Source organism: Vigna unguiculata, chromosome 2, assembly GCF_037176805.1.
Source record: "Vigna unguiculata cultivar grain cowpea cultivar isolate G323 ecotype 2 chromosome 2, ASM3717680v1, whole genome shotgun sequence".
Lineage (NCBI taxonomy): Eukaryota > Viridiplantae > Streptophyta > Magnoliopsida > Fabales > Fabaceae > Vigna > Vigna unguiculata.
The window spans coordinates 34493701-34563403 of record NC_140793.1 but is presented as its reverse complement, the minus strand read 5'-3'; the positions used below and the strand labels follow the sequence as shown (position 1 = coordinate 34563403).

General features: G+C 31.9%; 10 protein-coding genes, 1 long non-coding RNA gene and 1 pseudogene across 18 annotated transcripts in view; 8 read left to right on the top strand and 4 right to left on the bottom strand.

Annotated features, from left to right (window-relative positions):
* Positions 1–3140, bottom strand: part of OWL1 (DNAJ heat shock N-terminal domain-containing protein) — a 10066-nt gene extending 6926 nt beyond the window's left edge. The window contains exons 1-6 of the mRNA XM_028059509.2: positions 2794–3140; positions 2432–2718; positions 1848–2045; positions 1641–1755; positions 603–689; positions 327–415 (exon numbers count right to left, since the gene is read on the bottom strand). Coding sequence (XP_027915310.1) covers positions 327–415; positions 603–689; positions 1641–1755; positions 1848–2045; positions 2432–2718; positions 2794–2937 — 920 coding nt within the window. The 5' untranslated portion in view covers positions 2938–3140. The remainder of the gene's footprint in view (positions 1–326; positions 416–602; positions 690–1640; positions 1756–1847; positions 2046–2431; positions 2719–2793) is intronic.
* Positions 3141–12112: 8972 nt separating this feature from the next.
* On the top strand, positions 12113–13899 carry LOC114169406 (uncharacterized). The gene is made up of 3 exons (XR_003600931.2): positions 12113–12255; positions 12367–12437; positions 13667–13899. It is a non-coding gene; the product is annotated as an uncharacterized LOC114169406 (long non-coding RNA).
* Positions 13900–18256: 4357 nt separating this feature from the next.
* LOC114167557 (putative glucuronosyltransferase PGSIP8) lies at positions 18257–22519 on the top strand. Its single transcript, XM_028052660.2, has 5 exons — positions 18257–18802; positions 20609–20867; positions 21043–21244; positions 21323–21470; positions 21710–22519. Exons 1-5 carry the CDS (start codon positions 18546–18548, stop codon positions 22251–22253), a joined length of 1410 nt encoding a protein of 469 aa, XP_027908461.1. The 5' UTR covers positions 18257–18545; the 3' UTR covers positions 22254–22519.
* Positions 22520–25241: 2722 nt separating this feature from the next.
* Positions 25242–27971, top strand: PME5 (Pectin lyase-like superfamily protein). The gene is made up of 5 exons (XM_028058874.2): positions 25242–25695; positions 25802–25991; positions 26080–26286; positions 27338–27576; positions 27696–27971. The coding sequence occupies exons 1-5, from the start codon at positions 25415–25417 to the stop codon at positions 27850–27852; spliced, it is 1074 nt and encodes a 357-aa protein (XP_027914675.1). The 5' UTR covers positions 25242–25414; the 3' UTR covers positions 27853–27971.
* Positions 27972–29225: 1254 nt separating this feature from the next.
* Positions 29226–36522, bottom strand: LOC114173791 (RGPR-like protein). Its single transcript, XM_028058394.2, has 13 exons — positions 34316–36522; positions 33894–34214; positions 33367–33495; positions 33169–33291; positions 32867–33034; positions 32601–32726; positions 32384–32518; positions 31821–31948; positions 31640–31748; positions 31239–31556; positions 31001–31135; positions 30615–30913; positions 29226–30201 (listed from the first exon to the last, which is right to left on the bottom strand). The coding sequence occupies exons 1-13, from the start codon at positions 36095–36097 to the stop codon at positions 29688–29690; spliced, it is 4287 nt and encodes a 1428-aa protein (XP_027914195.1). The 5' UTR covers positions 36098–36522; the 3' UTR covers positions 29226–29687.
* Positions 36523–39244: 2722 nt separating this feature from the next.
* LOC114171379 (small ribosomal subunit protein eS30z/eS30y/eS30x) lies at positions 39245–40178 on the top strand. The gene is made up of 3 exons (XM_028056450.2): positions 39245–39426; positions 39516–39653; positions 39790–40178. Exons 1-3 carry the CDS (start codon positions 39423–39425, stop codon positions 39834–39836), a joined length of 189 nt encoding a protein of 62 aa, XP_027912251.1. The 5' UTR covers positions 39245–39422; the 3' UTR covers positions 39837–40178.
* Positions 40179–41757: 1579 nt separating this feature from the next.
* LOC114170163 (uncharacterized) lies at positions 41758–45475 on the bottom strand. 3 transcript variants are annotated; one of them, XM_028055655.2, is made up of 5 exons: positions 45329–45475; positions 45166–45238; positions 45054–45085; positions 44077–44180; positions 41758–43734 (listed from the first exon to the last, which is right to left on the bottom strand). In XM_028055655.2, the coding sequence occupies exons 4-5, from the start codon at positions 44108–44110 to the stop codon at positions 42017–42019; spliced, it is 1752 nt and encodes a 583-aa protein (XP_027911456.1). In that variant the 5' UTR covers positions 44111–44180; positions 45054–45085; positions 45166–45238; positions 45329–45475; the 3' UTR covers positions 41758–42016. The 3 variants fall into 3 exon arrangements, with proteins under 3 accessions (XP_027911456.1, XP_027911452.1, XP_027911447.1); XM_028055651.2 differs by lacking the exon at positions 45054–45085; XM_028055646.2 differs by lacking the exon at positions 45054–45085 and having other exon boundaries at positions 45139–45238; positions 45329–45472.
* A 1585-nt stretch (positions 45476–47060) lies between these two features.
* Positions 47061–49706, top strand: LOC146888523 (pentatricopeptide repeat-containing protein At5g15300-like). 3 transcript variants are annotated; one of them, XM_085667876.1, is made up of 2 exons: positions 47061–48581; positions 49566–49706. In XM_085667876.1, the coding sequence occupies exons 1-2, from the start codon at positions 47061–47063 to the stop codon at positions 49608–49610; spliced, it is 1566 nt and encodes a 521-aa protein (XP_085524002.1). In that variant the 3' UTR covers positions 49611–49706. The 3 variants fall into 3 exon arrangements, with proteins under 3 accessions (XP_085524002.1, XP_027911493.1, XP_027911483.1); XM_028055692.2 differs by having other exon boundaries at positions 49482–49622; XM_028055682.2 differs by lacking the exon at positions 49566–49706 and having other exon boundaries at positions 47061–48692.
* Positions 49566–51319, top strand: LOC114170187 (U11/U12 small nuclear ribonucleoprotein 25 kDa protein). The gene is made up of 5 exons (XM_028055707.2): positions 49566–49800; positions 49886–49991; positions 50231–50330; positions 50832–50967; positions 51046–51319. The coding sequence occupies exons 1-4, from the start codon at positions 49611–49613 to the stop codon at positions 50925–50927; spliced, it is 492 nt and encodes a 163-aa protein (XP_027911508.1). The 5' UTR covers positions 49566–49610; the 3' UTR covers positions 50928–50967; positions 51046–51319.
* Positions 51320–52652: 1333 nt separating this feature from the next.
* LOC114170154 (AP-5 complex subunit beta-like protein) lies at positions 52653–57904 on the top strand. 3 transcript variants are annotated; one of them, XR_003601047.2, is made up of 4 exons: positions 52653–54153; positions 54326–54765; positions 54922–56459; positions 57676–57904. XR_003601047.2 is itself a non-coding variant. In XM_028055638.2 (3 exons), the coding sequence occupies exons 1-3, from the start codon at positions 52738–52740 to the stop codon at positions 56390–56392; spliced, it is 3327 nt and encodes a 1108-aa protein (XP_027911439.1). In that variant the 5' UTR covers positions 52653–52737; the 3' UTR covers positions 56393–56659. The 3 variants fall into 3 exon arrangements, 1 of the variants encoding a protein (XP_027911439.1); XR_003601048.2 differs by lacking the exon at positions 57676–57904 and adding an exon at positions 56992–57445; XM_028055638.2 differs by lacking the exon at positions 57676–57904 and having other exon boundaries at positions 54922–56659.
* LOC114170239 (U11/U12 small nuclear ribonucleoprotein 25 kDa protein-like) lies at positions 57716–59237 on the top strand (annotated as a pseudogene). Its single transcript, XR_014985230.1, has 4 exons — positions 57716–57904; positions 57989–58093; positions 58325–58424; positions 58848–59237. The product of XR_014985230.1 is annotated as a U11/U12 small nuclear ribonucleoprotein 25 kDa protein-like (transcript).
* Positions 59238–62928: 3691 nt separating this feature from the next.
* LOC114173003 (zinc finger protein ZAT9-like) lies at positions 62929–64038 on the bottom strand. The gene has a single exon (XM_028057186.2). It carries the CDS (start codon positions 63934–63936, stop codon positions 63088–63090), a length of 849 nt encoding a protein of 282 aa, XP_027912987.1. The 5' UTR covers positions 63937–64038; the 3' UTR covers positions 62929–63087.
* Between the last annotated feature and the right edge of the window lie 5665 nt (positions 64039–69703).

The following is a 69703-nucleotide window of genomic DNA, read 5'->3' as shown; positions in this document are numbered from 1 at the left end:
AATTTAATATATAAGCTATTAAGCTAAACTAAATTCTCAAAGAATTCATAGTGAGTATTGGCAATAATTTCATCTTTTTAGAAAATGCTCATCAAGACAGTAAATAAGCAAAGGAAATATTGATACAAAGTGTTGGGTTCTAAGTCAGGATTTGAATCTGCACAATGTGTGTGTAATCAAATACCAACTTGAGATACAACTACAGAAACATTTCCCCGGCAATATCATATGAAAATGTGAGCATTTTAGCAACCAAAATCAAAAACCAGAAGCAGGAAGATGACACCCCGACTAAATTTACATGTAATAAGATTTTGTATACCTACCTCCCAACTCTTCCCGCAATGCAACCAAGAGATTTAGGAGAAAAACGATGTGTACAATGAACTGCTGCTTCAAACAAACCTGTGCCAAACTAAAGGAGTTGAGAAAGAGTTAATTCAGAATGGGAAAAGATGGATTCAATAGTCCTATAAAAATTGTCAATATCCAAGGCACTGTTTTTAAAAGATTGAAGGGAAAGACCAGTCAACTTTTTTCTAATTTTTTGGGTATAGAACAATGGATTGTGAAGGGGGGAAATTAAGGTAAGACAGAAGTACCTTTAATTCTCCAGATGCAGACCTTCTCTCATCTTTCTTTTGCCACCCAACAGCTATAGATGATTGCTGTCCCAAATTAAGCTCTATCTATAACACAGATGAGAAGAAAGATGATCAAATATAGAAGATTTTTCAAAAAAAAATAATCACCAATTCAGTGCTGTAAAATGGTCCTATATATTGGTCTTAAAGTCTAACTTATCCACACAAAATTGCAAAGCAATGATTTCCCAAGTTGTATAAATCTATTTAAGTCATACATATAGTTGATGTAGGATTCAACCACCACCCTTGAAGTTGCAATTAAGGAAATTCCTAAAGCGGGCAGAAATAAAGCAGGTTAGGGTAACCACATTTAAGGCTACTTTTCAACACTCCTGCAGACTGTCAGAACTAACAACCTGATGTGAGGCAGATGCTGGTAGACCCAACAATGAATCTAGCATAGAATCTAATACCATCTTAGAAATTAGTCTTAGGATCTAACTATATCTAACAAAACCAGTTTGAAAGGTCATGATCAATCATAACCCTGTATTTAGACTATATCTCTAGTTGATGTAGAAATAAAACACCACCCTTGAGATTGCAATTATGGCAAACACCAAACAGACCGCATTTAAGGCAGGCTAGGAAGGAATGCAATTAACAGTATGTTCTACCACATCACTACACCACAGATTTGAATATCTAGAAGTAATAACAGACAGATCATTCCTCTGTTCCTTGGGTTTTGAAAAATCAAGTGATGGTAGACTGGTCACATGTACAGTATAATGTTGCATTTCCAAAAGAATATAAGACAGTTACTGACTCTCCTGATATCAACAAATCTGAATTCTAGTTAAAAGTATTTGATTTAAAAGTACACACTATACAAATCTTAATCTAATACTTGACTAGCAGATCCATATATGTTGACACCGTGTTATGTACAACCATATATCTCAGCTCCCTGTCATGTTTGCATCCATGTGCACTAGCTACCGTGCCATTGAAGAGAAAAGAGTTTGAGGTAGAGACTACAGAGTATCATACATGTCCACTTGCTGTTTCTGACAGTTGGCGGGACCACAAATTTGAAAGATTCAATGAACCATCTCTCAAAGACATTGCTACGCCCATTGTTGCTGTTGAGTGTGATGACAAATTACTGGAATATGAATCACGAGGAACATAAAAAGGGTCACTAAAATGGGTAAAGCAGCGCAATTCAAATTGATCTACAGAATGCAAATTACCTACCGAGTTGTTTGCACGCCAACTAGTGCACGCAAACCAACTGAAGCCACAAACTCTACTGACGAAACTTCTGAAAGTTGATGCCTAAATAGAGCATTCGCAGCTCCACCGCCTTCACCTCCATTCACTGCTAAATTACCACCAATTGTAAAAGCATTGCGCTTGGATATGTGAGACTGGACTTCACTTGTCATAGCCATTCTGATGCTCATAAATGTAATCAAAGACAAGCAATCAGATAAAAAAACTAAGTGTAACCAAACATACAAATTGCATTATGAAACGAATATTTCATTGTCGGGACTCAGGAAAGGCTTGTATAAAAAATCAAGAAACTAAGGTGTAATGTCCTTCAGAATGCTCCACTTTCATTCCACCATTGGTTACATTGAGTCTCAGCATCATTCATACCATTTCTATATCAAGGCATTTTGTTTAAGGCATTAGCAATATACGATTAAAAAATACAATAAGCCTATCATTTACAAATTGAACTGTTAAACCTAGAGTTGTTCAATATCCACATTCAGATTTATAAACAAAAAAGAAAAAAAAAAAAAGGAAAACTATGATGAACAGAGGAATACCCTACGAGGAGGCCACCACCGTCTGAATAGCGCGGCAAAGACATATTGGCGAGAATTGTACCAGAAGGTAGAAAATGCGCCGCCAATTTTTCCCTTTCCTTCATCCTCTTTAATCTCTCTAATTCTGCCTTGATCTCTTCAGCTCCATTGAGCGTTGGACCAAGTTCCAACCCAGAAGTCAAACCTTCCATACCATAGATATCATATATTTGCCTCTTATGTGGATCTGACAGAATCTCATACGCTTCACATATGCGTTGAAAGTTCTCCGTGGCAATATCCTTCATCTGATATAAGAGAACAAAACGAGTGATGAAAGTGCAAACGAAATGAATTAACATGGGACAGAGAAGAAGGCTCACGTGAGGAGCTTGGTACTTATCGGGGTGATAAGCTTGCGCCCATTGACGATACGCTTTGCGGATTTCTTCATCGGAAGCATCCGGAGACAAGTTGAGAAGTGCGTAGAGTTCTCTGTTGTCTTGTGATTCATTGCGCTCCGCCATTGCGGTGCCTCGTAGGGGGGATTTTGGAACCCCTAGAGGCTAGGGTTTTGCAGATAATCGAAGGAACTGACTCACTGAGTTTGGGAATGAAAGGGTTTAGCGTGTAAGGGTTTTTGGCTTACGTCACAAATGGTACAAATCCATCATTCGTTAACCGTGCAGTGGAATGGCAGAATCCCCTCACGGTGTTACTATTAACTGGTCTTCGCGAGGTCACGCCTCAATTCTATTCCTTTGTCAATAAGTTAAAATCGACATTCCATTCGGTATTCCGTTGTTCTTTTTTTTTATTTCTACTTAAATATTGGAATAAAAGCTTATTTTAATTATGACATTTGATCATTAGTTGTTAAAAAAATGTAATTGTGGTTCTACATTGAGTATGTTGTTGGGATAACATATTTAGAGTTACTACTTGAATTATTAATTATTTTATAATATGATTTTGTTTCTAAAATGATTTTGCAAGATTAAAAATATGTATTTAAATTATTTTTATTTTTATTTTTTTAAAATATAAATTATTGAGTATATTAGAACAAAAATTTCGATATATGAAATAAAAAGAAAAAATATATATACATTATTCATTATGATAACTAATGAGAGTTATTTTTATGATAATAATAAAAAATAAAATAATAATTAAATTGACCGTTGGGTACTAATTTTTGTCCTTTTTTCAAGGTGTTTTAAAATTCAACACAATACAAAATAGTTTGAATTCGATTTAATTCAAATTTTTTCGATTTGATACGGTTTGGTTCGATTCGATTACATTCGGTCTTATTCAATTTAGTTAAGTTTGGTTAGATTCAGAATAATTTGATTCAATGCGGTTCAATTTGGTCTGGTTCTGATCGATCTAGTTTATCGACGGTCTGATGCGATTTACCACATGACAGTGATATATGATGTGCAGTGCCAGCGCCACATGTCGTTGTTACGCAGAGTGTCATTTCCTCATCCCCAATCTTATTCCTATATTTTTATTTATATTTCAATTTAGTTCAATTTTTTGCAAAAATTGATCGCCCCTCTCTAAATAAAAAAAAATCTATATAAACGTTATACAAATATTATTATTAAATTTAATATTTTTAGTCAAATTGATATTTATTATATTTTTATTTTAAACTTGTATTTCACATTCACCTTTATTTTAAATTATTTTAAAATCTTAAATTTATTTGTTTTAAGCTGTTATATAAATGGTTTAGAAATATTTTAAAATTTTACATTTAAATTTATAAAATTGTTATTTTTACAACAACTCAAATATTTGATTACAAATTATTGAACTTTACACATTTTAAAATTATACAATTACTTGAAATATAAATTCAAATAAAGAAAATATTAAAAAACGGTGTAATAAAATATCAACACAGATATTTTAATTTTTTTCTACTAGCATTATTTTCTATTAAAAACTTTAAAATAATTTTAAATAAAGTTCAATGTAAAATATAAATTTAAAAAAAACTTAATTTTGTTAAAAATATTTAATTGAAACAATAATTTTAATAAAAACATTTGCATACCATCTATATAAAAATTAAATTTGATTTCAATTTGGAGAAAGATAAAATTGGTAAATTTTTACAAAAATTGGAACTAAATTCCTAAAAAAAAAATATAAGGACCAAATTGATAATAAGAAAATGACATGTGACGTAACATTGACACGTCACATCACAATATAATTGTCACATGGCACAATGCTAGTTTGACACGTAGTAAATTTTTATTTTTTAAAATTTTAAAAATAAATAAAGATTAAAAAAAAATCAAAAATCAAAAAATCAAGAACTGACACATGACACCTCTTTAACGGTGTTAATACATCACTAACGTAAAGGACTTCATTGTATCAAATTTACCATAATAGAGACCAAATTGAGATAAATAAAAATAAATGGACCAAATTGATTTTTTTCTTCGAAAATGGAAACCAAATACATGATTTAACCTATATTAAAAATTAAACAGTACTGTTTTATAGTTCATTTTTAAAAAACACAACTTCTATTGGGTAATTGCTCACTAATTGAATTGTGTATTCTATTTGCCCCTTTTATCTTAGATGATGTCTTATCCTAAACACACTGTGCACACTCCATTTCTAATTCAATCATCATCGTCGAGATAGAGATCGTCACTGTCGTCGAAGGCCATGTCGCCCCTTCCCCCTTGCTCTCAATGTCCCACCTCACCATCTTCACCGTAATTCTAACACCCCGCACTCCACCTAACTGATATGTCCTTTTTGGAACCTTAACCATAACATTTTATCCTTCTATTACATGTTTTTTGCATTATTCTCATCTTTTTATTCTCAATGTTTCACCACTCCCATTTAATTTTTTTTCTCTTATTTTTAAAATATTTTTCTTCAATTTTTACGCTTTTACCATTTTTGAAATTTTACGTTATGCGCTTTGACAAAATAGTTATTTTTAGAAAGGTGAATATAGACTAATTTAAGTTTGTCCTTTAGATATTTTTTTTTTTAAGTACACAATTCGTTTATGTTATTATTTATATACTTGTTATATTTAATGCAGGGAATGACATTATGTTCCATTTGTTTACTAAGAACCTTATGATTGTGGTTTTGGGTCTAAAAAGGCTTTTGGGTGTGACCTATTTTAAGAAAGCGACTTTTCTTTGACACTAAGCTAATCAAAGTTAACATTTTCTCTCACATAGAATCAAATTATTTGTTCCATGATATTGACCCCAATACCCTAAAAAAAAAATTGTTGATTATCATAATTCATTTCGATTCAATTTGGTCCAGTTCGATTTAATTTAATTTGGTTTGGTCTGGTTTAATTTGATATAGTTTGATTTGGATCCGATTTTGTTCAATATATTTCATTTCACTGACGGTTCGGTGCAATTGACTAATGGGTCTTTCTTCCTACACCTCCAAGCATTTCTTCTGCACCTCCAAAAAATTTTTAAATTCCCAAAATACCCTTTGACCATTTAAAGAAACTCACAGACATCACACCTCCAAAAATACTTCCGGATGTCGACTTTCGGAAGTCAAAATATATGACTTCCGGAAGTCAAAATCATCACCGGAAGTCGACTTCTGGAAGTCAAAAATCAACACCGGAAGTCAATTTTCGAAAATCAAAAATCATTACCGAAAATTGACTTCCGGAAGTCAAAAATCATCACCGGAAGTCGACTTCCGGAAATCAAAACACAATACGGAAATCGACTTCCGTATATAAAAAATATTAGATATTTTAATTTATTTTATTTTTTAAAACACGTATTAAAAATTATAAAATATAAATTTTAAAAAATAAAAAAATAAGTAATAAAAATACTAAATAAAAAATTAAAAATAAAATTAAAAAACAATTTAAATTCAAATAATAAAACTTTAAATTTAATATATATATATATATATATATATATATATATATATATATATATATATATAAACCGAAGTCGGACTTCCGTACATATATCTATACGGAAGTCAAAATCCGTATATATATATATATATATATATATATATATATATATATATATATATATATATATATATATATATATATATATATATATATATTTCTTTTTTTTTCTGCTTTTAGTTAAAGTTTTATTATTTTAATTTACACTTTTTTTTAGTTTTATTTATTTTGTTGATATTATTATATTTATTTTATTTATATATTTAATGTATATTACTTTATATCTTATTTGAATTTTTTAATTTTGCTTAAAATTTAAATATTTAATTTTAATTAAATTTTTAAAATTTTGTCAATTATATATTTTTAAATATTTTTAAATTTAAATTTATTTTTATATAATTTATTAAAAATTTAATAAAAATATAAAAAAATTTAAAAAATTATATTTGAAATAACATATATAAATAATATATAAATAATCAAATTAAAAATAAATTACATATCAATGGAATTTGATTTTTAAGAATATTCGTATTTTTTTTATTTTAAATTTGATTATTTATATATGTTATTTTAAATATCATTTTTTAATTCTTTTGTATTTTTATTACATTTTTAATAAATTATACAAAAATAAATTTAAATTTAAAAATATAAAAATATATATAATTAAAAAAGTAAAAGTTGATTAAAATTAAATATTTATATTTTAAACAAAATTAAAAAATAAAAATAAAATATAAAATAATATACATGAAAAATAAAAATAAAATAATTATAATAATATCAATAAAATAAGTAAAAGTAAAAGTAAAAATAAAATTAAAAAATAATTTAAATTAAAATAATAAAACTTTTATAATATATATATATATATATATATATATATATATATATATATATATGAAGTTTGTATATATATATATATGGAAGTCCGACTTCCGGTTTATATATATATATATATATATATATATATATATATATATATATATATATATATATATATATATATATATTTTAATTATTTAAAGTTTTATTATTTGAATTTAAATTATTTTTTAATTTTATTTTTCTATTTTATTTTTTAGTATTTTTCTTTATTATTATTTTTTATTTTTTAAAGTATTTTTTTAAAAATTTAAAAATTTTATAATTTTGTATACGTATTTTAAAAAATAAAATAAAATAAAATATATAATTTTTTTTATATATGGAAGTTGACTTCCGTAATGTTTTTTTGATTTTCGGAAGTCGACTTCCGGTGATGATTTTTGACTTTTGGAAGTCGACTTTCGGTGATAATTTTCGGAAATTGACTTCCGGTGATGGTTTTTTATTTTCGGAAGTCGACTTCCGGTGATGATTTTTGACTTTCGGAAGTCGACTTCCGATGATATATTTTGACTTCCGTTCCGATGATATATTTTGACTTCCGGAAATCATATATTTTGACTTCCGGAAGTTTACATAATTTTGGGGGTGTGGTGTTTGCAGAGTTTGTTAAATGGTCAAAGGATTTTATAGAAATTTTAAGAAGGTTTGGAGGTGTAGAAGAAATTTTGGAGGTGCAGAAAAAAAGACCCTTGACTAATTGTCGAGTGCAGCTGCCTAACAATCCAAATTCAATCCAGTTTACTGATTTTCTGTTACTTAGTTGTTAATGAGAGATTTTTTGTAATGGTTCTAAATTTTTTACATAGCACTTCGTCAAATATACAAATAAATCGTTGTGAATTTTATTGAATATTAAAATTTGTAGTTTTGAATATGAATATTAATTTGAAGTGAACAGAGTTGTGTTTCTGTGTTTCAGTTGAAAAATTCATCTGGTTACCAATCATCTCGGTAATTGGCCTAAACTATATATAATATTTATTAAATATGAATGTTATTATAAGAAATGAGATATTCAAACCCTACACATTTTTAAATTTAAACAATATAATAAAAGTCTGCACCCTACTCATCATGATAACAAGTGGTTCAATCCCTCTATATTTATATTTATGTTACATAAGTTAATTTAATAGTCAGTAACCGGACACCACGGTTACAATTGATTTCCCAATTTACGAGATCTAAGGTCAAATTCCGATAAAAGAATAAAATACAATAAAATCTAAAGTTAAAAGCTAAAAGTCATTGGAGAAAAAGAATATATGAAAAATGAATTAAAATAATATGATTTTGAAGATTCTTGAATGAACTTAATATTAAACGTTGAAATAATAAATAAATTGACGTTTATAAATAGATATATAGCTTTTATATTTAGGGAAAAACAAAACTGATTTTCCGATGTATTCGCCATCAGCACTTTGGCACGATATTATCTGTGACAACAAAACAACAAAATTTCGTCATTACTCGCCTCCACGAAACTTCGAGGAAATTTCTTCAGTGACCCCGCTAGGATCTAATTTCTCCTTCTCAACGCACTCCAAAACCTTTAATCTACTTTTCATACATAAAACCTCGTATGCCATTTTGTATGGATAACGTATACTATATAGTGTACACCAGTGTTATTTCATATTACGTAAAATGGATTATTGAAGTTAATGAATTATTGCAATATACAAACAATACACCATGCCCTCCTAATTTATAAAACTCCAGGTTATAATTCTATAATTTTATCTTACAAATTAAACGTGAAGGTGCTTTTGACTTGTATTATTTTATTTTTATTAATGTGATAGTAATTAATTGTGAATTTTAAAGTGTCAGCATATATCAATGTTTATAATAATAACTAATATAACTTTTATTTAGAAATCAACAAACTTCATGCCTCCAAACAAATTATATAACAATACTATTTAACACCACGTCTTTGTAAATTGTTTAAATTAAATGTATAAAAAATAACGTATTCATGATTTAGCATGTTTTTTTTTTTAAGTAATCCTAAATTGCGTAAAAGTTTAAAATAAATAAAAATTATTTTTTGTATAATTGCAGTTAAATTGATTACTGAAAATTCTATTATTAAAGGCTATGATTGGGTTAACCTACCATTCGTTTATGCACTACGCATTAATTTCCAGCGAACTAGTAGTAAAACGCATTATTACGCGTCCCTATTTTTTTTATATTTTTTTTACATAAAACAATTCTCATTTAATGATACTATAAAGTCAGAGTTTAAGCATAATTTATTTACACTGTTAATCAATTAGAAAATACTATCAGATACATTTTAAAATAAGTATTATAAAAATTGAAAAGATTTATTACCACATTATGTTTTACTAGCAAAAACTATATTTGATTTTTTCTGAACAATCTAATTTATGATTGAATATTGTAATGAAAGAGTTAAAAGAGCTATTTTAAATTATTTTTTCTATTTATTCAAAATAAGAGATATTTAAAAGTAATAAATAAAGCAGTTTTAGAAATGAAATGACCATAGACACATAATGTACCAAGTCTTGTTAATAGACCCACCTTCGGTCTTGTATATTCACATACACAAAAGCATAGTTGCATACTTTTATGCAAAGGGACATCGAAAAAGTGTCTGATTGAAAAAACCAGGTTTTACCCAAAATGCGAAGGTGAATGAAGAATGGGGTTGCACATGGTGGCTGTGGCCAAGTTCCACTTCATAGTTTCCCGACACAGTATAGGCCCTGTGGTGGCTTGGACCGTTTGTCCTCTCGCGTTCAAACTCTTTATGGCTCTGCGCCTGTTCACAGATGAAGCTGTTTATTCAACCAGGTTCTTCTTCTTCAGAATGGCTCAGATTCTGTTCAACGGAGAAACAACCTTTGCTCGCGGCACAAGGGTGGGGCGAGCTTTCCGATTAATGTTCCAAACACTTAACAACAACACTTCTCCGACAACACAGGAAGAACAACTCAACGAGGACACCTTCAACACTCTCATGTCGCTCACACTTTGATGACTCTGTTCTTATTAATTAACCGATTCTGTTTCTCTTTCTTCTTGTTGTTGGATTCATAAATGTTATTAACTAGCACCAGTCGCATAATCATTCTGCAGAATTATGTGTGTTCTGTGATATGAAATTATATGATATGGTTTGTTTGGTTCTATCTTAAATTCTGACATTTTTGTTGTTTGTTCGTGTTTTGGATCTCAACCAAATCTCTGACACTGTTGGCTTTAATTGAGATTTTTCTTTTCTTTTTTTGAGGTCTTCTTGCAGGTTTTATTAAGTGGCAATTTTATGATTAAAAGTAAAATAAGAAAACGTTTTTATGAAAGTAAATATACTCGAACGCCTTCACTGAGATCAGAGTTTAGAGAAGCATTATTGGGAACTTATTCGTCGGTATTCGAGATTTTTTGTATGCTTGGCTAGAAATCAGCGCGAAAATTAAACATTAATATTTTAAATATTGAAATCTATTTAAAGATTAATATTAGAGGGTTAAAACGGATAACCGGTGCGACTCGGCTTAGTTCATCACGAATCAAATTGATGATTTAATAACTTATCTAATTTAACTCACTTTTTAAAGATCAGTAAAATTTGAATTTGACTTGATCATTACAAATTGACAGGTTAAACGGGTTGAACCTCGTTAAGGTAGTATAATTTCAAGATGTATTTGTATAACATCTTATATTCAGATAATATTAATATACTTAGGAAGAAATAATTTGTGAGTCGTGTCACCAGAAAAGTTTAGATTACCCATTACGACAAATAATTTATGATACGCTAAAACTTACAAAGCAATATATTATTTATTATTATATTTGTAAAAGAAAAAACTATTTTGAGGAATGTTTCAACTCACTTTTTATCTAAAATGATTACAAAGGTTGTAATCAAAATTTCAAGACAGCGACAACAAAAATAAAAAATATGGTTATATAATTTTATTATGACTTTTAATATATTTTATTTTCAATATTTTTAATCATTTTAAAAGGCTCATTATGTTTATTGTTCACCTATAAATTATAATAACAAAATATAAAAATAAATATTAATTAGGGTAAAACGGATACCCAAAATATCTTCGTCTTGATGATCTCTGTCTTTTAAAAGGTTGGTATGATTTAAAACTATACCCGTTTGACTTTTATTCCCTCGCTGGCAGATTTAAATTATTTGGCAAAATAAAGGAAAAAAAGAGAAAAAAAAAGTTTAAATTTGGTTCCATTTTACTATTCATGCCATGCTCTTATACGATGAAGACTTAATAGTTTTTTTTTTTTTTAATTAAGAAAACGTATGGATTTAAAAAAATGAAAAAAAAACGAAATATAATCTTACTTTTAATTAAATGAACAAAAATAAATAAATATAAATATCAGAATTACAATTCGAACATTCCATTTAATTTATTTAAACATATAGTATGTACTAGAAAAAAAAAATGTTTGGGTCAACAACATGCATTAAACGGATTAGATGGCATCACTTAAAAGTTGGTTAAACATCTCAATATTGTGTCCCGATTAAAACCTAAAATATTTATTAATTTTATAATTTAATTTTAAAAAAAATATTTAAAAGATGTAAAATATATTAATGTATAGTTTAGTTTAAATTTTATTGAATAATTTTGTTTATTAGTACTGGAAAAATTAAACTTATAGAATAATTAACTAATATATTTGTTATGCAGGATATTTTCTCATCTACCACAATTCAATGTGTGAGACCCCTTTCTCTATTTTAAACTCTGTCCTAAAGAGGGGTTGGACCTAACCATTTAAGGGTCTAAGTTCAGCACACTTTGGACCCCCAAGACCCCCCTCACAGTCACTTACCCTTCATTCTGCCACTTTTACAGAAAATAGTCCTCTTTGTGTCTCTGATGCTGAAGCAGAAAGCTCTGTTAGGGCTTGAACAAGTTCCTTGATTTCCATAGCTGAAACATTTTTCTACCACGTAAGTTGATTCCTTCTCTTGCTTCCTTTTGTTTTCAGCTCCTAAGTTCTGGTCCTACCTTAATCTCTATCAAATCTAAGTTCTTTTTCGTGCTTGTGCGTTTGTTTTCAGCTCATTAAGCTGTTCTTGGTCATGGTTCTCTTCCACCAAGAGTCCTTTAAGAACGTTTAGCTCCATTCAAGGTAAGGGAAGTTAGAGTTTATGTTTTTTTAAAGTTATCATGCTTTCTATATAGGCATCAGATTTATGTGACAGAAAGCACCTTGTAATTTAACTGTTGCTGGACAAGGTGCATCATTTCTGTACTTTTATTGGTATAGTATCTAACTGTATTTAATATTTATCCTTTTAAGGGTATGTTGTTTTCTGTACATAGTTTCCTTGGTTGAAATTTTAGATGTTGATTGTTGCCCACGTTGAATCATTGACATTAGATACTTTTATTTATTTGTTGAGATTTTATTCATGAAAATAGTTTGCCTTTGGTCTCAATCTCTGAAGACTTGGGTTTATGTTGAAGTATGAACTAAGTAAAATTATTTTTTTTTAAAACATTTGTGGATTGATATCTTGTTTAAATTGTTCTTTATTGAAAATTTCCCCTGTGCAGGATTTGTAGAAAATAATTTAAGGTGTTGATGCTTACATTAAAAATGGCATGTCCCTTGACAATTTTCATATTGCATCGAGTACATTTTATGTTTTGTAAAAATTAAAAATCTAGATAAAAGTATAAATGTGAGGAGTATTCCCTTCTGGGTAAATTATATTTTGGTTAAAAAAAATTTAAATTATTATATATAGTTTAGATTTTACATTTTAAATTTTAAATTTTGGTTAAAATATTGTGGTTGGTGGTGGAATGGCATGAAAATTGAATTCTTGAGATGGCATGTGGAAATTTGTTGGTAAAAGAGTTTCAAGGGAAACTCTTGGTAATGGTAGTTAGTGTATACCTTGATATAGGAGATGTCTAGATAAAGGAAGGTATCCTGAACTCTAATATTTGTTCACCCTCACATAGAGCAGAATGATTTATGTAGTGGGAGTGGCAGGAGGTCCTAGTATTGGGACATATTGGGCCTAAGACATTAGAGGATTAACCCTGTGTGTGGTTGGGTGATAATCCCTTGCGTCTAAACTCTGCAGAGTTTAGAAACCAACACAGGTGCATACTTCCTTTAGAATTCTATATCAAGAGTATGATCCGAATATTGAGTCATAGAGTCTTGCAATTGTTTGCTTTCACATGATTTGGGTGCCTACTGCTTTGTTTGATTATAATCTGTTTTATCATTTGGTTGCTTGATAACATGTTAAAATATTTTACTCTAGCTTACCCTTTCACTTTTGTCTGTTCCTTGCTTTGCTTTCTCTTTTGCAATGATCACCAATTTATTGGTGTGAGCAGATGTGAAAACCCTTGGTAGAACTCAGGATGGTGAAGATGCTGCTGTATAGAGTGGTCCCCTTAGTCTGGGTTATGGCTCACTGTTGAGCCACTTTTTGAAGAACTCTTGTTTATTTAGATTCCTTGCTCTATGAGCAATCTTTTGTAAAACAATACTACCCTTGTGTCCTTTTTATGGCAATTGTGGTGTGCCTAAGCTTTTATTTCAAGTATACTATGGATAACTCTGTAATAGTCAGTACATGTATGCTTCATGATATGTTGGTAGACTACTCTATTTAAAATGGGATGTTGGTCTTCTCTCTTTTTTTTCACCACTATTTTTTCATTTTTTTTCCATTTTTTTCCATTTATGATGAAGTTGAGAAGGTTAATTAGTATAGGAATAGGATCTTCACTTCTCAGAAGGTCGGTTTTTTTGTTTGCCTTTCACTTTTTTAATTAATTTAGTTATTTGTTATTTTAATTTTGTTTAACTACATTAGCCATTTTTGAAAAATTAAGCTTTAAATTTACCTTTAAAAAATGTAAAAAAGTAATAAAAAATAGACACTAATAAATTCAGATTAAGAAAAACATAAGTGGCGGCAGTTACATAAATTCACTTATCAAATAACTTAACTATATTTAATTTTTTTGCTGTGTTAATTAAACTCAATTAACACAATAATTAGCAAACTAATTTTATAATGGACATATACAACTACCGTTCATTCAAAGCCACTCCGACAGAACAACAACTCTTACAGCAGTTTTGACTCCATACCTTCCCTTTCACTTCAAAAACTCAATGAACAAATTATTTGGTGCTAACTTTGAAATGTCACACACACTTATCTGGAGAATTAATTGTTCTTTCACATCGTATCTCCAGTGAATTAGATTCAGATGAAATTGTAAGCCAAGATCAACCAAGAACATAAAAGACAACAACATACAATCTTTGTCTCTAAATCCTAAATCTAGGACTTAACCTCCTTCATTTGGTTGGTGAGAATGTTTGGTTGGTGGGAGGGGTGCAACATGTATAAAAAATTGCCTCAACCTTTGGTTTGTTGGAGAATTACAAGTAGGGATGTTAAGTTTTCCATAACGACATTGGTCCTTCTCTCTTTTTCTTACAATAATTCAGTTATGAGGAATTTAAAATTTAACATCTTCTAACTTCCTTGAAGTTTTAACGTACTTTCCACTTTGATATATAAAAAAAATAAAATTAAACAATGCTCTAGATTCGTATCTTATCGAAAAATGATACTTTAACAAAAAAAAAAAATTAAACAATGACAAATTACTCATTTGAGTAAAAAAAGTACAACTTTATTATTTCATTTTAGTTAAAAAAGAAAATATTTATTTATTTTAATTTTATTTATGAAATTTTTTTCAAATTTATCCAAAAAAACTTTTGTCAAAATATAATTTTCATTTTAGTTAAATATATTTTCGGTCTTGAAAGTTAAATATAACTGTTTATATTTAAAAATTTGATATATTTTAATTATTAAACTTTAAATATAATAAATATATATATTTTTTATATAAATGCATTCCTTTTTTTTATTACGTTTTAAACAATTTTCGAGAATGATATTTTAACTAAATGTACCTAATAACATAAATAATTCAAATGTAAACTCACACACGTGAAAAATATTTTACTCAATTGTATTTTAAAATTTGATTGAATTACGTTTTATTTTAATTTCACTAAATATCTTAATTAAGTTTTACAATTGTGTGAAGACAACGGATAATCGTAAGTCTAACATTTTACTTATAACATAATGCCATATTTTCATTAAAAATATAGTATTGTACTTTTTTTATCAGTACAAACCTAAACCTTGATAAAGTTAACACGGTTTATTCTCTCACCGTTGTTAATAGGGCTTTCTTTGTGTTTTCAAGAAAAAAAACAAGAAAACTTTTAAAAATAATTATAATCAAGTAAATTTATGTAAAGATCAAAATATCACATTAACTTATTATTTTAATATAATAAAATTTTAAATATGTTATTTATATATTATTCATTTAGTATAAATACTTGTAACTCATACTAAATTTATAAATTTTCTTAACTTATTATTTTGTCCCTACTTTAAACGGTTGTTTTCTTGTTCAAGACTTTTACCACGAGGACAACACTAATACCAACACACTCGTCCTATTTATGACTTTATTTGCTGTAATGTACATTGTACTTTTAGATTTTAAGCTATGGCGAATGGTGCGTGTCTATATGTTCTTACACGCTTTCTCATATACTAAGCTCTTTTATTTTTTTAATAAATATTGACTGCTACAAGTATTTTTGTTTTTTAAGCAACAATTAGTCCAATATTTTTATTTTTTAAGCAACAATTAGCCCAAATAATTGAGGCCAAAATTATTTAGAACCATAATAATATATTTAATTATTATCATTAATTCAATAAAAATATATATATAAATTAGCAATATTGTCCGTTTTAGAGCATGTATTTTATTACAATTTTGTCTTTAAAAGATATTTTGATGTTTGGAAGAAAAATGAGTATTTAAATTATCTTAGGCATCAACCTTTAGTGATGTTTGACTATGGGGTGTGGTAGAAACATTTGTCAAATATTCATCTATCATTTTATTAATATGCATAAATTGATTCAAAAATTTTCAGAAACTTTCATTTTATTATTATGTGATGAGCGATATATATATATATATATATATATATATATATATATATATATATATATATATATATATATATAGGTAGTTTATCTTTGGTTTTTAAAAAATGAAATTATTATTTTGTTCTTCATCAATATACTTATTTTAAAAAAAATAAGACTGAAAATTAATTTATCATAATTCAATAAAAAAATGAGGGACATAATTACTAAAAAAACCCTATGATAATCAAATCACAATAAATTTTGTTTATGAAAAAACATGAAAACCACATAATATATTACCTTTTCTTTTATATTCATACAAAAAGAATATACAATACGACCATGAGATAAAAAACAGTGTTATGAGATGAGTACAACATGTAATAGGCTTTTTAAACGATGGTTCTGATACCATGTTAGAAGTGGATAACTCAACTCTACAAAATCGATTTATAAGGTGAGTTTTGCACCCGAGTTATATACTACGAAATTATCTTTTCTCTGATTGATGCGAGATTTCAAACACATATTATAAAAATACAAAGAAGACTATAGGATTCCATGTGATATTTCATATTGTTTAAAAATAAATCTATGTTTGCATGTTTGTTAAAATAAAAAAATAACGACCGAATAAATAAAATAAAAATTTAAATTAAAAGTCAACTCCAAATGGTTTTCACTATACATATATTTTATGACCTCTGAAATGAGTCAATCTTGCATACATTTTGTATTCGAAATATTCTTCTACAACGTATATATTTTTATGTGGTATTCATTTTTTCTTTCAGCAGATACTACGTCCTTCATTTTTACTAAAATAAAGATACTATAGTCTTCATCAATTTAATAACTTGAAATAATTATATTTCACTATTTTTAAGCTTAATTATTGTGAAGTTACTAACCAATTACTCATGGTTTGGAACATTTACTACGATCGTTAATTACATCTAATACAACTAATGAAAATTTGTAGTTAATAAATAAATGTATTAATACTGCATTCACTATAAATAAACAAACTATTATCCTTAATAACGTTTATATGATTACAAATATACTATATAATTAATATTTTATACAATTATATAAAGTTATACATTATACCTGTGTGTTGTATAGCATATTGTAATGTATATTGATTATTATGAACGCTCAAATTTATTTATTTATTTGTTTATGTTTTTTATTGTTTTCTATAAATACGAGTGATTTATTATTAATAGACATTCATTTACTATACATTAAATAATATAATTATTTCATTCTTTTAAGGAGTACCTACATGAATTTAGTTATTCAAAACAATTTTTTTCATGAAAAAAAAGACTACATTTTTTTAGTTTTACATGCATGACTAGTAATGTGATCTTATTCTTTTAAAACACTTAAATATATTTTTAATCTCAAAACTGAAATGTGAAACTAGAATTCGTTTATAATTATATTTTATTTTTTAAAATTTAAAAATAAAAGAATATATTTTTTTCAACAGTTGACCTTTTTTAGATTATCAAGCGTTCTATATTGATGTTTGAATAAGATATATAATGTAAATAATTTAAACTCATATTAAGATGCGTTTATCATTACATAATTATTAAAATTATAAAATAAATTGCAATTTCGGATAACAGTTTAGCAAGTAAAAATTACATTAAATCATGATGCGATTTAACGATTTTGGTATAATATTTTAAAAATAGTCTCACGTCAATAAAAAAAATTATCAAATGATTCAATTCGAACAATTTTCATAAAATTGTTTGGCATAAGTGAGAAAAAGTGTGAAGAGAGTGATATGACAGTTAGTTGTGAGAACATTTTGACGAAGAGACTAAATATTGGTGAAAGAAAGCAAGAAAGGAAAACTGAACGTCCGTTACGCAGTGAGTGAAGCTGTGTTTTTCTTTTTGGGAGAATGAGAAGAAAAAGAATATTACACAAAGATTCCAAAATTTAAATATGTGTATTGGCATGTTACTGAAAACTTGGCTTGTTCTCTCGCGTGTTAAAGCAAAAAATCGTGAGTTGATTCCTTCTCAGCTACTGTGTGTACCGGCCTAGCTAGCAACCATTTAAAACCTGTTCCTTCTTCTGTCTCTCTTCCCTTGTCCTCATTCAATCTTCATCAACCACACACAAAAACTCTCTTTCTCTCTCTCTCTCAAAACCCTTTCGCTTCCTTCTACTTCCAAACTCCACCACCAAAAATGGGTTGCAATGCAGTTTTTCTGAGATGGTGGACGATGCTCTTCTTATTGGGCCTGGGCCTGTGCCATTTGCCGTGTACCAAAGCGACGTCGTTCAGGAATGCCTACGCGACGATGATGTACGTGGGCACTCCCAGGGACTACGAGTTCTACGTCGCCGTTCGCGTCCTTCTGAAATCCCTTTCCAAACTTAACGTCCAAGCCGATCTCGTCGTCATTGCTTCCGTCGACGTCCCTCGCCGGTGGATTCGAGCTTTGTGAGTCTCTTTCCTATTTTCCTTTTTTCTTTTTTAAATTTCTTAATAATAATATTCTTATATTTTCGATTTAGTCCTTGCTTCGCGGCGTAGATTACAATGCCTTTGCTTCGATTATGTTTATGTTACATTTCATTATTCTAGCTCTCTCCCATGTTTGTTTCCCCATGAAGCTAAAGCCTCAACGTATTTGGGGTTTTTAGGGAATATGCTTTAGCATAATCAAGTTATTATTATTTTATTAATCGATAAATGTCCAACGACTTAGTGAAGGTTCAATAGAAGCCCCGTTTCCAGCAAAGCCCGCCTAGTTGAAATCAAGTTTATCCCCTTACTTTATTTTTGCTTAGAAAAATTCGTAGTTAATAACGTAAACAGGGATTATTTAATTGAGAAAATAGTATACATTTATTGATATTATAAACTATTTTGTGAATTCTATAATAATTATTGAAGATATCCTCATTTGAGCTAGCTGGCATATTACATATTTTTATATTATAAGAGGTATTGGATTATTTAATTTAAGTTTGCGCGTTAAGGACCTGAGTTGGAAACGACGGGTTCAACCATTTTTTCTGTATACCGTTTCTAGCCGTTTTTGCTCCACCAAACAGTTACAGGTTTTATTATTATTATTATTATTATCAGTGGAAACATTACTATTTTTTTTTTCTGCAGTTATCAAAAAAAAAAAATAACAGTTAATACTGCAACTTTTAGAAGAAAACATTTAGTAAACTTGTGAAAGAAAGTGCAATATTGTAAAAAAATATAACGTGTACATAAAAAATAGAAAAAAAAAGAGAGTTGAATCTGTCTTATGTTTTAGTATAGATTATTGCATGACCACTTGACATGCCTACCATTAATCGACCAGTCCCTCCCACTTAAATATAGTTTAAGGGACCGTGGTGGGGGTTAGGTGCCGTCTCGTTTCATAATTTTGGGTGCAACTAACTTCTCATACGCCACTTATTCTTGATGCTGATGTTAAATTTGGTCAACCATAGTGTTATTAAATTATCCATTTATGAGCGTTATTCCGGTCTCATTCGAAGGCTTTTTTTTTTTTAAACTCTTTTTTGTCAATCAACAATCAACAAGATAGTTGTCTATGAAAAATTGCTTTGGAGTGTTAGATGAGACCTTCTCAATGGAAAAATTCCCCAATTGTCCAAAGTAATTATAGTTATAGACACTCTAATTTTCTTCCAGGGAAAGCGATGTCTCTTCAGATTATCTTTTTTTTTTATCAGCTCTTTATATTATCTTTTAATAACTTTCTAAGTATTCAATTAAAATAAATAGCAATAATGACTACATTTCATACATTATATAAAACACAAATTGTGTAATAGTTTTATTTGATAATAAAAATTAATAAATAGGATTTACCATTAGTTTATGTACTTTTGAGATGTATTGCAGCAGCAGCAGCATGTCATCATCTTACAACAGTCTCTGGTTCACCTTCTTAATATTTTATAGAAATGTTCAAATATCAAAGAACTTTTTTGAAATTATTGAATATCTACAAGATATAAAAATATGCATAATATTAAATAAACAACATATTTAATGTTAAAGGAGGAATCACATGTTACTTTGAGGAGTTTCCAAAACTATCCGTAGTTTTAGAACTTTTAATTTGAAAACACTAGCTGGGTTGAACGGGCAGCCAAATTGATGAGAGTGGGGCACAGAGTTTTCCAAGTTCTGCTACTTGGTGGGTCACTTGGCACTGTTATGAATTTATTGGGTGGGGGAGATTAATTAATAGGCAGTGTGGGTTTTATTTATCAGTGAAGAGGAAGATGGTGCAAAAGTGGTTAGGGTGGAAAACATGGAGAATCCCTACAAGCATCAAGATAATTTTGACAAGAGATTTAAATTATCATTGAACAAACTGTATGCATGGAGCTTAGTGGACTATAACAGGGTTGTCATGCTCGACGCTGACAATCTCTTCCTTCAAAACACAGATGAATTATTTCAATGTGGACAATTCTGTGCGGTCTTTATCAATCCCTGCGTCTTCCACACTGGCCTCTTCGTCTTGCAGGTAATATTACCTAATACCATGTCATACATTATTCCTGTTCCTTTTTAAATTCATTATCATGATGCACTAAAAAGTGTCAAATTCTTTTATTTGATTTCTATAATAATCATTTTAAGAATCATATTTGTTACAATTTTTCATTAGTACAACGAGTTCTGATGTTTAACATTGGCAGCCGTCAACGGTGGTGTTCAAGGACATGGTTCATGAATTACAGAATGGGAGAGAAAACCCAGATGGTGCAGACCAAGGTTTTATAGCTAGCTACTTCCCGGAGTTGCTTGATAAGCCAATGTTTCATCCACCTGCAAATGGTACCAAGCTCGGTGGAACATATAGGCTTCCTTTAGGTTATCAGATGGACGCTTCATACTACTGTAAGTTCTTTCAGTATATTTTTTAAACTAAACTTTTGAATGGCTTAGTGAAATCAATCTATGTTTATTTTAATTCAGATCTTAAACTTCGCTGGAGCGTGCCCTGTGGACCAAATAGCGTGATCACATTCCCAGGGGCACCGTGGTTGAAGCCATGGTATTGGTGGTCCTGGCCTGTCCTGCCATTAGGTCTCCAGTGGCATGAACAGCGTCGTCAAACTTTGGGGTAATCAGTTTGAGTGCCCTCTGATTTTATTGTGTTTTCTGATACAAAGTCATCAAGGGGGTCTGTAATTGAAAAGCATGCAATGATAGATTATCCATGTACATTATGTTCATTTTAGTATCTCTTAGTTTCTAATTTCTAATCATACCTTTGTTCCTTGAGACAGTTGTGGATGTTTATTTTAATTCAGTTTCATACAATATGAAACTATTTTAAAAATCGACCTATGATTGGTGTAGGTATGGTGCTGAGATGGCTGTGATACTAATCCAATCTGCGATATATCTGGGAGTAATAGCAATGACGCGTTTGGCAAGGCCAAGCTTCTCAAAGTTATGTTATAGGCGCTCTGATAAGAGCATCAACCTTGTCCACAACAGCCTCAAAATAGTAGCTTTGTGGTGCATCCTTGCTGCTTACGTAACACCATTCTTTATCATTCCTCATACGGTTCACCCTCTTCTGGGCTGGACCCTCTATTTACTTGGTGCTTTTGCACTTTGCTCCATTGCAATAAACGTCTTTCTGCTACCAATGTTACCGGTCTTGGTACCGTGGCTTGGAATTGTAGGGGCCCTTATGGTCATGGCATTTCCTTGGTACCCTGATGGTGTAGTGAGAGCTTTGTCCGTCTTTATTTATGCCTTCTGTTCTGCACCATTTGTGTGGGCATCTATGGTGAGGATAGTGGCAAGTCTTCAGTTATCTCTGGAAAGAGAAGCTTTTCTGCCTGCAAGATTGGTAGAATCTTCGCCAAATTCATGGTTTAACAAGTTATATTGAGTTGTTCAGCTCGACACAACACAATACAACGCTGGGTCAAAGAAGGACATTCTTGGCAAGCTCAGCAAAAACATAAGGTAGCATGATACATTAGTGGAAGAGGTAACTGGTAAGTTTATTGAAGTTAGTTCATCGATTAAATGAATTCGAGTTAAAAATCGAGCTCTAAATGGACAAATCTTGAATCATGTATATTGGTTTATATATATATTTGTGTAATATGAGATATTTTTTTTTACTATATTCACATGAAATTTGAAACTAAATAGTGTAGATTGTTATCAATTTTTAAATTAAGCTCACTATGAATAATATGACATCATAATATACGGTTTACTTTACTGCTAAAATGATTTTTGTTTTAATTTAAATAAAAGTTTTATTGGTATTTTTGGGGTCAGCTTAAATTGTTTTAACGTTAGTTGTCTGCTGAACCAAGTCTAAGTAAGAGAAGAAAGGTTGTGTTAAGATCAAATATTGGTCATACTAAAGACGTAGGTCTCATTGTTATCATTTTTGTCAAATGAAAGAATGTAATATGCTATCGTTACTTTGTTCAACCATCTTCACTTTTGCTAATAGAGGAACGTTATCATGGAAATTGAATTAACATCATGAACTTAACTTACTAATTATGTGATAGAACTTGTACTCCAACAATATCCGTACTTCACTAATTATGTGGAAAAAGTGATATTAAAAATATGTTTTAGAGAATGAAATATTTCTTTTATATACTAAAATTATGAATAAATTAGTTTATCACTTTTTACATAAATTTAATTAATAAAATCATTTAAAACAAATCTTTAAGTTTATTAATAATTTTATCACTTTTTCACATAATTTAATTTTTCATCACATAACACCTTTCAAGATTTATACGTCTTGTACCACCTCCTTCTGCAGTGGTTCAGTTCATTCACGTTCAGTCAGTCTCTTCCCTTGTTAACAAAAAATAATGCCTTTCACTGAAAACAAAAATACGAAAAACCATTAATATCGAAATAGTTTCATTTCTTAATCTTGGAGGGTAAAATTTTATTTATAATCAAATCGGTTACAAATAATTTTATTTTCAAAATCAGAAAAATATTTTAGTTACAATAAATAATAACAAAATTAAGAAGGTAATGACATATCAAATCTTTTCTATTCAAGTATCTAATAATAAAGTTTAAGATAATTACATAAATGGATCTCGGTCCAAAAATCCTGCCCACACGGACCTGAGCCCAATTCTTAGCTCATTCTTCTTGGTTGGCCTTTAAGCATCTCTTATGCCAATAATTGCTCTGTAAGGTTATTTGTCTACCCAAACAATGTGTCCTTTTACTTTTTTATCCTCACCTATGGAATAAGGGTGGAAGGTTTCCTTATTGATGATAGTGATAATATCAACTCTGACCTTGATATAAAGCAGAAACTTCTAATTATGATAAATACACTTATTATGAATATGATACTAGAAATTGATCCATTTTATATCACTTTCCACTTTGAATCTTTATAAAGTCAGAAACAAGATGACTATATTTGGATTGTCCATAGCCTAAAATCACCTTGAACGGTACAAGTTCTTACAATCACCTTTGTTAATATTTTATTTAACAATGTAATCTAAACTTTTTATTATTATTATTATTATTATTATTATTATGATTTAAAGCAGTCATATAATCATAACTTAGGATGAAGGTGTCAAAATAATATTTTCCTTTTTCACCCCTATCATTAACCGAAATATGAAAAGATTGGTTTTACATCTAAAACAAAAACATGTTTAATATCTCAAAATAATTATATTTTGATTATATATATACAGATAGTACAGTGAAGTCTTTGCAGAAGTTAGAAGCAGGAGACCACGGTGGTTGCCTCCGGTCACAGTCGATTTTCTTATTTTCTTTTTCGTCATAATCATAATGAACCCCTTTTCACGAGTTTTGGCAAATATTGTCTCATCTCATTGGGCCCCAACGTTCAAAAAATTTTGTGGGCTCTGGTGGGGCCCACTTGTCTGCAACCAGAAAGGGTCGAAGTGCAAAAAATAATATTTTATCCATGCCGGGACCATCGTGTGTCATAATAACACTACGTATCCTCCCCACCAAAATGACCGTTTGAAACTAGCAGCACGGTGGTGAATCAGTGCCATCGACACAAAAGATAAGATACAGTCTATTCACAAAAATCACTGGTTCAAAACGGACCAATGGATCCTATCAATGGACCCCATTACAAAATAACCCAAACATATTAGAAAGAGGATGGTGACTTTTTGTTTTTGATATCTTTTACGTGCATTTTATGGCATATTATCCGTAATCAATGAACGGAATAAATGAAACGGAAGGTATCAGACATGCTTTTATGGCTTCTTCACTGCATGCAACTGCATTCCACCATTGACTTTTTTTAAACTTTAATGGCAAACAAACTCAATTGGTCATAGTAGAGAGCATTCCAAGAATAAGCAACAACAACATAAACTGAAAAGTGACTAAAAAAAGAATCCTAATCTCAATCAAAAACATTAACTACATCAAATACTATTTCTTTTTAAGAAAATGATTTTTTAACTATTAAATTTTGACAACTTTTTCTTACAATTTTAGGTGTCATCTTCTAAATGATTCTTCATTTCTTTATTTTTTTCATTTTCAATGTTTCAAAACTTTTCAGAAAATAACATATTATGTTGTAAAAAAAAATTGTCAAAATTTAGTAATCAAAATATCATTGTCCTTTTTTGTAGTATATCCAAAATGTGAATATTATTATTAATCATACTCAATAATTGGACATAAGAGACATGGTATAGTATCTTACTTAGAGATACCAAGACAAAATTATGACAAGATTACGGCAATGTCAACCAATCAAAAGTTTCCAAAAGGTAGTAAAAATGACCGTTGGAAAGACCATCATCTCCTCCTTCTTCTTTCTTAAAAATATATAAAAAAAACTATCTCTATAACCCCTACTCACAGTACACCCAAATAGTATCTCTACCTATAAAATATACCAGCTTCGTCTCTCTTTTCTTTCTCGCTTTTTGCTTCCACATTGCACATTCCATACAAATATAAAAACACTTGTCTCTTCTGTTTCTCCAACATTCTCTAATCTTCGCGTTCGATGCTGCAATCTGCTATCTAATGGCTTCTCTCTCAGTGTCACTGCAAGTAGTGCTCGTGGTTTTCACCTGCATATTCCATGCAACAACAGTGACGTCTACAGCCCACCACGACCTTACCTTCAGGACATTTTCCGCCAACTCCTCCAAGAACCAGCCCTGGGTCGGACCCATCGGCTACCGTAAAATAACGGTCGACATTAACGGCGGCGGCCACTACCGGTCCGTTCAAGACGCCGTGGATGCCGTCCCAGACAACAACAGAAGGAATATCCTCATTCAAATCAACGCCGGATGCTACAAGTATTATATTATTCATTCATTATAGACAATTATAGCGTAATGATGATGATTAGTACGTTAGGTGTTTGATATTTGGCATATTGTATTTGATTTGAATATGGTGCAGAGAAAAGGTGGTGGTACCCGTGACGAAGCCGTACATAACGTTTGAGGGTGCGGGTAAAGAAGTGACTGTGATAGAATGGCACGACCGAGCCAGTGACCCTGGTCCCAGTGGACAGCAGCTTCGTACTTACAGAACCGCTTCTGTTACTGTTTTTGCCAGCTATTTTTCTGCCAGGAACATCAGCTTCAAGGTTTTTTTTTTTTACTGCAATTAATTAATGCTTGCACTAAATGTTTTACATTTTTACTTATATAAAACCTTATGGCGGATACATGCAGAACACAGCGCCGGCACCGATGCCGGGGATGCAGGGATGGCAGGCGGTGGCGTTTCGCATTTCCGGCGACAAGGCATATTTCTCCGGCTGCGGGTTCTACGGTGCACAGGACACACTTTGTGACGATGCTGGTAGACATTACTTCAAGGAATGCTATATTGAAGGATCCATCGATTTCATTTTTGGCAATGGCAGGTCCATGTACAAGGTACTACCGATTTTTATGTTATATTCAGGCTCTGTGTATGTATATTGATCGAGAGAAAGAGAATCTAAGCAAAGAGAGGTACAAAATACTAAAGATAAAAGTAAGCAGACAGAAAGAAACATAAAGTGAACTTTTACTAAAAGTAACATCCAGTGTTTTTTTTTTTTTTTTCTTTCTTTGCAAATAAAGATTGATCGTATACACTGATTAAGAAACTGAGTACACTTCTTTTTCAATGCAATTTCAACAACTTTTATCTATTTATTGTTGGTGTGGTTTTTGAACATGGGAAAAGAACACTGATATCGTGCTGCAAAGTTGATTATATATTTTTATATTGTGAGGGATTAGTTGTGCTAGGAAAAGTAAGCAAGCTTTTTTGCCCATTAAACCTTTGTGTCAGCAAACTTGGGATTCAGAGATCCAAAACTGGATATTGAATCGGGTCTCACCATCATGCATATTGTGCACATTGTATTTATCACGATAATGGTGTTTTGATACTCAACTTTTTTTTTATTGAAATTTACTTTCAATTGTTTTTCATTTTCTCTTTATTTTACAAATACAAAAAATTAAATTTTTATGACTATTTTACCCGTAAAATGACTGTGAAATAATGTGAAACAACATTCTTTTTGTTTAAAAATAGGGTTAAATATATATTTCTGTTCTCTTAATTTTAATTTTAAGTCTAAATTAGAATTAATTTCTCTTCAAAATTTTGGTTCAATTTAATTTTTCAACTTTACAAATTTGTATAATCATTTTAACCAAATTTTGATAAATTTATTTTACATTTTAAACACGTTTTTTTGACTAATATTGAAACATAAATATATCAAATAACGTAAACAACTCAAATACAATCATGCATTTGAAACATCAAATAAACTTAACAAATATTTAATTAAAATAATTGAATTTACACATTTTTAAAGATGAGAGACTAAATTGATCCATGAAAATAGTAAGTAAATTGTGAGAGTGAATAAACGTGGTTGGGTTTTGGGATGGGCCTGATGAGGAAATTGAATGGTTGATGTATCAGGATTGCTGGCTGCACTCAATAGCAAGCAGGTTTGGGTCGATAGCGGCCCAAGACAGGAAGCAGGAGGAAGAGAAGACAGGGTTCGCATTCGTGGGATGCAGGGTGACAGGTACAGGTCCATTGTATGTGGGACGAGCAATGGGACAGTATTCCAGAATCATCTATTCCTACACATACTTCGATGACATTGTTGCACATGGTGGTTGGGATGATTGGGACCATGCCGACAATAAGAATAAGTAACTCTTCTAATCTTATCATCTTTTTCCTTTTATCCTTATTTCATACACATTCTATCAGAGAAATTGTTGCAAGTTTTTGCATGAAGAAACAAAAGTAAAAGATGGTATGATTACAGGACCGTGTTCTTCGGAGTGTACAAGTGTTGGGGACCAGGAGCAGAGGCTGTAAGAGGGGTTTCACTGGCACGAGACTTAGATTTTGAAACGGCTCATCCATTTATCAGGAAGAGTTTCGTCAATGGCAGACACTGGATTGCACCATCTGATGCTTAGTCATAACATAACTTTTTTTTTTCTTCTTTTTTACGGTTAACCATTCAGAAATTACTTTTCACATTCTTTCATTTATTTGTTCTTGTCATTTATAGAAATTCACTTATTTTTTTTTGTCAGTATAGATATTTCACTTATCTGTTTTTGTCAATATAGAGGTTTATTCTTATTTCATGTGCAATTAATCAATGATTTCAAAAATAAATTAGTTTTTTTTTTTTTTTTATCTAGTGTATGCTTTTTTTATAATATTTGGTAGACATTCTCAAGTTGAATGTATGTCAGTAAATGATGTTAATTATTAAGAATTTAGTGTTGAGGTGAGTAATAAATCCAATCAAAGTGTGATATAAATCTAATAAATGGTTTGTTTGGATTGGGGAGAATAAATAAAGTGAAAAAAAAGAATAATTAAATTGAAATTGAATTTAAGTTTATAATTGAAACAAACATTTCGAAAATTTATTGAAGGAAATCAAAATAATTGAATTATATTTTAAATTCAACTCCACAATTTTTCTGAAATTAAATATTTTGAATATTTATAAATCAGTTCGATACTAATTATGAAATCGGTTTTAAATTTAAAATAATTTAAAATTCGTATATATTTTTTAATAATATTTTTTACGATGAAAATTTGGTGAAATACAATTTGAAATTTCTTAAAATGTGTGGCAAATTAATAATCTAAAAATACAATTTAGTTCTATACTTGTTAGTCTAGAACTAATTATTTGATATATCTTGTGAGTGCACATCACTTCGTAGTAAGAAGACAAGCGGGATATTACTAAAATATTTATTGTTAGAAATGTAAAGAAAGATCAAGCAACATCAATTACTATATTTCAGTGAATAAAACGAATATTTTAGTCACGTATGCTCAATTCAATAGCTTTTGTGTAGGCTTTTCTTTTAGGAAACAATATTATGCATTTATTAAGATCTGAAAAAACAATCTAAAACAAAAAAGTAAAATATTAATATCTATTTTTTAACTTGATATTGCTAATAATAAAAAATTAATAAGGACAAATCACATTTTTTAGATATTTTATTGACATTTATTTATTCATACATAAAAATCGTTTCTTACTAAATATCATTACCTTTTAATTTTATCATAGTAAATTGTAATAAAGTTTGTGTTTACTGAACATATTATTATCATTAATTTGAAATTGCTTTAGATTTACAAATAAAGATTTCAAAACGATTTATAAATAATCAAAGTGTTTACTTTTAAAAAATATAGATTTAAATTTCAATCCAATTATCTGAATTTGGATTTGTACAATCTTACTAAAATTATATGAATTCCAATTTAGCTCTAATCCAAATTAAATAATCGTCATATGGTCATAAACAAATTTGGAATGGTAAAAAGAAATGCAATATAACAAAATTATATTTCACAATTCCATACACTATTCTTTTATGGTTGTTGATCTGTTGAGGTGATGTTTCCTTGTTTAATAAAATGAACAAATGAGTTGTACTACTCACCTAAGCAGGTGGTCCTATCCATTGTTGTAGCACACCAGTTCCATAATCCTCAGAAGGTGTCCACTGCCAACTCCCGTGGCATTTAAAACAATACAAAAACAAAACCTACTCTACACTCCAGTTGACCACATTTAATCATACATCACCAGATTGGGAGTTGGGGACATAAAAAAATACTGAAAAGAGGAAAGGGTACATATCTGTTGTTATTGTCTGATCTCTTTCTGTGAACCCCACCTGTGCTGTGTGTACCACTGAGAAGCAGGGAAGTTCCAACTATTCCGATCATCAAAAACAAAAATTATATTTACAGCTTGAGAATCTGCTCACAGTTCAACCTCGTGAAGATCTTCCCCATAACTGCTATTTCTTGCAGGAGTGTGAGTGTGCATTGAAGATTCATCGGGCATAAATCTTGAGGCATCTAAAGGCCTACTTTTGCCTGAATTCGGAGGGCTAAATGAATCATTAAGACCCCCACTCCATGAAGCTGCTCGGCGAGAATTAGAAAAATGAGAGTTATTTCCTTCTGTCGCTCCCTGTTTTGGGATGCTACCCAAGCTCGGAAACCTTTGAATGGCTGTTGCCGATATATGTGGGGGTGGGTCTTGGTATGACCACTCATTTGTGGCAGATGTTGAAGGATCTACGTTTGTTGCACTATCTTCTTGGTTGCTTTCTGCTATCGCCCCCATTGCCTGCTGCTCATTTGACGATGGTGCAGGACTAGGAACGAAAAACTTTGCATTGGCAGCAAGAGCCGGTTTAACGGATGGAACAGAAGGGGATTGAAACAGGTTTACAGAGTTTCCCCCACCTTGGTTGAAGGTGTCAACATACCTGTATAGTCCATGAAACATTTTCATCAATATTATGCCTTTCAAATTTTGTGAATGAATAAGAAACTTTTCTTCTTGTTTCTGGAAACTGAGCTAACTGCAAAAGAATAGCAAGAACCCATAGGTCCTTCCTTATTTCAATTCTTTTCATGACTAGCATTTCAAGATACATATTAGTTAGGCTTACAAGACAATCCTCCATAAGCCAGGTCAGCCTAATATAGAAAAATGTATATTACATTTTGAGATTCGATTACCGTGCCAGCTCAGCTACAATTTTTACAATTCTTTAAATTAAAGGCCTTCCATTTCAAATTTTATAATCAAACAGGGAACCAAAGGAATAGGAGTTCGACATCACAATGCTTAGGAGCCAAAAACCCTAATCATAATTAATATAGACAAAAAGTTTACCTTGATCGAACACCCAATCGACCCCGGGCAGAGAATTGATTTGAGGTGGGTGGCATTGGTGGCATCCCTGGACTCAGTTCAGAGGTAGATGTTCTTGTGCTTGATCCCTCGAAAGGAGGTGAACTTTCGGTCTTCAATGCAGATTTCAAGTTGTATTCAGTTGACCCATTCTGAAAAGCAGCAGTTGTTGGTGGTGGTGGAGGCAGTGCAGCTTCTTCCGCTGGAAGTTCCGCACCTTCCTCCACCCATCTCTTCAGCTTCTCATCATAATAGAACTTGTTTTTCTCACCCAATTTAGCCTACATGTAGATTAAAATAAGAACCGTTAGAGAAGTCACGTCAAAGCACTGTTGCAATTAAAAAGAAAATAAAACAACTAATCACACCTGCCGACCAGGGCGAGGTTTCAAGACTAGCCCAACTGTCTTTTGCAAAAGTTGTGAGCCAAAGCCAAAGCGGGAAAAGCGGGAAGTACCCCCTGATGCCTGTGCTTTCCCTTGTGCATCAGGTGAGGTCATTTCCTTAAAAACATCAACCACAACTTGTCGATCAAAACTCTTAATAACAGAAAAAATGCAGAGGAAGATGAAAATCAACATTACACCTTTAATAGTACTCACACACCTGTCTAGGGGTTCTACCAATGTCTGGCTCAGAAACACTTCTATTAGGCTTTGCCATTCTATTATTGTCAGCTGCCCACTCACTTATAGGTTCCATGGAAGCAGATGGAACTAAGGATGACACGGCCATTGTCGATTGACTAGAGGATACTCTAGGTGCCATATGTTGGTAATGTTGTTCACTTCCATGAAAAGTTCCTTGAGATGATGATGGAGCAGGTGGAGGTAAACCACCGACAACTCGATGAGCAGTGCTATCAAAAAAGTTGAGCAGTTTGCCAACTAATTTTGCAGGAGCCATATTTGCTGCATATCCACCCTGAAACATTTATTGATAAACAAGATGATAACTGATCAGTATCAACACTATAAGATAATGAAAATTTTGTAAAGGACAAGTACCTGTTGGTGAGTTCTAATCCTCTCCTCGAGAGATGATGCTAATTGTTTCCATGTTTCTACTTCTGGAGCGCGGCCAGTTTTCAAGGATTTCAGCAGTGCTTGGCAGTACCTGAAATCAAATAACAACAGTAAGAGATCATATAAAAGGTAATATCAATTAAATAATGTTACATAAACTTACTTCAATGAGTCTGAAACCTTCCCCACTTCAGCTAGCATATATGCATATATAAGCTTATACGGCTGAAATGAATGCAAGGTAAACTGAGAGTTTCCAAGCACCTTCGAATATTCATACAACTCGGTCCTCTGTCCAAGTACCAATCAGGTAAAACAAGTTTGAGTTAATTCAATAAACACATCATGTAACATACTGGATCATACTGAACATGTTCCTTTTAGAAAGCAACGGATCCTGAGGTGGAACAAGTATAACACACAGACAGGTTACTTAAGAGCTTACAAAAGAAAAGGCTGAATAAGAAAAATAAAATTATTTCATTTGAAGAACAAATCTAAGAAAGAAGAATTAGAAAAGGAAGATTCCATCTTTTAAGCATCTAGACAAATACAATACAGAATATGAAACAGCATCATCTGAGTCTACCTGAATTCTAGAACTATAAAAATTGGCAACAATCTCTGAGATGTAGAGATTTTTTAGTAGATGACAAAAATATACATTAATAAAAAGCCAAATTTTGTGGAAGAAGGAACTTAAGAACTAGAGAGATTTCAAATTACCTGGATAGCCTCTGGAGTAGCATATGTTCGAGGAGATTTCCAGTGGTCTGCTCCTATTAGACAGAGTCTTGCACTATCTGAGTATGACTCAAAGTTTGCTTCAGCAACTAAATAGCAGATGTGTGCAGCAGTAATCTAAAATAAGAATCTTAAATGAGAACCAGAAAGGAAAACTCTAAAAGTCTTCAAAAAAAATAAATGAAAGATTGAACTGTACCTCACTTCTTTCCTTCCACAAACAATCACCCAGGTGAATAATTACAAGTTCATCACCTTTGGTTCTGTTTGCAGTTATTACAGCCAGATTCTCCTCCCAATCGTCAAGCATACCATTAGACCCATCCTGAATGCCAAAGCAACAAAAAGTTTTGACTTTCAAATAAAATAGAAACTGATAACCTTTGAAACTATTGAAGCAATAAAACAATACATGTGAATTGCATACACTTTGCATGGCTTCTCGGTTTGTTCTATTAGGATTACCTGTGCTGACACCTGAGCCATGTTAGAAGCACCGGGATGCCCATTAATTGAGGAATCCGTAGAGAATACTTCAGCTGGTTGCCCAGCAATTAGAAGGCATAATGTGCGCAAAGGTGACCCTGCAACCAGCTGGCGTAGTGCCATTTGCTTCACTGTATCAACATAGAACTGCAACACAAATATGGAAAAAAGTCATCCCCGGCAAAGGCAGTATGAGAACCAGACTGTAAGACCCCAAAGGCAACTCTCTAGCCCAGGCATCAAATATCAGAAAAGTATTGAACAGTTTGAAAATATCTGACCTGATCGCCAAGTTGTGAGGCAAGAACAAGTGCTGGTCCCCACAATTGTCCTTCTTGCGCACATTGTAAAGCCTCCTTCTTTCTCCCAGACACAAGAAGATTTTGAACCTCAAGAGCCATTGCCTATATCAAAATCAAAATCAGAAAAGGGTACAAAACAATCTGGGAGTGGAAGTGGGTCAAGAGTCAAATACACACCCTCATTTGTCCTTCAGAGGGCAAACTTTGCAAGCAATAGCTTGCTGTCCCGTATTGAGGGAACTGTGTGCCACTCATCTTGGAAGAAGCAAAAAGTTTTGCAACTGCAGATTCTGGAGTGTCATTTTCCTGTACCAAAGCCAAAGCCCAAAAAGTTAAATAAGCATGAGAATAGTATTCAGGCAATAAATGACTGAGAATCACAGACTATCCCGGGAATAATAAGAAAGCCAACAATGATTTTAGCCAAAGAAAAGAGGATAAAGCCCCACTGCCATTTGCAAAGCAATTACGAATTATGATGTCAAAACCCACTCTAAACGTTCGAAAGTAGAGAAATAAAGGACAATAATCGTCTGCATCATGACAGAAACAATGCACAATAGTGAACTTCTAATATCTTCTAAAGATGAATGGTACGGCTCTATACAGAACGTCCTTCATCCTTGAAAAGTTATAGCAAATTCAGTTGACAATGATTGCAGAAAGGAGGGTAAAGAAACTGAATAACTACAGAAGTAACTTACTTTTAGTAGGGTGTCTGTACCAAAAGGCGAACGTAGCTTCCCATAATGTTGACAAGCTATTTTAAGCAAGGAAAGAAGGAGTCTCGATCTTTCACCTTTCTTATAATCCAAGTCAGGTGATTCAAAATGTGCAATTCTCTCATCCAACCATTTGTACAGTTCCTTACTTCCAACACTCCCGCCAACCAATGGACCTGGGAAAGATTGCTGGCTCAGAGCACGGAAATAATCACTGGTACCATTTCCAATGCTCAAAGAATCCATACTTTCTGTGACAACTTCTATCAGGTTCAACACAGAAACAGAACCTTGCACAGAATCCTTCAGATATAAATGAATATACTGAGTTAATCGTTTGAGAAAATACTCACATGAAATTAGAGAATAAAAAGGAAACAATAAAGGAGGAATCAAGAATTAACCTGGCTTCCGTATGATGAGCTCAAAAGATTACGATCTTTCATTATGATGAGTTTTCCCCCAAATCCAAAAGTTACCAGAGCATGAGCAGGACGTCCAGCTGATGATCTCCCAACATGAGGGGCATGTGAAAACTGATGCCCACCCTGAATTGACTGCGGAGAATAACTAAAGGGCTTTTTATTTTCAGTAAAATCATTTGAAGAAACATTTTGTTCCCCAAACGTGGGGCTTGAATAATTAAACTGTTGAACAGTGTCCCCACTTGGGCTAAAGCTTCGTGGTTCAAAAGTTCCATTTGCCAAACCATGATTGTGAGTTACTTTATCGTACAATGTAGCTGATCCAAAGGAACTAGAAGTATGTTGTTGATCTTTGTTCTCAGAAATGCTTGGACCATAAGAATGATGAAATTGTTGGTTGCCCCCAGAACTTATTTTATCCCCTTTTAAAGCAGTCCCTCTTGTGTACATGTCAAAACCCTGCTGATGGTTAGTGCCATATGAACCACTCCAGCTGCCATCTACAGCCTGGCTATTAAAGCTCTGCGGTACATACTTATCAGTTTGGCCGTATTCACTGTACAAACTATTATCATTGGGTAAGAAAGTACTGATAGAAGCATGGCCATTTTCTTGTCCAAGACCAGAAGGCTGGACCGTTGAATTGTAAGTTTCCAATGAACGCCATTCTTGGGCAATTGTGTCATAATACCAACCAGGATACTGAGGATCAAAAACCATATGCTCTGGATACTCATTGTTCCCTTGTGAAACCTGACTCCAGCTAGACACGTTTCCAGTTGTGCCAGTTTCAGCTAAAGTTCCAGCGATAGATTGAGCAGTTTGCTGCATGTAAGAGATTTCTGTTTTTCCAGCAGAAGCAGCAGACCAATCTGCAGATACATTGGCTTCAGAGCTTTGCTGAGTAGAGGCTGTTGCACTATAGCCATCGATTTGATACCATTGCCCACTGCTGTGGTCATATTTCCAGCCAGGATAAAGATCCTCCCAATACTGGCTACTACTCAGATCTTGTCCATTTGTGTGATCTTCTGAAGATGCAACATAATTTTGACCCTCTTGATATTGTACATGATTTACTGAAGCATTTAAGTCGTCACCTTGCCTATTTGAGTGGCTTTCTAAAGATGCTTCATAACCTTCACCCTCCTGATATTGCACATAATTACCTGAGGAATTTAAGCCAACGTTTTGAACATCATTACCTGGCTTCACCTCACTACTTAAATTATCATACACATTCCCTTGAAAATTTCCAGACTGATCTCCTCCCAACTCACTGAAAAAGTCAGAATACGATCCAAACCCATCACCTCCATTCAAATCAGCATGAAAAGAATTCCAACCCACCTCCTTAACCCCAGAACTACCGACTTCACTTGTCCCAACAGCTGAAGCAGACGTAATTTCCGATCGCACCCCAATCCCGTCATGACTGGGATCCACCTTACTATCAAATCCAGCTGAACTAGAGGAGGGTACAGAATTCTCCTCCTGTTCAAGTCTCAAATCGGATTCTACAGTACCCAATTCCCCTTTGACTTCAGCCCCACTCTCACCAACATCAGAATTCTCAAATACAGTAGTAGCATCAACATCATTGATTCCCAGATTTGCAAATGCTTTAGCCTCGTCCGAATCATCATCATCATCCCCTTCATCATGGCCAGAATTAAAAGGCTCCATGTCATCCTCAACCAGTTTATCAAAGAAATCCTCATCCGTCTGATCCTCCAAGTGAAATGGAGGATTCGAAGCCATCGACCAAAAACCCTAACCCTTCACAGATTATCCTGGATCCCACAAAAACACGCTCAATCAACCTCAGATTTCCCCTCCCGCAATTCCTAACCTCAACGTCAAGCTAAACCTCGAGATCCAGAACAAAAACTCTCGAAGCTACTGCTCCTTTGAAAGCTGAACCCTCCAGTACAAGGTGCAATAACCAAAACAGAAAACAAGATCTGGGAATTCTGAAACGCACGCAATCCAATGACGAAAAATCAATGAAAACGTACCCGGAAACTGCAAAAACCTAAGAGCTTCAATTCAACAATACAACTCCGCGATCCATGTTTTCAATCTTGCAGGGAACCGTATAGAGAGTATTTGGAGAGAGAGGAAAAGCCCTCGATTTCGCAATTCCCACTCACCACCAAGAACACAATACAACTATGTTTTTTCAATTTTAGATTATTTATTTTTTATCAATCATAAACAGTTTATACTCTATTCTGTAATATAAAATTATTTTTGTCTACTTGACAGATTTTTACAGGGTTGCAAAAGATTATGTAACGTTTTAAACAAACGTCATGCCTGAAAATTTATCCAGTAAAAATAGTTATTTAATTTATATATACAATTAGAAAATAGACATTGTATATCTGTATTTTAAAACATAATCGTAACATGATAATATTTTTTTAAAATATAGTTAAAAGTAAAATAAATATATGAAATGCGTCAAGTAAGGGAGATAATTTTTTATATAGTTAAATATAGAAAGAAAAGATGGTTGAGTTAATATTTGAATCACCTCACGTAACTTTCTTCTGCTCGTTCTTTTTATTTTAATTTCTGCGTAGATTTTTTTGTATGAATTTAAACAAATTATAACTTTTCGGTAATTTACAAAACAATGTTGGTGACAAATTCTGTGTGTACCGTCGTTGAAAAAAAGAAAAGAAGATAATGACAAAAAGTGGCATGAAAAATGTGCAAATCTACCTCCACGTACTATTTTGTCACTTCACTACTGTCTTGAGGGTGTGGTGGAGTCAAAGGCCCTTCTCTCCTGTGCCATAGGTTTCAACTCAAAGCAGTATTTTATTTTAATTTCAAGATAACCATATAAAAATTAAAATAGTAAGTTATTATAATTTAATTCTATTTAAATTTAACAACCATCGTTATATAAATATATAACAATAAAATATTGAAATGAAATTTAAGCTCTAATGTTATGTTAGGAGGATTCAGAAGAGACTTTTGTTTAAGATTTTCAGTATTAATGATTTTCGCAATTTGGAACTTAATTTTGAAATCTTGCATCGTGAAATATTCACTAGTTTTTTAAGAAGTTTTTATCAATTTTTTCTTAAGAAGCTATGTTTTACTTATGTTTTTACCAAAATTTTGAGACAAATCTTGAGATATCTGACGAAATCTAAATGGTTTGATAGATCTTAGTGAGATATTTTTAAGATTGAGATACAGAAAAAAGATTTAGGTGCAAGAGGCTTTTTAACCTATGCTCAAGTCTTTAAAAGAATAAGTATTTCACTTATCATGATTAAATAATAACAATATTTATAATGTAACATCTTACAAATATACCAAAAATATCTTGTAAATATTGAGTATCGAAAAACATGAAGACACAATTATGTTGACCAGATTTGTTAGTATTTGAATATCTTCACCCATAAATATATCTTAAAATATTGTGTAACCTTTTTTAGAAATGAGGTTAATTGAATCTAAGTAAACTATATTGCTTGACATCATTTAGACCGATTAGATACAATTTTATTATTTACTTTTTATTGGAAGATTATTTTCTAAAATGTGTGTTAGATTGACCATTGCTGAAATTTGATTTTTAAGAAAGATTATTCCTTATATATTCACACACAAAAAATGATTATTTTGCTGTAATCTTAAAACTTATGGCCAATTCCATGTATTCAAATCCGGATTAAATGAAAAAAATATATATAAATTTTATAATGGATCAAAGAATTGGATGTACCCTATTTATCATCCGGTTCCATTAGTTTAAATCCACGGTGGATCAGGTTAAGAAAATATTATAATCGTAAATATCATATAATATTAAATTAAATTTTTTAATCAACTGTGTTTATCTTCCCAAACATACCTAGAAGAGTTTTCTCCAATCCAGTCTATAGATATAACTAAAATCAACGTCTATAAAATACTCATATAGATCGTATAGACCAAATTTATAACTTATAAGAAAAATCTGCTTTGCAAGTTGATTACTGAAGCTTATAAATTCAATGGCAGTTTTCTTGCATATCTATGGAATAAATGAAAACTAATTTGTGTTTGGTTTTGTAATAAAATCATAATGTATATATTCTTAAAGTAATAAAATATTAATTTATTTGCTCAACAATGTTTAAAATATTACCAGTCAAAAACACGAAAAAAGTTAGAGGAATTAACATTTGAAAAACAAAACAAAAATGATTAATATTCCGTGACAAAATAACTCTAATTGTATAATTTCGTCAAAATTAAATTTTAAATAATGAGTCAATTCTTTCCACTTCCACTTCCAATTTAATTTAGAATGAATTGTCAAAATTCTTGAAAATATCATAAAATGGTATATTTTTGTAATCTTGAAGAGACATGTATATAGTTTCTTTAAGGAATTAAGATTTTGTACTAATTTTTTTGGTATTGTTATTTGCTGAACATTAAAAATACACCGTGTTGACATTTTAAATATCTTTTTAATATATTTTAAAATGTCAAAATTAGTGAAAATCAGTGTATTATAGAGACACAGTAGAAAAATAACACCAAAACATCCAAAAGAGAATCTAAATTCCACTTCAAGTAGCTAACGTAAGGAAGATTTTCAACCTTTTTAGTGATCTATCTTTATATATATATATATATATATATATATATATATTATATTTATATTTATATATATATATATATATATATATTATATTTATCAATCTTAAATAATTAATATAAAATTAACCCCTCCTTATATTAAAGCGTAGGAAAGAAAAGGAAGAAAAAAAAGATAAAAAATTATATATATATTTAGCAATCTTAAATAATTAATATAAAATTAACCCCTCTTTTTTTGTCTTTTATTTTTCTTCCTTTTCTTTCCTACGCTGGTTTAACTTAGGAATGAATTGGACCAATAAACATGCAAATGCCAGGCCCATATATTTTGGATATTTGAACCCGCGACCCAACCCTAAATCCTAACAATACTAATAGCATAACTGAGTCAGGTTTTCTGGTTCTGCGGCAGTAAGTGATCGAAGCGAAAATAGAGTAATCAGAAGCGAAATTCATCGTCGCTGTGATGGGTGAGTTAAGTTATCGCTACTGTTTGAAAATAAGGTATTACAGTGTTTCGTTCTTGTGCACACCTAATCGCACATAACGCAATTTGCAGGTAAGGTTCACGGATCACTTGCACGTGCCGGCAAAGTCAGGGGCCAAACCCCCAAAGTAGCTAAGCAGGACAAAAAGAAGAAGCCACGTGGACGCGCCCACAAGAGGATGCAGTACAATCGCCGATTCGTCACCGCCGGTATTTTATCAAACCCTAATTTTTGCTTCAATTCCCATTTCGTACTATTGAGTGATATTCTGTGTGTTACGAAAGTAGAAGATGGATAATTAGTTGTACGGTCTCTAACGAGGGGTTCGGTTTATGTTGTTTGTAGTGGTGGGATTTGGCAAGAAGAGGGGTCCCAACTCGTCTGAGAAGTGAGGTTGAGGCTTGAAGAATATGTGACTACTTTCTTATTTGATTTATCTTTTTGTTTTATGTTTTTTATCATGTTGTGTGAACTATTCTATTGTTAGCTTTATATCAAACATCAAGCCAGATTTTTTCGTATACAATTTTAGTATTCTATCTTAGTTTATTGATCCTTCATGCTGGAAGGAAATCAGTGTTTTGGGTTGGGTTTTAGCAATCAATCACATTCTTGCATCAATGTGGTAACAAGTTTGAGAGTTTTTAGCAAGTTTGAATTTGATATAATCTGTTACATGGTAGAGAAGGATGGAGTTACCTTATAATAGTAAAAAAGCCCCGAGGATTGTGATCGATATTTCTCATATATGCACTTACGCCTCCAGTTATATTACCTCATTTAATTCTCCCCTGCCTTTTCTATTTGGGAATTCATAAATATGCCTTTTTCTATTTAGGGTTTCAGTAATATAATTGGATGCATAAAATGTGATATCCTTTGGTGTGTTTCGATTAAATTAAGTAATGTTCTGTAGAGGGGGATACAAAGGCCTAAAAAGATGTCTTGATTATGTTGTATGAATGGTTCTATTGTTAGCAGCAGTGTTATGTAGCCTGGATGTATAGTTGATGATGCATTCATACGCTAAAGGGTATAAAACACAGGATTATTTTGTTTCTTATTCTTCCTCCACCGTCACGGACAACTTTCATGTAATAGAAAACAGCTTTTCATTTACGTTGTGAAACTAATCTATGGTGAAGTCATCGTATTCCTCACCTAATACACGGTTTCAGAATTGTATGTTATTTCTTATTTATTCAAATTCATTTATGCGTAGAAGTTTTGAGAATGAAATCCAAATAAGGCGAATATACTTTTTCGTAGTTAAGTTGCATTTCCATTATATGTTCATTCCTTTAGAGAGTTTGTTATTTGGTTAAAAAGTAATTGATAGAATATGTTATCAGCAATAGTGTTTTGATATTGAATCACTGAATACTGTCATGCCAGTTTCAGAAAAATATTTCGTTTAAATGAATTGAAAAAAACTTTTTTGTCCTCTTACGTTCTCCGTTATAAACATTTAACAACTCCAACTAATAATAAATTATTGAATTAAGTTATTTAATTAAAATGTTAAATAAAAAATTAACGAAAAATGATTGTAAGAGAAAGTATAAATCGTGAAGGGTGTCAATGTATCACTTCTCAATTCTCAGTGGTTTTGTTGGCATTGGGAAGGTGTGGTTTCTCTTGTGCGTAAATGTTTTGTTAAACAAGGGTGTGCTTTCTTACTTACAAGTGTGTGACTCGTTTACACGCGTGTGGTACTCATGTTAAAATAAATTGAATTAGAGATTTCTGATATATAAATTGCATTAGAGGTTTATGTTTCACTTGGGAGTTTAGACTAAGGTAAATCTAAATAAATACTCTTTTGGCAATAAAGAAATCTAGGTTAAAATCTTAGTTTTCTAATATCCGTAATATATAATATATATATATATTCAATTTAGATCAAATCATAATAATTATAGTATTTTTTTTTTCTGTTAGTGCAATAACAATCTTTTACATAGGAGGTATTTTAGCAACTTTAATGTATATTACTAACAAAATATGTTGTTAACCAAACATTTTAATTATTCTGTAAATAAAAAATATCCGCACATGCTTTATTTTTTTAATCAAGCGTCTTTTAAAATTTTCAAAAAGTTATTCCTAATATTCTTCTACCTAGGAATAAAATTAGATAACTTGAAACAAACACTCTAATGCTTTCTTCCATTATGCGACAGAACAATTGATGTTCTACCCAGGAAATTGTTCACATAATACTTTTATATGTACAGGTCCAAAAATAGCATTATTTCACCGTTCAAACAAACATTTTGTAACAAAAATCAGTCTTTTTCAATGTAAATGATGTAAAACTAATCCAAACCAAAGGAAATGGACCTCAAACTTCAATACAACAAACGAAATGAATGTCCATTTCATGCTGTCAAAACCGTAATGCCAAGTTACCAACATTCAATTACTACCCTACATGGTAATGCTGTATAACACTTATCCAAGAGAGAAAAAGGCCGAAAGTAAGATTTGTAAACTTTCTAAATGTACCAATTCAGTAAATTTTTTTCATGAAGCCAAACTCTAATACACTAATAATGAAATTTCTTTCATGTCAAGACCTACTAGAAATATTATATAAATGCCCTTCTATGTCTGGAACAAAACCTTTATCCAGCATTTCCAATCTTACAATATCGTAGGTAGTTCGATTCGGATTCAAACCTTTTTCCAACATCTCATTAATAAGCCTGTTTGCATCCTCTAGCTTGCCTGTTCTACAAAATCCTTTAATCAGTACATTATATGTAGCAACATTTGCCCGCTTCCCTTCTTTCTCCATCTGGGTCCTGACCTTCAATGCTGCCTTCACATTTCCCTCCATGCAATATCCATCCATCAAAGTATTATACGTTATATGATTAGGTTTGACACCAAGGTTGACCATTTCACCAAGTAATTTTTCTCCCTTACTTGATTCATTTTCTTTGCAACATCCATCTATTAAGATGTTATATGTTATAACATCAGCATTCAGGCCATTGGTCAGCATTTCATTAAGAAGATCCTTTGCAGCTCTCCCGTTCTGGTTCCTGCACAAGCCTGCAATTAAGGTATTATAGGTTGAAACATTTGGAAAAATCCCTTCTTCTCGCATCGATTTATGCATAGCAAATGCGTCTTCCACCATCCCGTCTTTGCAGAATGCATCAATCAATGTATTAAATGTTATTGCATTGGGTACCAAACCTTGCCTAGCTATATCATCAAAGAGTTTTCTTGCTTCCCACATCATCTTCCTCTTACAAAGTCCATTAATAAGAACATTATAAGTAACAATATTTGGCTTCAAACCTATGCCATCCATCTTATCCCACAAAGCAATGGCCTCATCTAGCTTCCCGTTAGTAGATAAACCATTTATCAGTGAGTTATAAGTAACTAAATTAGGTTTTAGTCCCAGTCTTTGCATCTCTTCTAAAGCCTTTTTTGCAGCCAACACATTCTCATCCTTACAAAAACCATCAATAAGAGAATTAAAGGATCTCTCATTTGGGGAAATTTTATTAGCAAGCATTTCCTTCAAAATGGCATCAGCTCTGTACATTTTTCCAGCACTGCCCTTCTTACAATGCCCATCAATCAAAGTGTTATAAGTAACTACATTTGGAGAAAATCCCCAGGCTTTAATGTCTTCAATGACATCCTCTGCCTTATTCAACTTACCAGCTTTACAGAGACCATTAATATAAATATTAAATGTTATCAAGTTAGGCATAATTCTCCTCTTTATCATTTCGTTGTACACGTATTCCATTTCTCCTGTTTCATTCTCCTTCACCAGACCACTCAACAACGAATTGCATGAATTCAGTGATAACTTATATCCATAATCATGAGATCGCCTAAATGTTTCACAGGCAGCACGAATTTGTAAATTTCTTGCATATCCTAAGATCAACATATCAATTATTAGAGCATTTGTACACGGTCGGACACCAACCGACAAGAGGGAGTGAAAAACAGAAGAAACTGTGTGCTTCTCGTTCTTCACAAATTTATCCAAAAAGGACCTGACTTTAGAGTACTTTTTTGAATTTGCTAGAAGATGTAAAATTTTGGCAGTGGTTTCAAGACCATATGAAATTCTAAACTCTTTCTGAGACCACTGAAAGAACCTCAAAACAAGCTCTGAATCAACCCCCGCATTGAACAATTGGTCGATGAATATTGTTGGTTTGGTTGTTCTAAAAAGGGGTCTGAGCTCAGACCAGTGTTGTTTACTCAACAGCTCTGAAATTGTAGATATGCTCAACGACTGAAAGGCTAAACCTGTGAGTTAAAAAATATATATAGAGAGAGCACAAGATGAATAACTAAATTATCTGCTGATGAGGAGAGATAATTATGTCAAAGGGATACACATTAGCATTAACTTTAGAGAATATTGAGTAGTTAATGATATTCTCATTTATCAAGAATTGATGGAAACAAAGAGAGAACAGTCAAAAGAAAACATATCACGCATATAAATTTTTTATGTATTAATAACAATAAAAAAACATGAAGGTTTAAAAAAAATTAATCAAATCCTAAGCCTCACATGGATTATTTACTATTTTATACATACGCTGAAGCACAGTTACAACTTACGGGTGGAAAAAGTTTTCTTACCTTCAACAGATCCAGTAAATTTGTCTATAATCATTGCTCACTGAATAATTCCCTTGAAGCTCAGTTAATAAATAGTAAAGATCATCATTGTTGGCAAACATAAACTGCAATGAGCAAATCAAAGCAATATATATCACAGCTAATCAGTATATATCGTCAGAGCAAATCAAATTATGCATATTATTTATTCACTAGAAATAACTGAATTTGGTTTCGATGATCAGTGTTTCATTAACATTTTCTTGTTTAATGGTTTAGTAGACTTTGTATAGTTGAACCTTGATCAGTATTTGCCAAGGTTGTCAAACACCATAATTTACATAAACTCGTAACTATAGGTAAAGGAAATTACATCATACTGTGTCCTACACATATAACACCATAAATAACATGGCATTGAGGTTATATAATAGCTAAACTACCTAATATAGCCAAATAAAAGAAAAAACAAATACCATGGTACTGTTAAATTAGGTTCTGCTATTGTAATGGTACACTTTTTAGGGTGAGGAAGTAGAAACCAATCCCTAAGATTTAAAGATTTCTTACTGAATAGAAAAGTGATTTTGAATGTGGAAGATAAAGCTGTATAACTAAGGACCAAATTAAGATTCCATAAATGATTCCTACATGTTAATCTTCACTGTCATACTGTGAGAAAACTTCTTATGCCAGGGTCTAAGGAACATCACCGACCTATTTATTAGTCTTATTAAAAACATGGCAAGGTCAAACATGGATACATCAGACAGTTCTTTTCCAAAAGAGTACAAAATAAAATAAAATTCGGATCCAATTGAAGTGTTTCCTTGTTCAGACTGAGTATGAGAAGAAAAAAAAAAAAGAAAAAAACAAACAGTTTACACACACAGATTTCACTATAGTAAAGTACCATGTAGTTGAAAAAAAATTCTGTGCGTGAATTAGCCCATTAGAGCAGATAAGTAGAAAGTAATCATTTTTCAAACAAGACTCACCATTTCAAAGCAAAGGAAGCAAAAGTCTTAACCTAATCACAGCAAAGGAGAAGATTAAGAACCCAAAGTTGGACATGAACAGTACCAGAACAAGTAAGTCTAGAGACGCTACCTCCCTCCATCCGGCGAGGAAATCCAACCCTGCGTGATCTCACCTATTCCCCAATCGTGCAGTCATCTACTCCCTTCAACACAGAAATCTGAGTGTGAGCGTAATTTCACTGCACTAAAAAAAAAACAAAAACGGAACACTGACAGAGTCAATTGAAGCTAACCGGTGGATTCGAGTTCCGGCAGATCAAATTAGGGTTCCGGCGATGACGGTGAAACTTACGAGGAAGAACGCAAACGAATTATTTAGAAGCAACCGTTATTGTAAAAAAACTATATTTGTAATTTCTATGAGTTACATTTAAATATATATTTTATTGTTTTTATTTTATTAACTTAATTAATTTACATATATAATTAACTTAATATTAAAATATGAATATTTAAAATGTGCAGACAGACAGGACAACGTGAGTGTTGGCAACTTCCTTTCCTTCCTTTCCCTAACTCGTTTTTCAGAAACCAAACCACACACACAGGCAGAGAGGCAAACGCACAACACGGCGGCGTGACCAACGGAGGCAGACGGAGGCGGCGGCGACGTGTCCCACGGAACACCAACAACGATCAACCCTACTCTCCCATCTCTCCCACTTCTCCCGCCCCTTCTCTCCCACTTCGCATCTCCGTCAATTGAACGGCGACGGCGTGACCCACGGAGGAAGACGAAGACGGCGACAGCGACGTCGTGACCCCAACATTGACCAGGTTATATTTGTTTGTGTAAAAGAGTGCTTGTATATTGAAAAACAATAAGTTAAAGTTATTATTTTATTGAAGTAGTATAATATTTTTTTTAAAATTATCAAATTAGATAATTTAAAAAATTATAAATAAAGGTAAATAATGACAAATTATAAAAGAAGTTATGACTTTAATTCAAATATTGTTAAAATTAAATTGTGCTCTATTAACATAATTTTTATTAAAATAAAAATAAAACTGTGTCACTTTAATATAACTTCAGTTATACCAATAAACTAAAAGAAAATCATTTGGTAAAAATATCAATAATAGAACCCTTCACTTCACCCAACATAATCAAAACACATAACCATAGAAAACAAAGGTAAATAAAATAAGAGTAGTCATAGTTTTTTCAAGCTTCAATCTCACTTTTCAGACAGGTTGGGTTTACTCTCCTTTCTCATATTCTCTAATCTAATGTCATACAAATAAATTTTTCTCGCAATTTCTTCTTATTCTTCTTCTTCTTCTTCTAAACCAGGCCACACCAGTTCCTCCAGGTGAGCATTCCGGCGACCCTTGGCGGATTCACGTGAACCACAAAAAGACTCCAACGATCCCCAGCGTGACTTTGGTGTAAGTAACAATTATTGCACCCCTTGCTTCCTATTAGTTGTGTATTGTTGAAATATTGATTGAATGAATTTGTGAAGTTGACGATTCTCTTATTCTGTTTGTGCTTACCAGTAATTTCCCTTTTCTGTGCGTTTATATTATAATTGTTCGTATTACTGATTGTTGTTTATGCCAATTATTTGTTGCCGTTTGTTTTCCTTTACTGATTGTTGTCTTCAATGTCTAAGTTTTTTATTGCTTCTAATTTGTGTAATATGAATCAATTGCAATGTGAATGCCGATTAGCATAAGAAGTTCCGAAGAGGGTGCTTGCAGTTGGGTTTAATAGGCAAGCGTTTTTCTTTTTTTCAGAATGCCGTGCGGCTTAAACCGGCATACCGGACCATGCACCCATGTCTAGTTCAAATCCATAATAATTTGGATTTTCAACTTTCCACATCCTCAACCTGGACGATACTCAGTCTTGTTTATAGAATCCTATTTTATTTTTCAGATAAATACCACTCAATTTTCATATGAATACTTATAGTTTATTTATATGAATACTTGTAGTGACAGCGAGACACAGCACGAATGTTGGGAACATATTCGCGCATAAGGTATGTGCTTGAGCACCTCTGTTCCATGTTGGAATTGAAACGAGTCCAAGCGATTATCACCAAAGCAGGCTTTCAGGCCCACATTCCTTTCATTGACAAGTTAGTATTCTTTTCTGCACTTTCTCCTACGGGAGACCTCTCCCATGCTCATTCCCTCTTCCTACAAACTTCTATGAACAATTCCTTCCTTTGCAACACTATGATTCGAGCCTTTGCCAAGTCTTCCTTCCCTCTTCAAGCTCTATACATCTACAGCCACATGCAGACCTCAGATGTTGTATCTGACCATTTCACCTACAACTTTGTGCTCAAGGCTTGCTCTAGAGCATACAAATTTGCCCAAGAATTTGGTGAGTGCGATGAGATCACTATTGTTTCCAAAGGGGGTGAAGTTCACTGTACTGTTTTCAAACTGGGGTTTGATCAAGACCCCTCTATTCAGAACTCTTTGCTCTATATGTACTCTCAATGTGGATTGGTCCATGTTGCCCAACAGTTGTTTGATGAAATCAGTGACAAAAGTTTGGTTTCTTGGAATATTATGATATCAGCATACCATCGTGTCAACAATTCTAAGTCAGCTGATTACCTTCTTGAATCAATGCCACTCAAGAATGTTGTTTCATGGAACACTGTCATTGGAAGGTACATCAAGTTAGGTGATATTGAGGGTGCTAGAAGGGTGTTCCAAGTTATGCCTGAGAGGGATGTTGTGTCCTGGAATTCTATGATTGCTGGTTTTGTGTCCGTTAAGGATTATGCAGGAGCATTGACACTGTTTTCTGAGATGCAAAATGCCGAAGTAAGACCCACTGAAGTGACGTTTATTTCAGTTCTGGGTGCCTGTGCTGAAACTGGTGCACTGGAAATGGGAAGCAAAATACACGAGTCTCTCAAAGCGTGTAAGCATAAGATTGAAGGGTATTTGGGAAACGCCCTTCTGAATATGTATTCTAAATGTGGGAATTTGAGTTCAGCTTGGGAGGTATTTAGAGCAATGAGGATAAAGACTACGAGTTGTTGGAATGCTATGGTTGTTGGTTTGGCTGTCCATGGTTATGGTGAGGAAGCTCTGACGTTGTTTTCAGAGATGGAATCTGGGCTTGGTACAGTTAGGCCGAATAGGGTAACATTTGTTGGTGTTTTGATTGCTTGTAGTCATAAGGGTTGGGTAGATAAAGCAAGATGGTATTTTGATCATATGGTCAAGAACTATAAAATTATGCCCGAAATCAAGCATTATGGTTGCATGGTTGATCTTTTTAGTAGATTTGGTTTGCTGGAAGAGGCACATCAGATGATCACGACTTCTCCATTCCAAAATAGAGCCATTTTATGGAGAACATTGCTGGGTGCTTGTAAGACACAAGGGAACATGGAGCTGGCTAAGGTGTCATTCCAACAACTTGCCAAATTGAAAAGTCTAACAGATGGAGATTATGTGTTGTTATCTAACATGTATGCTGAAGCTGAGAGATGGGATGAGGTTGAGCGAGTAAGAAGTGAAATGATTGATTTGCATGTTTCTAAGCAAGTTGGACACAGTCAAATTGATATGACTGAATGTGATAAGCTTTCCTAAATAAACTATTTAACCATTTTTTTATACTGGATATTTCTTAGCTTTCTCATAGTTAAAATATTTTTTTCATAGAATTGTACTGCTAAAGCATCACAATGTTAATTGACATCCCAACTATGTTGATGCCACAATTAGCAAAAATCATCTGCTGCTCCCCAATTTATATAATAAAGGAGAAAAAAAATGGGAGACTAGACGAAAACCAACTAGAAAGACTTATAACATGGAACTTGAAGTTTATCTCTGAAAAAATAATAATTTAAAAGAAGGTACGTTATATCATCATGTACGGCACTGTAAGCTAATGCCAAAATTTGTTAGATGATGATATTTATAGTTTATTCTCATTCAGTTGGTATATTTTAGGTTATAAAAGTGTATTTCTCTTTACAAAAGAGGAAGGAATGAAAAAGATCAATATTTATCTTTTAGCTTCTTCATGCCTTAATGGCAGTTTGAGATATTTTAGAGCAGTGTAGCTTTTAGCTTCCTAACAAAACCCATGTGGATTTTGGCGTTCAATGATATCATATTATCCGTTCATTGTTCTGGGTAAATAAGAAAGAATATCCTGAACTCCATTTGAAGTTGTGTACTTTAGAATAATTAGTACTCTTCCAATAGCCTGTGTGTTTGTAGTAATTATTTTTCGAGATATATTTCAAGAAATGGTGAGACTGAGTAACTATTCTTTCGATTCAATTTGGAGGAGAGGTTGATGTGTTGTTGCATTGTGCTGCTGTTTTTTTTTTTTCTAATAATCTGTAGCCAGTATTATTTGGTAATAAAGGATATTCATTTTACTATGTCTAGGTCAAACAGAATATGTATTGGTGGGTGGACCGTGAATTTGAATACATGTATTTAAGGGACTAGTGTTCCTTCAATTATATGCAGGCTGACCAGAAAGAAAGTTTCTTAGGAAAGCTTGAGAGAAGATAAATGGAAGAATATAACAAGAGCAGCATGAAGAAGGCAAGGCTGAACTCGTTGCTGACAAACTTGCTAGATGATCCTATACTTTCTGATGTTCCCAAGAACCCAACTTTGGCAGATGTTGACACTCTCATCAGCCTTGAATTGGGTAGTGCCATGCGCATTTCTGTCTTGAAATTGGATGGGTCTACACTTGGTAATATTCACATTACTAATAAGTTTTGAAAATTTTAAATTGCGTGTTTAAAGTTCTGATTCACTAGTTGTTTTGGTGGTATAAGACGTGATCGTGATGAATTCGGCAACGGTCAAGGATTTGAAACTTGCCATCAAGAGGAAGGTAAACGACATGGAACAATCTGGCATGGGTCACCGCCACATTTCTTGGTGAGTTGCAGTCTTCTTTTTCTCCCTAGTCCATAATCATTTCTCCTTTCTTAAAATGAGAAAAAAGTTAGTGAACTTCTTTACTTATTCCAGGAGTTATTACTCAATAGCAATTTCGCTTTAATCATTGCGAGTAATTTTGTCAACAATGGTGTAATATTTGATTAGATTGCATGAGTTCATCTCAGGAAATCCTGATTCTGTGTTACTCTACATTTCAAAAACTTATGCATTTGCAGGAAACATGTATGGTCAAATTATTGTCTGTCATACGATAACAACAAGCTCCTAGATGATAATGATGCACTGCAAAATTTTGGTGTACGAAATAATTCTCAGGTATGTCCTTTGCATTCTATCTTCAAATTTATTTTGTATCTCTTCTCTTGTAATTTACTTTTCTCTATATTATTTTCTATTTCCAATATTGGAATTTTAAGTATTACATATCCTTAAAAGAATCGTTCTTCCTGTGGCATTGATTTATTGTGCGGATTCTCTTTATGTTTATGCTCAAACCAGTCCGAAGAAAAACTTTGATAACCCTTCTTTTATGTGAAAAAGGATATGGTTTCCTTGCATCTTACTTTTTTACATTATATTAGTTTATGGTGCATGCCATTTCATATAGAATTATTTTGCTTAGTTTGTCCTACCCATTCCTTTAATGAAATATAGAATTTGACTAAACAAGAAGTTTCTGTTTATGCAGTTGTTTTTGTTCTTTTGTATTCTTATTTCTTTGTTGAACGTTATTTACAAACATTCCTTTGTTTTTCATCTCTTCTCCACTAATTGAATGATATCTTTAACATAGTGTAATTTAATGATAATTCATAGGTTCAATTTGTACCCTTTGTCATGACAAAACAATCACGGAGGCATTCGAAGAGGAGAAAACACCGTTTTTTTCATGGCCTTTGTAAGCGTTCCTGATCAAAGAAGCCCATGATCTAAGAGACTGAAATCTTTGTTGGTACGTGTTGGACTAACAGAACTTCAACATTTAATGTTGTTTCAACTTGCAATCTCAGCCATTACCCTTTTCTTGCAGACAAGCCAGTATCACACAAAGTTCTGTTTGAATCTTTACTAAATGAAAAATGTTGTCTAAAACCCGCGCCCGCTGCTATGTTGTGGTAAGCTACTACGGGTTGTAGGATTCTTTGGCCTATCCTCCTGCTCATGCTTATTGCTGGTGTTATAGCTAAAATGACTTCATATTATTGTACCTAACATCCATTCAAAATTATTTTTCAATTTTTTGCAAACAATTCGAAAATATGTAAATAAAATTACCCCCAAAAAAATATCATTGGCTTATCTGATGTTGATGTTGGTAAGTAGGTGACTTGTCCTTGTACAAGTAATCGGTGTTTTATTTTGTTAAGTAATTAACTCTATTATTATTGTAACATTACAGAGTTATTGTTTTCATTTATTTTTAATGAATTGAATGTCATAATTATCCCATTTTCCCTCCATCAATAAGGAATATCCCATTTTCTTCAGTTCCAATGAGTGTGCAGAGATAAAACAGCGTCAGCATTGATAGAACAACTCCAATGCTTAAGCATCGTATCATATCCTCTAAGATCAATTATTATTATTATTATTAAAAGCTGTAGTTGTAATCATGAAACACTTGTGTGTTAGAGTGGTAACTCTTTTAAGACAATGTAGTTTTTATGTTCGAGGTTTAAAAGTGTGAATTTTGGATATAATGTGAAATACATTATACTCTTGTTATAGGTTATTATGTTTCTCAACAATGTCATTTGTGCATATTAAAATTGAAGATGCTAAAAGCTAGAATATCAAAATGGTTCTTATAAAAGTGCAACAGTTCTTTTAAGAGACAACCTTATTATGGAAGGTTGAGGCGAAGAGTAAAAACTAATAGTGTTTAGATGATGAATTATAAAGAATAATTCATTCTTATAAATGAGTTATTTGAATAACAAACTTAAAAATATTTTGAAAATTAAAAAAAATATAAGAAAAATTGATTACTTAAAATTAGATGATTTTAAAAATTTACTTGAAAAAAAATGAATATATTACTTTTTCTTTGTATTTTCTTTTTCCAACTTGACATTAGTTGGAACATTTAAATTGTCATTTTTTTTTCTATAGAAAATTCTCTATTTAGTTAAAGTTGGGGTGTCATTGACTTTGTGCGGTTATTATCAACATAAATTTCTTTTGAAATATATTTTATAGATATCTTTTTTTCTCTGGTATAGGTTAATGTTATTTTTTAGTAATGGTGAACATCAATCTATTTTTGTATTATTATTAAACAATTTTTCTATTAACGTTAATTGAAATTATTTTTAATTGATGTTAGTCAAAATATATTGACGAAGAATAAGTTAAAGTTAATTTTTATCAATAACAAAAAATCAATTTTTTTCTCATTTTTTTACTTATAATTAAATTATTTTTCTTTTAATTATTTTTATTTGATGTTATTAAAAATGTATCAATTAAAAATAAGTTATTTTTAATGTTAATCAAAATTCCTTTTTTTCTCACTCAAATTGACAAGTATTATCTGACAATAATCTCTACATCGGTTTGTATCCGAAAAAATTAATTTATCTATACACAACGATTAAAATTTAATAAATTTAAATTGCATTATTTCACAAAACATTTAATTCAGATTTCAAGGGACAATAGCTTCGAGAAGGTTTGGCTCTGACGTTGAGGTTAGGAATAAGCAGCTAGGCTCGTGAACGACATGGCGGAGAAAGCGGCGGCGCCACCACCACCGTCGAAGCCTCTGACATCTCAGGAGTGGGAAACCCTAATCGAGGACTTCCAGAATGGCGTCCACCACAAATGGAACTCTCTGGATCCTCTCTTCGATCTTCTCCTCTCCTCTCTTCTCCGCAAGGACTTCCCTCTCTTTCTCAAGCTCCAACTCCTTGTCTTCCTCGACGAATTCTCCCTCTCCTTCCTCACCTCTCACCACCATCTCCATCGCCTCGTCGAAGCGCTCAAAGCTGTTGTCCATGCGCCGCTCGACGTTGCCGCTTCCACCTTCAAAGACCAGTTCATGGTCTCTGCCACCTCGATTCTCATCTGCACATCAGAAAACGTTGCCGTCGAGGCCCAAACGGAGACTAACCTGGTTGAGCTGCTGCTGACAGTTGTAAACCGGCCTAATTTCGGTTCGGACCGGCAAACGCGCGGCGTGGCGTGCGAATGCCTGAGGGAATTGGAGCGATGGAAACCGGGATTGCTCTCCGATGTGGTTGGACACTTGTGGAGTTTGTGCCAGAGCGAACGTACTCACGCTTCGCAGTGTTACCTCTTGCTCTTCGCATCTGTGATTCACAGCATCGTCGCTCGGAAACTCAGCGTTTCGATTCTCAACACATCGGTTCCGATGATCCCTTTCTACGCGCCTAACTGTGTGACGGATTCGGGCTCGGGTTCAGGCTCGGAGTCAAGTTCGGGATTGAATGTGAAGGAGTTGAGGAGGGCGTTGTCATTTTTGCTGGAGTGGACGCTAGTGATGACTCCTTTCGGGATGATGGAGTTTTTGTCTATGATAATTCCCGTGGCTGTGGCATTGGAATTGCAACCTTCCATGCTGAAGGTGCAGGTGTTCGGGATGATTCATTCCTTTGACCCTGTTCTGTGCCATGTTGTTTTGAGCATGTATTTGCGTTTCTTGGAGGCATTTGAAGGTCAAGAGGGAGAGGTTTCTCGCAGGCTCTTGTTGATTTCGAGAGAATCTCAACATTTTTTGGTGTTTCGCTTGTTGGCTATCCACTGGTTGTTGGGTTTCAATCAGTTGATTTTCGAGAAGACGAAGCCCACCATCGAATTGTGCTCCACTTTTTATCCCGCTTTGTTTGATCCTCTGGCTTTGAAAGCCTTGAAGCTTGACCTTCTTGCGTTTTCATCTGTTTGTGCTCATGTATTGAGGCTGAAAAGTGGTTCTGATGAGTTGATTGATCCAGTGAAGCTGTTTGAAAATGGTCTTGTTTGTGTATCTTCTTTCAAATGGCTGCCTCCCACGAGCACCGAGACTGCTGTTGCATTTCGCACCTTCCACAAGTTTCTGATTGCTTCTTCTTCTCATTCTGACAATGATCCTTCCACCGCAAGAAATCTGTTGGACTCTGCCATTTTTCGCACTTTGCAGGTGCTAAGAATGTTTCTATTTTAGAAGTTGCATTCTAGTTATAGGACCCCCCCTGTATGTTAGTAACTGAAAAGTTCAGATTCCATGGTTAATTGCTGATGCGGGCTCATTTCTTTTATCGATGCTGTGGTTTAGGCATGATGTATTCAAGTTTCTTTGTTTTGTTTTCCAGGGATTGCTTGTGAACATGATGTTGGAAAGTAGAAGGCTGGTTCCTGTTGTCGTAGCCTTTGTTGATCGGTTACTCTCCTGTCAAAAGCATTCTTGGTTGGGTGAGTGCTTACTTCAGAAATTTGATGAGCACTTGCTTCCCAAAGTGAGAATGGATTATAAGTTGGTTTATTGCTTCCCAATATTTGATAGAATTGCTGAAAATCAGACTATACCTCCTCGTGGATTGTTAGAGCTGCTCACGAACTTCATGATTTTCCTTGTGGAGAAACATGGCCCAGATACGGGGATGAAATCGTGGTCCCAGGGAAGCAGAGCTCTTGGAATTTGCCGAACTATGCTTATGCGCCACCATAGCTCTAGATTGTTCCTTAGATTGTCTCGGCTGCTTGCATTTACATGTCTATATTTCCCTGATCTGGAGGTCCGTGATAATTCAAGGTATTGCATAGTGCTGCCTTTGACATAACATATTTTCTAGTTTTCTCCTTCACCCCCTGGCTTATGAATTGTTTCTTGAAATTGAAGATAACTGAAAGGTTTAGAGGGCATGTAAAAATTGTTACCTACCTGTGCTGATATACGGTATTTTTTCAGGATTTACTTGCGTATGCTGGTCTGCATTCCAGGGAAGAAGCTTAGAGACATCCTGAACTTCGGGGACATGATCGTTGGAATTTCGCCATCATCACATCCAACCTCATTTTTTAACGTTCAGTCTCCTCGACCTTCTCAGAAATTCAAGTCATTTAAAAACTTATCATCCTGCATTCACCTTGAGCGTTTGCGCCCATTGCTAGTCAAACAATTTTGGTCTCTGTCGTTGTCAAATTTAGTTGTTAGTAACGCCAATCCTACTTATCTGGAGAGCATCAGAGATTTCAAAGCTCCTGTTGAGGAAAAGGAATTTTCTGACAGTTCCAATACACAGATCATTCCTGAAACGTTAAGGATAAATCAGCCACAAGAACCACTCCGTGTTATGGATTCTAAAGTTGCAGAAATTTTAAATACATTAAGGAAGTACTTTTCCTGCATTCCCGACTTCAGATATATGCCAGGTCTCAAAGTCAGAATATCATGCAGTTTAAGATTTGAATCTGATACTTTTAATCGCATGTTGGGAATAGATAAAACTGTCCCATCCTTGGAAGAGATAGACACACTTCCAGCTATATATGCTACTGTGTTAAATTTCTCGTCATCTGCACCATATGGGTCAATTCCATCCTGTCGTATACCTTTTCTTCTTGGTGAACCTTACAATAAAGATCCTGCGTCTCAAAATGTCTCCCTAAGTATTGTTCCTGTTGGTGTCAATGATTCCAGAGAAGAGGAAAAATTAAAAGCTACTGTTGTAGTTGATTTGGAACCCAGGGAACCCACACCAGGTATAGTTGATGTTCACATTGAAACAAATGCAGAAAATGGTCAAATCATCCACGGTCAACTTCAAGGAATCACAGTAGGTATAGAAGACATGTTTCTCAAGGCTATTGTCCCATCAGACATTCCAGAAGATGAAACACCTCGATACAACTTTAACCTGTTCAATACTTTGTGGGAGGCATGTGGCTCATCCTCCAGCACTGGCCGGGAGACCTTTCAGTTGAAAGGGGGTAAAGGGATTGCTGCCATCGGTGGAACTCAATCTGTCAAGCTTCTTGATGTCCCTGCAGCCTCTTTGATCCAGGCAACTGAGCGCCATTTGGCATGCTTTGTTGTAGGTGTGAGTGGGGAGCCACTTATTGATGCTGTATGGGAAGGGGGAATCATTCAAAATGTCATTTGGGAAGATGCTTCTCCTGATGCCACTTCTGTTTCTCATCACGATACAGGTCCACTCCGTCTTACTTACAATGATGAAGAGTATGAGAAAGGGGCTATTAGCAATACCAGGAAAAGAAACCTAGGTTGTTTTCATGTTCTAATATTCCTTCCACCGCGGTTCCATCTCCTTTTCCAAATGGAAGTTGGAGATGTTTCAACTTTAGTTCGTATCCGTACAGATCATTGGCCGAGCTTAGCGTACATTGATGATTATTTAGAAGCTTTGTATCTATCATAAGAGCTCATGTTTCACCCGCATGGACTAATGCAGAAAGATGAGTAGTCCTGAATCAGCTTGTGATAATGTATGTTCTTTTATTTTTTGCTTTGCAAAACACAGTTTGTTTATCCGTGGACTGTAACTGTGCTGTACAATAAGAAATCATTTTTTCTTCTATTCATTTTAAGAGTCCATATTGGATGACATTTGTTCTCATGAGACAAATACATAATTGTATCATCAAGATTTGTTTTTCCCATGATGATAATTGAGAACAATTTTGCACTTGATATGGAATTACTATTACACTCCAACTTGGTTTTCTATGTGTAATATGCTAGCAAACCTGACCTTTGGAGGTATAGCATATATTCCTTGTAAAAAATATGTGGGTTTGCAGTTCTATAAACATAAGTTTTTTAATTCATGAAGCCAAACCCACCTAGTAGAAAAAGGTATTTGTTGTGCTTAAACTCTATTGTAGCTTCATATCTTGCAGTTCAAAAAATTCAGTCACTTCAGTATTATTATATTGGAAAGCTTTAAATCAGCAACGACGGAACTAGAATTTCTAAGATTGCTTGAAATACAATGACGACATACAATCTCTCTTGCAGGTTTTGTGAAGATTTTGTCCAGCCTTTGCAAGGGTGTTTTGATTGCTTGTAGTCATAAGGGTTGGGTAGGTAAAGCAAGATGGTATTTTGATCACATGGTGAAGAAGTATAAAATTATGCCCGAAATCAAGCATTATGGTTGCATGGTTGATCTATGTAGTAGATTTGGTTGTAAAAGTGTATTTCTCTTTACAAAGAGGAAGGAATGAGAAAGATCAATATTTATCTTTTAACTTCTTCATAGCTTTAATAGAAGTTTGAGATATTTTAGAGCAGTGTAGCTTTTAGCTTCCTAACAAAGCCCATTTGGATTTTGGCGTTCAGTTATATCATGTTATCCTTCATTGTTCTGGGTAAATAAGAAAGGATATCATGAACACCATTTGAAGTTGTGAACTACTTTACAATAATTGGTACTCTTCAAATAAACTGTGTTTGTAGTAATTATTTTTCATGATATATTTCAAGAAATGGTGGGACTGGGAAACTATTCTTTCAATTCAATTTGGAGGAGAGGTTGATGTGCTGTTGCATTGTGCTGGTGTTTTTTTTTTTTCAATCCGTAGCCAGTATTATTTGGTAATAAAGCATATTCATTTTACTATGTCTAGGTCAAACAAAATATGTATTGTTGGATTTGAATACATGTATTTAAGGGAGTAGTGTTCCATCAATTATATGCAGGCTGAAAGATAGTTCCTTAGGGAAGATTGAGAGAACATAAATGGTAGAATATAACAAGAGCAGCATGAAGAAGGCAAGGCTGAACTCGTTGCTGACAAACTTGCTAGATGACCCTATACTTTCTGATGTTCCCAAGAACCCAACTTTGGCAGATGTTGACACTCTCATCAGCCTGAATTGGGTAGTGCCATGCGCATTTCTGTCTTGAAATTGGATGGGTCTACACTTGGTAATATTTGCATTACTAATAAGTTTGAAAATTTTAAATTGCGTGTTTAAAGTTCTGATTCACTAGTTGTTTTGGTGGTATAAGACGTCATCGTGATGATTCAGCAACAGTCAAGGATTTGAAACTTCCCATCAAGAGGAAGGGAAATGACATGGAACAATCTGGCATGGGTCACCGCCACATTTCTTGGTGAGTTACAGTCTTCTTTTTCTCTCTAGTCCATAATCATTTATCCTTTCTCAAAATGAGAAAAATAGTTAGTGAACTTGTTTACTGTATTCCAGAAGTTTACTGTATCGCTTTAGTCATTGCGAGTAATTTGGTTAACAATGGTGTAATATTTGACTAGATTGCAAAAGTCCATCTCAGGAAATCCTGATTCTGTGTGACTCTACATTTCAAAAACTTATGCATTTGCAGGAAACATGTATGGGCAAATTATTGTCTGTCATACCATAACAAAAAGCTCCTAGATGATAATGATGCACTCCAAAATTTTGGTGCACGAAATAATTCTCAGGTATTGGAATTTTAAGTATTACATATCCTTAAAAGAATCGTTCTTCCTGTGGCATCGATTTATTATGCGGATTCTCTTTATGTTTATGGTCAAACCAGTCTGAAAAAAAGCTTTGATAACCTTTTTTTTTGTGTGAAAAATGATATGGTTTCTTTACATCTTACTTTTTTACATTATGTCAGTTTATGGCGCATGCCATTTCATATAGAATTATTTTGGTTAGTTTGTCCTACCCATTCTTTTAATGAAATGTAGAATTTGACTACAAGAAGTTTCTGTTTATGCAGCTGTTTTTGTTCTTTTGTATTCTTATTTCTTTGTTGAACGTTATTTACAAAAATTCCTTTGTTTTTCATCCCTTCTCCACTAATTCAATGATATCTTTAACACAGTGTAATTTATTGGTAATTTATTCCTGCATAGGTTCAATTTGTACCCTTTGTCATGACAAAACAATCACTGAGGCATTCGAAGGGGAGAAAACTCCGTTTTTTTCATGGCCTTAATAAGCGTTCCTGATCAAACAAGCCCATGATCTAACAGACTGAAATATTTGTTGGTACATGTTGGACTAACAGAACTTCAACATTTAATGTTGTTTCAACTTGCAATCTCAGCCATTAGCTTTTTCTTGCAGACAAGCCAATATCACACAAATTTCTGTTTGAATCTTTATTACATGGAAAATGTTGTCTAAAACCTGCATATAGTTGTACCTAACATCCATCCAAAATTATTTTTCAATTTTTTGCAAACAATTCGAAAATATGTAAATAAATTTACCCCCAAAAAAATATCATTGGCTTATCTGTTGATGTTGGTAAGTATCATATCATATCCTCAAATCTTCAGCAACTTTGACAACAAGAAATTCTCTTGCTAGTTTATAGTATTTTGTTTGTCGTAAGTTTGTTGAGGGAATTAAAAAAAAAATCTCATTTCATGGCTGTCATTTGAGCCTACGACATTCGTATTGGATTGGGCCTGAAGAATGACAAATGGAAACGGAATAGCCCATGTTTGTATATACTGATAATTGAGATTTATTTACTTTGTATATACTTAATTTACAGTCCTATTAACAACCACCTTAGTTTGTAATTATTCTTTTTTCCTTACTAATATCAGTATTTACAATAGTGAAGAATCTCCCTATAAGGTAAGGAGACAAGTAATGTATGCATGTGAGAGCTACAAAGCCTATTTAAGTAAACAATCTACCACAGAATTAAGAAGAACCCTAAAACACAATATGCTTTGTTCAAAGAAAAATCTTATCATCACAGATCTTGATGTGTTGCAATAATGGTCAGACAACAACTGAGGAACCTCCTACACGTGCTAACTGAAATTGTCACAACACTCTTTTAGAAAGATAAGGACATCACTGTGAGTTAGACCTGAAAAAAAAAAAAACCAACCTCGTATCTGACATAAATTCGAAGAAAAATTGAGTACACCGTAATATTTATAAATTCCTACCGTAATATTTATAAATTCCTAAGCATATTTTAAATTTCAAATATTAGTTTTAGTAAGGTAATTATTAAAAAAAAACATTTTATAAACTCAATAAAACCATAGTTCATTATAAAGTTATTTTTAAAATGATGGCTTTTTTTATATTAAAGTGCAGTGTATTTATTTTATTTATTTAAAACTAAAATAAATATTATAGAAAGAAAAGTTTAACCTAATATAAATAAAATTCAAATTAATTATATGCATTATTATATATATAAATGTTCTGTAAGCACTTAGGTTCAAGTTAACAACATAATCTATATTTATGAATGTTCTACTTAAAATGTAACATTCATATTATATAGTTGTAAATGAAATCGTGAAGTTATAGACATTTTGTCCTTGATATTGTGAAAAGGTAAAGTGATAGTTATCCAAAACATTAACATAAATTAGGTGCTGTAAAGAAAAAACTAAATAATTAAATTATCCTAAACAAAAGTATGAACTAGTGCAAATGAATTGCCACATTACGACAGACGTACTCACAAAAGTGATGATATTGCAACAGCGGATACAAACAGATAGAAACATAAAAAGTATGACACAAAAGACATTCAAAATAAAATTTATATATATATATATATATATATATATATATATATATATATATATATATATATATATATATATATATATATTAAAAAATTTATATATTTATCAAAATTAAATAATTTAATTTCAACAATAAATAATTCAATCTCTTAATTATGACATTAAATCAATATTAATATAATACAAGACAAGATGTAAATTAAATGTTTGAAACTCAATTTTGGATTTAACGCCCACATAATAGCTGGTGAGAATTAACAATAATAATAATAATTAAATTCTGTAATTGTAATTAAATGTAATCTTTATTAACAATATATTTTATTCTATCCTAGTTTATGCCCGTACTTTTATTCAATTAACACTACCAATATATTTTATCCTCTAAAAGTATTATTTAACTGTAGAAAGTCAAATTCGGTCTTGAATGTACAATTCTATTCTTTATAAATTGCAATTGCACCTTTCATCTCTAAATTTTTAAAATAAATCTGATTTTTTTAAAGTAATAACTTATTTAAAAAAAGAGAATTATAATATATTAAAATAAAAAATTATTATTATTTTAAAAAGAAACATATAAGATAAATACATAAAAAAAAACTTAAACTTTAAAAAAAAAAAAAACTTAAAATAGTACAAACTCGGTCAATATGATATCAGATTGTTAATAGGATTTTCTTTTTTTCAGAAATAGTATTATTAATTACTTATTCATGTAAGATTTAATAATAAAATTCAAAATTACATTTAAATACATATTATAACTTTGTGAACAAATTTTCTTTTACTGTATACTGCATGGAAGTACTAGCACAGCATAGGATTATGGGTTAAATTGGTCAAACTTTAATTAATTATTTCTTAAATAAATATTTTTTAAATAACAAATTATTTTAAAAAATAGATAGAATTTTATTCATTAAAAAGGTAAAAAATACTTATTTTTAAGATGTGTAGATTGGACAAACATATAAAGAATAAAATTTGTTTATTTTATTAAAAAAAATTAAAAATAACACAAACAAATCATCCTGTTTTAACTTAATCGATTGTTGTAGTTTGACTAGTGAGGTTGTAAAAAAAGTTTATTTTATAAAAGAAATATTTTACACTTAATCTTACTAGCTTTTCAATGACTCATATTAGTATAAGTTAAAAACTGTGTGGTTTATCTTGATATATAAACTGGGAACAATAAAAATAAAATACTTTTTATCTTAAATACAATTTTAAATATTAAAAGTCATCCTGAAAAAGCATCTTTCTTAACATGGAATGATTTGGCCATAAGCATTTTGTAAGAGATATAATGGGAATATAGGACAATTTTGTAACGGAAAATTTGTCGATTTCCTTTTGATGTTTTATAATGGCAAATTACACACTCTTTCAATCTGTCACTAATTCAACTTCAAAGCTCATTCAAAAATGACAACACTTTCCATCTGTAACAAACCATTGCCACTTCTCACTCAAAATAACAAATAACACTGTCACTATTCTGGTTAAGTTTTTATGAAGCAAGATCACATGATCAACAAAAGCCACCGCTTCTTTTTTATTTGTTTTTATTCCATTTCAACTGTCATTACTGTCATAAAGTAAAAATATACACCAACACGTTCTTCATCTAACACAAACTGAATTCAATCTTTTGAATACCATTTTTTAAAATCTAAATATATAGATAAAAAATAACCCAGAAAGAAAGTTTTCTAACTTGTGAAATTTTGTTAACAGTTACTGTAAATACATGATTCTCTTTTGTTTTGTTAATCTGACTATTTCTTTGATAAGAACAGTACACTGCGGGGCACCCCTCTGTACTCCGGATTCTTCGTTTTGTTAACAACAAAGATAAGTCTTCCATAATAAAACAAAAATATACATATTATCTCCAACAAAGAAAAAAAAAAAACAAAATAGAAGCAAGTGTTTTCCCCCAATATATCCTCCCGGTCATCACGGAACTAACTCCAGATTCGCGTAAAGGAAAGAAATTGCAGCGTTTACATTGCCGTCATTTAACTCCTCTTCACCCTTCACACGATTTAAACAAAATACAATGACGATGAAAACCAAATGATTTATATTATTTTTATCGAAAGTGGAAGGACAGGTGAGAGACCTGGTGAAACAGAACCAGAGCACAAAAATGGAATTGGCCACTTTAGTACTTTCAAACCCCAAAGTTGTTGGTCCACAACCAATGAACCAAATCCCCAAAAACACTCACAACTGGGTTTCTTTAGCAACTTGCAACTAACTACATATGCTTAGCATTAGCAACTCATCATCATCATCTTGAGCAATGCTAAGACTATGTTAGTTGATGATGATGATGATGATGAAATTTTGAATGGTTAGTAAGCAAAATTCAGTAGCATGTATAACTCCAGAGTTAGGCACAACAGACAGTTGGTGAAAACATAAATTATAAGCTATCATTGTACCATCAAAAGCATTTGATCCAACAATGAACCCAATGGAATATTAATTCTTACCTACTATAAAAAAATGAAAACAATATCAGAAAAGAGAAGACTTTACTTTACTTTACTTTACCCATGTAATGAATGAATTAGTCATCGAATTGGGCATCAGAAACAACGCTGAGTTCGTCTTCTTCGGGTGGAGCGGGGAAGTTGAGATCTATGAAGCTGTCTTTGAAGCGGGTGGTGGAATCGTTGGCGGTGGAGGAGGAAGAAGGTACCATGTGAGATCTCTTGTGGCCACCCAGTGCTTGACCAGACCCAAAAACCTTAGAACAAAAGGGGCATTCGAAGATTTTACTATCGTTACCCGACCCTTCGCAAATGCTTCGGTGACTGCCCAATGCGCGTGAAGATCGAAACGTCTTCTCGCAACTCTGGCACTGGTGCTTCTGGCGGACTCTTCTGAACTTGATCTCTTCCACTGATCTCTCTTCTTCGACAGCGCCGTTGGTGTTCTTGCTCCAACGGTCTCTGGACAGCATCATGAGGCACATGGCGACGTCCTCCTCGGGGGAAGTGTCGGAGACGGAGCTGACGGGCTCAGGTGACTCCATGAAACTGAGTTTGGGCCGGGCCTTGGGCTGGGAATTGGCGGGCCTGCGTGGGCGCTTGGATCGTCGGCGGGTTGGGTTCTTTGACTCGGTCTCGCTCTCCCTGTCTTGCACGACGGCGCCGGAGTCGAACTCGGGATCTGCGAGCCTGAAACATTTCTTGGGATTCTCTCGCAAGGCGTAGTTGACGAGAGCCTTGTCTTGTTCTTGTTCTTCATTATCATGTTGTGAAGATGAATTGGAAGATAAAGTGTTGAGAGAGTGAGGAAGAGGTTCTGGTTTGGGGGGAAGAGGTAGGGTGGCTAAGTGAGCCTTCATGTGGCCACCGAGGGCTCTGCCATTGGCGAATGTTCTGGAACAGAGCTTGCATTTGTGGCGCTCCATTGCAACACCTTATTCTGATACCTTTGCTTTGGTTTGGTTTGGTTTTGGGTTATTTGGGAACTTAAAAAGGAGTAGGTAACAAGCATTCTTCCACCAATACGACACACACGACCCAAAACTTATGGTTGTGCATATGTGTCTATTATTATTATTATTATTATTCAATTAATAATATTTATTTATTTATTTATATACATATGTATGTATTCATATACTGCGTATTTATATGAGCTGTGATTTGTGAAGCGTCAACACAACAAATTCCAACAGTGACATTCATTATTCGGTGGCAAAAACTAACAAAGTGTGATCGTGAACAGTGAAAAGAGCAGCAGCGAACATGCAAACCTTGCCCCTATGGAATAACTTTTTTTTTTTTTCATTTACTGCTTTATGTTTCTCAATCTTTTTTTTAGCTGCTAATTCTGTTGGGATATATTTCATTCATATATGAATTATAATAATCGATAGATTATATATATATATATATATATATATATATATATATAAAAGATATTTGATACTATTTTTTACTTTTAAAATAAGGGTTAAATATGGTTTGGTCCGTTTTTTGTCTTTTAAGTTTCAGTGAATTTTAGAATTAGTTACTCTTTTTCGAAATTTTATATCAATTTAATTCTTCATTTTTATAAATGTGTGAATTTAGTCATTTTTACAAATTTTGTTATGTTTATTTGACATTTTTAATATATTTTATTATAATATTTGAGTTAATATTGAAACGAAAAAAGTGTCAAACGTGTAAACAATTCAAGTATTATCATGAAATGTGCTTGAAACGTCAGATACATTTAACAAAATTTGGTTAAAAAGACTAAATTCACGCAATTGTTAAGATGAATGACTAAATTGGTCAAAAGTTTTGAAAATATACTAATTCCAAATTTCACTGAAACTTAATGGACAAAAAACATATTTAACCCTTAAAACAATTATGTTACCGTTTTTCATTTTCATAGTATATATTTTACTTCAGGTGTATGATGATTCTTTGGTGACCCATTTTTACTATGATTATGCGAGTCACTCTGGATCATCAACTTTGATACCACTGTTAAGGGTTGTATTTATTCTAGATATATATGACATTAATCTTATACAAATAAAATATTTGACACTACTTCTTATTCCAAAATCGTAAAATAGTGTGTTATAGATATTTATTTTTACATAATATTTAATTTTGTCTATTATATTTAATATAAAATTTTAACTCACATTTAAACTATTTTCGACGAATTCTGATTGAGATACTTCATTTTTGTACTTCTCTAACTCTTACTAAACACACACACATACATATATATATATATATATATATATATATATATATATATATATATATATATATATATATATATATTACCATTTTGCTGTGAAATGCAACTCTCTCACAGTAAATGGTTGGCGTTCTGTTCCAAATTATAATAAAGATTGTTGTAATCGGTGTTTGGGACACTGTATCACCATCGTGCTTATGGAGACTTTTTCCTTTTTGTATATTTTACCGATTAGATATAGATTATCAATAATTATCCAAATCACCACACCATACTTTTAAAAATATGTATCAACAAATAATAAATCAAAATTAATTTGCATCTTTGAGGAATTTGATCCAGATTCCTAAATTTCAAGCCATGTACTGCATCCTACAATTTGAAGTTGTAGAGTAGTTCCTTTTGAAAACAAACCGTGTTTTTATTCAGAAAAAAAAAAAAAAAAAAAAAAAAAACAGAGGAAAATACCACTTTTTATATAGACAGGGGAAATTTTAATATATGTGAAGTGGGTTTAGTTTCGATGCACACGTTCGAAACATTTGAAAATAAGATTTTCTTTTTTATCTTTCTATTAATGTTTAAATAAAAGTTTAATTATTCGGATGATACTCACTTTGATATAAGTGTGTCAATTTGGTGGTCACTTTTAAAGAAGTGTCAATTATATTCTAACTTTTGAAAAATTATTTCAATTAAGTCTCTTTCAGACGAACGTGTCGTTAGTCAACGTGTCACGTGTCAGTATGTGAATTCTTCTGAGAAAAAATTCAAAATAAAGGAATGGAATAAATTAAAATAACTAATTTTATAACTATTGTTTATTATTAGTTTTATTTGTTTGTTATTAATATCCTTTTATTTTCATTTAATACTTTTATTATTCACAATAATTATACAATAAAACATAATAGACATTGATCACAGGCCAAACATTCATTAAAGAAGGAAGTTACACGGGATTTGCTTGGTTGTCTTTTAAAATATATTATTGAAAAGGGATTTTATTTTAAAGGTTTATTTATATAGATGATATTTAGTATGTGTTTGCTTACAATAGAAAAAATACGTTTCAATAAAAATGATTTTTTTCTAAATATAATAAAGTGGGTCTAAATTTGGGGCAGATTAATTTTTGTCCACCACAAATTTGAAAAATAACCATACAAGTTTATTGTAGCAAAATAAAATTCAAATCAACTTATAATTCGACTCACTTAGTTAAAATTTGTGGTGAGTTACCGGTGTAGCTAGGGATGGCAACGGGGCGGGGCGGGGACGGGTTTCGCTATTCCATACCCATTCCCACATAAAAAATTCATCTCCATCCCCATACCCAAACCCAACGGGTATCAAACTTTTTTCTCATCCCCATCCCCACCGGGTAACGGGTATAATCTCGTACCCATACTCGTACCCGTGTTCTAACTACTTCAATATTAATTTTTATAAAAGAAAAAAAATTACGGTAAAGAAAACATAATATTATGAAATATTCAATATTAGGAGGATTTTCTTCGATGCCAAATACCTTAAAATAAATTATAATTGTTTACATTTTATATTAGAATACCAAATAAAATTTCATGTGAACCAAAACATTTGTTAAATTTGCAAACTACAACATTGATGAACTTAGTTGATAAAATTAAAAAATATTTCAAAAAAATATAAAAGGAAAACAAATATTTAAATTAAAATATATTTTAAATGTTTGTTTACTTCAATTTTTTAAATTCTAATGAATATCTTTTTTATACACTAATAAAAGTTATAATATATCACTTGATCAAAATGACACAAAGAATAAATAATAAACATAATAATAAAAGGAAAACAAATATTCAAATTAAAATATATTTTAAATGTTTGTTTACTTCAATTTTTTAAATTATAATGAATCTCTTTTTTATACACTAATAAAAGTTATAATACATCACTTGATCAAAATGACACAAAGAACAAATAATAAACATAATAATAAAATTTTGACATAGATTTTGTATCTTTTGAACTTCAATATATGTTGGATAGTGACAAAAAAATATTCATAGCAATTACATTAAATTTTTATATTGTAGTAAATAAAAGTTATTTATACAATTAAAGTGGAAAAAATTACAGTATGATTAATAGTGAGTTATAAAATAACAAATAATTAGATAGAATATATCGAAATATTATTCTACATGATGAAAATAAACAATAAATAAAAATATTAAAAGACTAACAAATGTGTGTTTTAGAAATAATTTGAGAGACTATCGAAAGAAATCGCACAAAGGAAATCAAATGTATAATTAAGGTATGATAAAATGAAAAATACCTTACAGAACTAATTATTAAATTATGTTTGAAGTGGTTAAAATTAAATAGAAATATCATTAGTGACCAAAAAATTTGTCATTAAATTACATATAAATTAGTAATTAAATTGGTCACTAAATCAAGTACAGATTCGATGATTGAATCGGTCACTAATTTAGTCATTGATTCAGACAATAAATCAACTACTACCACCAATGACGAAAAATAGTTACTGATATGGGTTACTGACTAAATCAGTCACCATTTCATGTTTTTCTTGTAGTGAATTATCATATACTATTCCTAAATATCATTATATATATATATATATATATATATATATATATATAAAATTTTAACCACTTCAAACAGAATTTTAAGTGAAAAAATTACATTATGATTAATAATGAGTTATAAAATAAAAAATAATTAGATAGAATATATCGAAATATTATTCTACATGATGAAAATAAAAAAAATAAATAAAAATATTAAAAAACTAACAAATGTGTGTTTTAGAAATAATTTGAGAGACTATCGAAAAAAATCACACAAAGGAAATCAAATGTATAACTAAGGTATGATAAGACGAAAAATATCTTAGAGAATTAAGAAAACTTTTCAAATATTAACATATAATTAATGGTTGAAAAATAACGAAAATTATTTTAATGAAACAAAAAAGTTCTTCAAATTAAACAAAAATTAATAATAATAATAAGTAAAGAATTTTTTTTATATTATCTTAAATTGAGAGTATAAACATTCTCATGTGAAAGAAAAATTTATAATAAATAAAAATATTAAAAAATAATATAAATATTCAAATGTGAGGCATAATTTTTTTTTAATTAACATACATCATTTTAACATAATTACATAAAGGTTATGATAAGATAAAAAATATATTGGAGATGAGAATGAGTTTCATGACAAATGAAATAATTAAAAGAAATAAAAAATAGAAAAAAAAAAAAAATATATATATATATATATATATATATATATATATATATATATAGGGGTTACTTGATTAATTGTGAATATTTTAATAATTTAAACGAGAATGGAGATATGGCGGGGACGGGTATTATGGGGGGTATATGTACATCCCCATACCCATCCCCATACCCAACTGAAAAAGTCGGGGATTCCCCATACCCATACCCATACCCAGTAAATGCGGGGATTCCCCGTCAAAACGGGGACGGATTCGGACAATACCCACGGGGACGGGTTTATTTGCCATCTCTAGGTGTAGCCTATTAAATTCAATAGAAAAATCTAAATTTATGTAAAAATAAATACTAAATGAATGTTCCACTTTAAAAAAAATACCAAATCTTAACTTTTTATTTTCTTTTACTAAGTTTTCATCTTATCTTCTCTCTTCCTTGAAATGGTGTGAGCATCACCCTATAAGTGTTTGGATTCGACATCTCTGAGTCCATGTTAAAAGAGTCAGACCGAGTTAAAGATTTTAATTTATTTTGACCTGATTCGTCTAAGTCAATTTGATAGTCCCAAATATTGGCTAACCTGACTCGAACCATTGATCCGCTTTTTTTAAAAAAAAAATATTAAAAAATTAAAATAAACAATAAAAAAGATTAATTTTTTATATTATATATTTTAAAATGTAAATATATAATTGTATTGTAATATAAATCATTAACACTCTTAAATTAAGTTTCAATTATTAGTTATAATAGCATAATTTAATATTTACATGTACTAATTATTTTAATTTATATAATTACAAACATTAACTAATCAATTAAAAGTTAAAAAAATATTTTATATAATTAAACATGTTGTTAAAATTCATTTATATATATATATATATATATATATATATATATATATAATAAAATTAAAAAAATTTAAAAATATTTAAAGAAATGACAGGTCAATTCGATGTAGCCCATTAGCACAACCTATATATGACAAGTTATTATTATTGATCCGTTTATGTTTAAGGATTCAGTCTAATATGTTTTTGACATTCACTTACATATCAGACTAAAATAAACTAAACTAACTCATTTTATCACCCAAAAATACTATTTCTGAAGGAATGACGTATAAATATGTCTACATATTTAATTGATTTATTTTCAAATTTGTATCTTCTTCTCGTTTTGTATAAAGTAATTTTT

What these genes read in the sequence shown, in the direction of transcription:
- LOC114170187 (XM_028055707.2), top strand. Translation starts at nt 49,611, where the DNA reads ATGGAAGAATATAACAAGAGCAGCATGAAGAAGGCAAGGCTGAACTCG. An exon ending in ATTGGATGGGTCTACACTTG is followed by an intron (nt 49,801 to 49,885) that starts GTAATATTCACA and finishes TGGTGGTATAAG; the next exon opens with ACGTGATCGTGATGAATTCG. An exon ending in GTGTACGAAATAATTCTCAG is followed by an intron (nt 50,331 to 50,831) that starts GTATGTCCTTTG and finishes GATAATTCATAG; the next exon opens with GTTCAATTTGTACCCTTTGT.
- LOC114173003 (XM_028057186.2), bottom strand. Translation starts at nt 63,936, where the DNA reads ATGGAGCGCCACAAATGCAAGCTCTGTTCCAGAACATTCGCCAATGGC.
- LOC114167557 (XM_028052660.2), top strand. Translation starts at nt 18,546, where the DNA reads ATGGGTTGCAATGCAGTTTTTCTGAGATGGTGGACGATGCTCTTCTTA. An exon ending in CGCCGGTGGATTCGAGCTTT is followed by an intron (nt 18,803 to 20,608) that starts GTGAGTCTCTTT and finishes TTTATTTATCAG; the next exon opens with TGAAGAGGAAGATGGTGCAA. An exon ending in GATGGACGCTTCATACTACT is followed by an intron (nt 21,245 to 21,322) that starts GTAAGTTCTTTC and finishes ATTTTAATTCAG; the next exon opens with ATCTTAAACTTCGCTGGAGC.
- PME5 (XM_028058874.2), top strand. Translation starts at nt 25,415, where the DNA reads ATGGCTTCTCTCTCAGTGTCACTGCAAGTAGTGCTCGTGGTTTTCACC. An exon ending in ATCAACGCCGGATGCTACAA is followed by an intron (nt 25,696 to 25,801) that starts GTATTATATTAT and finishes AATATGGTGCAG; the next exon opens with AGAAAAGGTGGTGGTACCCG. An exon ending in ATGGCAGGTCCATGTACAAG is followed by an intron (nt 26,287 to 27,337) that starts GTACTACCGATT and finishes TTGATGTATCAG; the next exon opens with GATTGCTGGCTGCACTCAAT.
- LOC114173791 (XM_028058394.2), bottom strand. Translation starts at nt 36,097, where the DNA reads ATGGCTTCGAATCCTCCATTTCACTTGGAGGATCAGACGGATGAGGAT. An exon ending in GCTCATCATACGGAAGCCAG is followed by an intron (nt 34,215 to 34,315) that starts GTTAATTCTTGA and finishes TTATATCTGAAG; the next exon opens with GATTCTGTGCAAGGTTCTGT. An exon ending in CCTCTGAAGGACAAATGAGG is followed by an intron (nt 33,292 to 33,366) that starts GTGTGTATTTGA and finishes ATTTTGATATAG; the next exon opens with GCAATGGCTCTTGAGGTTCA.
- LOC146888523 (XM_028055682.2), top strand. Translation starts at nt 47,061, where the DNA reads ATGTTGGGAACATATTCGCGCATAAGGTATGTGCTTGAGCACCTCTGT.
- LOC114171379 (XM_028056450.2), top strand. An exon ending in TCGCCGATTCGTCACCGCCG is followed by an intron (nt 39,654 to 39,789) that starts GTATTTTATCAA and finishes TGTTGTTTGTAG; the next exon opens with TGGTGGGATTTGGCAAGAAG.
- LOC114170154 (XM_028055638.2), top strand. Translation starts at nt 52,738, where the DNA reads ATGGCGGAGAAAGCGGCGGCGCCACCACCACCGTCGAAGCCTCTGACA. An exon ending in CCATTTTTCGCACTTTGCAG is followed by an intron (nt 54,154 to 54,325) that starts GTGCTAAGAATG and finishes TTTGTTTTCCAG; the next exon opens with GGATTGCTTGTGAACATGAT. An exon ending in GAGGTCCGTGATAATTCAAG is followed by an intron (nt 54,766 to 54,921) that starts GTATTGCATAGT and finishes GTATTTTTTCAG; the next exon opens with GATTTACTTGCGTATGCTGG.
- LOC114170163 (XM_028055655.2), bottom strand. Translation starts at nt 44,110, where the DNA reads ATGATTATAGACAAATTTACTGGATCTGTTGAAG. An exon ending in ATTTACTGGATCTGTTGAAG is followed by an intron (nt 43,735 to 44,076) that starts GTAAGAAAACTT and finishes TTTAACTCACAG; the next exon opens with GTTTAGCCTTTCAGTCGTTG.